This window comes from Leuresthes tenuis, unplaced genomic scaffold, assembly GCF_036924035.1.
Source record: "Leuresthes tenuis unplaced genomic scaffold, fLeuTen1.0.hap1 SCAF_23, whole genome shotgun sequence".
Lineage (NCBI taxonomy): Eukaryota > Metazoa > Chordata > Actinopteri > Atheriniformes > Atherinopsidae > Leuresthes > Leuresthes tenuis.
The window spans coordinates 23734686-23805567 of record NW_027325377.1 but is presented as its reverse complement, the minus strand read 5'-3'; the positions used below and the strand labels follow the sequence as shown (position 1 = coordinate 23805567).

Here is a 70882-nt window from a genome sequence, read left to right as displayed (position 1 = left end):
GGAGACTATTTTACAGGAACATTTGACAGACGGCAGAGAAGCGAAAAGTCTAATATTTTGTGGCAACCTTGAGTGGGAGCCCTGCTTTCAGTCCTCCTGTCATGCTGATCTGAGTCCGCCTGGCTCCTGTTTTATTTTGATTGTTTGCGTTGAACCTTGTGACCCACTGTTTGGACTTCTGTTGCATTATCTATCCACACTCCCTGCTCTGGAGTTTCAAGCAAAGGGAAAGGAGAGGCGAGAGCCCAGCGTCAGGTGCTCCAAGCTGCTAGCTAGGCCTGCAGCCAGGCCCAGAGATCCAGACCTGGCAGCTCCAAGGCTGCGACGTGTGAAACGCTGCACACAAAGGGGCTCGCTCCATCTGTATGCACCCTACATAGGCAGGCTTTTGTTGCAGCCGACAGGCACATGACTGCTAGCATCTTAACCCCTGAGAGCCAGCGTCTCCTTTCTCCACTCACAGCACTGTGAAACCACAATGAGTCAATACTTGTAGGAAAAACAACACTTGATTAAAGTAACAGCCAGGAGTTTAACAGTGATTCATGGGTTTGTTTTATCTCTTATTTTCTCTCGGGGAAATATCTCAGTATTTCTACAGTATGCAGCTGTTCAGGCAGAGCTTTGATGAAGAGAAATTAATGGAAAGCTCTGTTTGAAGAGGATGATTTGAGGTTAATGTCGAGGTCAACCACGAAAAGGAGACTCATTAAATAAAAAGCAAAAAAGTGGTTTTCTCTGTTTTTTTAAAAAACATGAAATACATTTAAAAATATGCAGACAGTTATTTAATAATGCAATAATTTAATAAAGATATAGATAGATAGATCCACCAGACGATAAATCATTAATATGTCCGTTTTAATGGCTGAAATAGTTAAAAAATGCTGTGTGTGTGTGTGTGAAATATAACACACACACACACACTCCTAAAATCTTAGTTGACAGAAAAGAAACAAGAGAAAAAAAAATTATACAAACACACACACACATATATATATATATATATATATATATCTTTCTAATGTCCTCACAGTGAGCAGAGTATTCTGTTAGCAGAATATATATATATATATATATCCTTTAATATATAATATACGAGTGTGTGTGTGTGTGTGTGTGTGTGTGTGCAGTTTCATGCTCTAAATCAAACAAACTTGGACCTGAACCCTTAGTCAGCTGAATTGAATAATTGGATCCGGGCCGCTGAAATTACCAAGCTGTCAGTGTCTGACTTTAAGAAATAAAAAGAGAACATCAAGAAAAATGTCTCTTTTGGTTTAAACCCGGTACAGTCGGTCCCGGTGGGGGCGGAGGGGTGTGTGAAAGGCTCCTATCTGAACCGAGCCAGGTCACTGGAGCCCATCCGGGCTGCAGCAGCTCTGTGACGTGGCATTAAACTGGAACCAACAGCTTTAAGAGGTGGTACCGCTCTCTGGGAATGCCAGAGACCTTTGATAAGAGCTGCTGAAATGATAATTCATGAATGTGGGACGGACCATAAAATATGAGCAGTGAGTAGAAGACTAGAGTAGAATCAGAGGAGGTTTGTGTGTGTTTTTGTGTGTTTGGAGAAAGGAAAACGAGCGCTTTGTTTAACGTGTAAAAATGCATTTTTTCTGTCTGTAATTTTGCAATTTGCTTTCGGTTTTTCAGACCGAGAAACGAGTTATTATTGGATGAATGTTGGAGCTGAAATGTCCTGAGAGCCCTCGACTCTGCATTCGAAGCATTTTCACACAGAATATTTGGTGTCTGACAGTAAAAACGTTGTTCAGGGCGAGTTTGAAAGGCCAGCGGCGTCAGTTTTGTTGCAAATTTAATTTTAAAACGCTCCACACGGTTATTACAAATTACAGAAAAAAAAGTCAGAGTGACATTTCTCTGCTTCCTGAGTAAATATCGCTGGAATTAAATCTTTCTAATGTCCTCACAGTGAGCAGAGTATTCTGTTAGCAGAATTAGAAACCAAACTTTTCTAATAAAGCAGACTGCTGTGAGAGTCTCATGTTAACCAAAAGTAGGACAGCGATTCTCCCAGAGCCACGACGTTACTTTAATGAAGAAGAGGGAGGCTGTCTGTCAAAGCACTGCTTCCATGGGATTTATGGGCTGTTTGGCTCTTTTAAAAGCTTTTTAGGACACTCTGGAGCGAGCAGGGGTCCGCTGCGTCTCTGCTCTTTTCCAACCTTTGCTCTGCTGTGCTGCTGAAACAGCCTCAGCTCAGAGAAGCTCAGCCTCAGAGGTGAGTGGCTTAATGATTATCAGAAAAACACACTTGAATCAAAGTGCTTTGTGAAATCCCCTGAAAAGTGTTAACTGTGGCTGGAAAACACTTGAAAATTCAGATATTTGACACACACACACATATCTATATATATATATATATATAGATAAATATATAATTTAACTTGCATTTTCCACTTTATTTAAAGTTTCTATCAGTTGTTTTACCCTCTTGCATATTTGTTAAATCAGTTTTGTTGAACAATGAAACAGAGCCGCATTTTTAATACTTTTATTAATTAAAAAAAGCCTGTAATCATTTTTAAAAATACGCATTTTTGATGCTTAAAAAGTCAGAAACTCAAATCGAATCGTCGGCAATTTTGGCCGCTTATGTCGTTGGTAATAATTTAAATATTGGATGGAAATTTAAAGTTTTAGAAGTGCTTTTTGACATTTTAAATTAAAGAAAAAGCCTTTAAATTCACTTTAAAATGCACAAACTGGGAGAGAAATGTGGAGGAGTTTATTTCCAACAGTTTTTTCTGTTATTCCGAGTGCAAAGAGGTTTATTTTTCAAGGCCAAATTTATCAAAAAGGTTTAGAGTTAAATATTTTGTCCAACAAAAAAATTACAGTCGTGTCAGGATTGAAGTGCGTTTGAAAAATAAAATTTCCTTTGTGCGAAACATTTAAAAGGAGAGTTGAATTCAGCTTTTTTTTTAATAAATCCGTTAATTAATTCGGTGTTTGTACAGTTTGAATTTATCACAAACACACAGAGAATTTGCATGAGTTTTACTCATAATTAAATGTGAAATTCCTCTCAAAGTGGCATTTATTTTTTGTCTGAATAATGTTGGTCAGATATTTGTTTCCTCCTGATTTTCCTACATTAGCTGAATGTTGAAATGCGATCAGAGTTCAAACCCTGCTGCTCGTTCCTTTTATTCTCAGGGAAAATCATCCAGATGAAGACATTTAATTAACCGTGAAGCAGCTAAAATTCTTTTTGGCTCCTGTGTCACTCGGGCAAATTGTGGAAAATGACGTGAGGAGATGAAGTGAATTAAAAAGCAAACGGTTTGTTTAAACGCTGAGCGGGCACGTGATTAACTGCTGTGGGTCAGGGTGACTGAAGGAATTCATCGGTTCATCCTGCAGAGTGACGACCTCACACCTTTCTGTGATGGCGTCTGCTTTAAAAAAAAAAGGAAATCACTTTGAGCAGCATTGCCAGTCTAGGCTGTTTTCTGTTTTATAAAAAAATGGGGAATTAGCCACGTTATCGGCTTTGTGTGAGTGGTTGCTTCACTCGGGACGCCATCTTGTCTCCTCCAGTCCTCCATTTTGTAGCTTTTTCTTTTCTCTGTCTCTTCTTGCTCGCCTGCTGCTGTCAAAGTTTCACCGAGCTCTCTCTGGCTCCTTGTCCAGGTGGGACAAATAAAGTCTTTTTTACTGCACTTTTTCACATGAATTCACCTTTTTTTGTATCCCGTCTCAGGCCTCGGGTCTGTTACAGAGGCAGCCGACCTGCACAGCGAACGGCTGCTTGAAACCTAAAGAAACAACACGCTTCTCACCACTGCAGCAAGCTAAATGCTTCCCAAACAGACACAAGTCCTCAACAGATGGATTGAGTCCTATCTGACGAGGTGCTTATCTCTTAAAACAATTTGTCTTTGTAATCAGCAGCACTCGTGTCAGAGGCTGCGTTTGACATTAGGTTTTATAGCTCTGCAGCGTAAGCGACTGTGACCTGTGGCCCCATAATGGCCGCCGGGGGTCAAGGAGGTTAATAGAGACTGATGTATGAGGCCCCAGAGTGACATCCCAAAGGAGATGGCCCCTTAATCCTTATTAGGCCTCTGTGTTAGCGATCCTTACCTTTCAAAGCAAACAGCACGCGCTCTTTGCCGTGGGGCCCCGGCATGCCCCCGGCGCTACACTTCTGACCCCAGGGTCGTGGCCTTTGTTCGAAGCCCTTCAGAGACTGACCTTAGGGGTCACTGCTGTAACAGAGAAGTTGTTGAGGCACGTGCTGCCGAGGGGCCCCTCAGCAGACCACCTTGTAGAGGGAGGCGGCCGGCCCGCCGCACCGGTCGCCGCAGAGCGGAGGAATTGTGTGTGTTTTTTGCATAGATGGCTGTAAGCTAAAGAAATCAAACACAACGAAGGTAATCTTTGTGTTTTTCATTCAGGGGAGCACCTTGAGCTTCCGAATAAAGGCAGAATTTTAGCATTTTAAATGCACAAAGTCACATTTAAAGTTAAAAAGCGAGGCCCACGTGTGCCATTCCCAGATGGCTGCATTCACCTCACAGCAAAAATTACAATTAATACTCAGAATTTGGGCTTTTTTAGCAAGGAAATGAGATTTATTATTTTTTTATTGCATCTAATGAGGAGTTTAGGTTGTATTATGTTGCCCTGATATTTGTCTCTCAGGCTCTTATCTGCATTTATAAGCACTTAAACATTTGAAACTTTGTTTTTCTTTTTACAAAACTGTGGTCATTGTAATCGTCGCCACGGCACAGAACAGCGTGTGTGTGTTTGTGCAATATATTTAGTGTGTATAATAATTGTTGAAGCTGTAGATCAGCACATAAGGAACAATGTGATGGCACAGGGGGTCTGAAGCGACTGAACACTTGTTTCAGCTCAGGGTCTATTTGAACTCTGGGACATTCATCGTCTCGTGCATCCTTTACGGTTCCATAACGGTATGTTCTCTCTTTATTACCCCCTCGTCTCTTTTTAACTCTATGTTCTCATCTCCTGTGCTTTGCTTGAAATAAGCTGCTCGGATCTTGAAATGTGAATGTGCTTCCACACGATGGGAATGATTGTGTAGTGAGGCAGAGCACAGCTTGGTTTTAACTTGTAGGTGGATAAGAAACCGTGATTATGGACTCACGGAGATGTCATAATGAGGTTGTTAATATTGGAGTTTCATCAATGGCAGCGTTGCACAGGCCGCTCCTGCAGGGCGAGGCCGTGCAGAGGGCTTCAGTGTCAGAAGTTGGCAGCTGAGCCAAAACCAGAGCCGTATCCTCAGATGAACTCTCCACGACGTACGGTGCAACAGGCTCTGCCAAGTTTTTTGAATTCCTGCCACATGTTACATGGTAAACAACTGACTTGCAGAAACGGTGTCTTAGATAGAGGACGACGGCCTGAGGGACTCTACAAACTACAGATGAAGCAAGTGTTTATTTACACTATTGTTTGATTTATATTCAGCATTCAGTTGTGGTGGCGTTTTTCTGCTTGCTGCAATTGCAATTGGTTTAAAGATGTGGCGAGATGTGACGTCACAGGGTTCAGGCTGATGTGTGTTTGGTGTCCGACCCAATTCTCTCATCAAAGGACACTGGTGCATTTATATTTTCATTAAAAAGCACCCAAATCATCCGGTTGCCTCACATCGAAGCCTGACAGTAATCCGATTTGGGGTCACTTCTTGCTTTACTAAACTTTTGGTATCTTCGGGTCTTTTCGATATGCGGATGCTGCAGCAGTGCAAGCCGAGTTTGTGGGAGAGACGGTGAAAAACTGAAAGAGTTAAGCGAGATAAGTGGACTCTTTTGCTGTCTTTCTCTCTGTCCTGTGAGGTAGAAGCACACATGCAGCAGCGAAACGCCTTTTCTTTTAGCCTCCAAGATTGAAAATGAGGAGCAAGGAGAGACTGCAGCTAACCAAGCAGCCATATTAGTTTGCTGTTCAGTTGCTCAGACTCGCTCTGTTCTTCGTCTACTTCTCCCTGGTAAAAAATACACATGAGAAAAAAAACGCAGGGTTTTTTCCACCTTTCATTCTTTCAGTTTGTGCATGTCTGCCTCAGACTCTGAGCCGTGAGGACGGACTAAAAGCAAGACTGATTAGCTGTGCTCCACGATGTGAGATCCGTCGTTTTGCGGGACAGTTTTCCCTTTCCCCTTCTCTTTTGTATGGCTGCTACTTTAGGCAGAGGAAAGGGAAAAAAAATTGCCAGTGCTGAGTTCTGGTTTCTTTGGGAAAGAGAAGACTGCAGGGGAGGGGAATTGCCTCCAAAAGTGAGGAAGTTGTTTTTTTCTGTTGAATCTATTTCAGCGGCGGGGCATTACAACATTCTAGCCAAAGAAGTTTTTTGAAGGGTGGGGGGGGGGGCTGAATGTCAGGTGGAAACTGGTGTGGGTAACCTTCAGCATGCTGATGCAGAGGTTGGAAGGTGTGCGTGAGACGGGGGACGAGCGAAAGACAGGAGGGGTGGTATCTGCCACAAAAGACTTAAAAAAGATCCTCCTGGTGCAGGTTTAGCTTGACACTAGGTGTTTATTACTGTGTGCTATAACAGGACTACTGAGAGGACAAGAAAGGGTGGGAGACAGAACAGGCTGGACGCTGAAGGGGAGGCGGGAGGGGGGGTGAGGGCGCAGGACACGAGCAGAGTCATCAGCAGAGTCCATTTTATCGTTCGGTAACTGCCCGACATTTTTCCTCTCCTTATTCGCAGGCAGGAGCGCTCGTGGCGCTGCAGTTTGCAGCAAGGCGAGAGTGGCCCAGTCATGGCACATGGCGGGCGCACTGCGGTAAACGTTGCTGGATTTTACAGCTCGGTTCGCTGTTGCAATCATGGCGGGGCGGTCGCACCCAGGTGCTTATCTGGCTTTGACTGTGTGCCAAATCATTCCCTTTGATTTTGATAGAGGAGAAAAGAATGACATTCATCACAGCGGACACCTTCATAAAGGGGAACGCCACCGCTGCCTTCCTGCCTGCCTGGAAGTTTTGATAAAGGAGGTGTTGTTCAGAGACAGCTGATCCATACCGACCTGAAAGCAGCAACAGCTCTGACAAGAAAGATTGGAACTGCTTCCCTTCTGTCTTAAAGTTAGGTGTTGCAAGTTGCCCCACAATCCTTTAATCATTTCTAGGTGTGTGTCCTCCTCAGAAGACGTGCATTGTCCCCCCCACCCCGCTCCCTCCCCTGCCTCATGCGCACGCACGTTTTACAGGGGCCAGTGATGAAAACGCGTATTGCGCACACACTCCCACACGTCCCTGTTTCATCATCAGCTGAGCTCTTTTTCGTCCACTCACAGCTCTTCTTCCCTCCCTCCCTGGCCCCCTCCCCTCTCCGCTCTCCCTTCTTTTCTATCCATCGCTCTCCTCCTCCTCTTTCCCTGGTTCCCGGCCACATGCGAGAGGGTAGACTAGGACGCTGCAGCTCTGAAAAAAAGAGGGGAAAAAACGCTCCGCTGCTATTTCTACAGGCGAGCCCTCCCCTTTAGCTACTCTGTGCCAAAAGAGGGAGGGATCTTTTACTACTCCGAGTCCCAGGATTTTAACCCTCTGCCTGCTCTCACTTCCCTCGGAAAGATCTGTTCCTCAGTATCAAGCAACAAGTGGCTCTGCTTTACTCCCTCTTCAACGCTGCTGCGCCATTTGGGGAGATATTTTGCGGAGCCCTCATTTGGTCAGAGAGAACCTGGACTTGAAAGAATAAGTGGTTTTGCTTTATTCCTTTCTGTGATGCAGAGAGCTTTTTAGCATGTGTTTCTTTATTGCTCGCCATGCTTCCTTTTCTTGAGTCCTCCCTGTAACTGAGGACGAAGGCGATGTTCCTGGACCAGCTGCTTGGTTTCATGTTGCCTGAGCGTTTATCTTGAGTTCAACAGATCATTTCTCTTGTATCCTCCCGTGCTCTTATCTGCTCTGCCTTCCACCTTCCATCTGTGCAAACCTGTCCCTCTTTTCGTTTTCTGCCCCACCCTCGCCTCCTCATGCTCCCTCTCCCTCTCGTGGGCAGTCTCGAGTGAAAGGGGAGCAGGAGGGTGGAGCAGCGACGGGGCTTTTTCTGGGACAGGTGCCAATTCCTAACAAAAGGCACAAAAAAGACTGAGATCGTTCCCAGCGATGGAGAATAAGTGGCATGTTTCAAGAACTGATCTGTGGCAATAACACGTGTGTGCATGTGTAACTATTCTGGAGGACTTTTAGTTCACTGCATGAGTGAGCAGCAGCAGAGATCTTGAATTCTCTGTCTCTCCCCCCTCTTGGCTCTCTTGCTCCCGTGAAGGCATTTGAGTTTTGAGCGGGGATAACGGAGGGGTGGGGGGCAGGTGGAGTTAGAAAGGGGCAGAGGGAGGAGGAGCCATTCTTCCTCTCCTCCCTGCCGATTCCTCTGCATTATTCATATGCCCGGGCCGGAGCTGCGTTCTGACTGGCTGCCTGGCGTAGCATTCATCCGACATTCAGCAGCTCTGTTTGCTAACATTCCTCATTCAAAGCCTTGTTAACTGCCAGACGGGAGGAACACGCGACTCCATGGGAAACCCACATGGCCTCCCCATTGTGGCGCGTCCTGACAATCTCAGACTTGGGGGTGGAGGACAGGGGAGAGCGAGATGGGCCGGTTTGTAAATATTAGAAAGCAGTTAGCTGAGGTTAGGGAGGTTACTCGAAACGTAGAGTCTGCTTTGGGGTAAAGTGGCCAGATTGTCAGGGTAAATCCCTGACAGAGGGGCAGACAGACGAAGAGAAAAGGCACTGAGGCAGACAGGAAGGCAGATACTTTCTGGGACTCTGAATGGGTCTCTCGTTGGTGTGCCCGCCTACTCCTTGCAGGGAGTGCAGAGCTGTGTGACTGAAGCCGAGCTCCGTCTCTGCCCTTCTTTACAGGAAGGATATGTGGGCATACTGTGTGCAGCCACCGATGGGTCCGCCGCAATCAACGGCCAAGGTTTTGGCGCTTTCCCCCGGATAGCTGATGGCTGCGGCGTCTTCCAGTTACTTCAGAGCCTCAGTGGGTAAGTCAAAGAGTGTTTGTGGGTGTGGAGGTAAGTGTGTGTGTGCTCTGCATGCGTACTTCTGTGTGTGTAGCATGCACACATGCAGGGCTTTTCTATTTGACCCGATCTCCGTGTTTGTGCGTTTAAATTTTGTGTCTGGCTATTGTTTCCTTCAGAACTGCACGACTATCCAGAGAGAGGAGGCTTAACTAAATATAGGCGAACCGGGGGAAACACGGCATGGGCTTTGAAATTTCAACAAAACCGTGCTAATCGCTCCTCTGGAGCGTTCCTACCTGGAGTTTTGCTCTCCTGGTCGGCCTTTTGTGTATGTGAGTGAAAGAGCGTTTTGGAGGGAGCAGAGAGGGACTAGTGCTGTAATGTTGGGCTGAGGGCCAGACAAGGCCTGCAACACAAGGCCGAGCCCCACCACAACGCTCTGTCTCTTTCTCAGTCCCTCTGTGTCCCTCTTTCTGGCTTTTCTCTGGTGGTCAGCAATCAGAAAACTATTTACGCCGCTTCTCATAGCGAGGTTGGTCGTTAAAAATTAATCTCGGTGAATATGCACATGGTTTATTATTCATAAAAGAAGGTTAAGCATTCGAAAATGGGTCAGCGCTGACACGTGGCTCCACGTAGTTTTAATAAAGCCACAACGGCCGTTTATTAAGCTTTTTTTTTTTAATAACTTTTCAGCGTTTGCTTTCTTTATTAAATTTTTTCAGGAGGTTTTAAGCTGTGGCCCTTTCCCTCTTCAGTTTGGCCCCTCATTCAGCTGAAACAGCATCAGCTGTACACACATTATTTTGGAGGTTTAGGTGGACTGAAACACCTTAAAGGAAGAAGATCATATCTAATTTAGTCTGTATTATATTCCGCATAATTAAAAAACCCGAATGGCGCCACACCCCTCGTCAGAGCCATCCAGCATGGCGCCTTTTAATTATACCCTTAATTCCAACAATCGCTAATTAAAAATCTTGCATTTTTATCCTCATTGATTGCAGATAACGCTTCATATAGGACGCCTCAGCAACATCAGTCGACCATGACCAAAAGGTAGGAGTGGGGGCAGCGTGAGTCATCATAGATAGCTGTAGCCATCCCACCTACATCCACATTTGACAGGCCCATTCTCCTGCTACTCTCACACTTCAGACCCTGGCACCAGCTCCTCCATCACTGTCGCCCTCACAAGACGCCCTGACGTCGCTTCCTGCGTTCAGCGCATCCAAACCTCCTCTGAGACCCTCAGTCGGGTGAAATTATGAGTTAAATCAATGTTTGAACAAGGAGGACCTCGTTGCTGGACACCTCACTGGGTGCAGCAGTCGAAACAAATGTAGGAAGTAGTTGTCTGTTCAGGATTGGAATCAGCTTTTTATTCTTTTCCACTTTTTCCCCACGTTGTCCGTGCGAATCCGTTAAAAATCTGCAGCAATTACGTACATTTATGGGAAGCGGCGCTGGCGTTCGCCCGCTTCGTGGAAGCGAACAGAAACTGTTGCTCGTTTCATGAACTTTTTGGAAAATAAGAAAAATCTGCTGGAAAATAAGCGTATGAACAGTCCCACAATCGCCAGGTCACGACAATCGTGTCGCACGCATCTTTAAAATGTCGGCAGTTAATATTTCACTGGAATATAAAAGAAGAAGAAGAAAGAAATGTTTGATTTTTTTTTGTTACAAGCTGGTTTTCTGTCTTCAGTTAAAAAGAAATCCAACATCGAATTTCTTCAGGTCGAATATCTTCAGGTCGGGTGGATAAATATTTTACCAAGCTGATCGTTAAAAAAAACAATTAAAAAAAGACCCACAAAAACCATCACATAGCACCACACACACACACACACACACACACACACACACACACACACACAGGCAAACACCCAGACACATTTGATGCTATGTACCCCACAATGAACCCAGGCTCCTAAGATGAATGGGGTTCCCACGCCTCTCCCAAGGAGTGCAGGGCACAGCCTCCTCCTTTGAGCATTCACACACACACACACACACACACACACACGCACAAACACACACACACACACACATGCATGCATTACAGAGAGCCGCACAGTTTAAAACACGCACACAGGTGCATTTTGGGAAGACACAGAGGCACACACATGTCGTAAAAAGGTACAATAGCACGTTTTAGAAAGCAACACTTTATCATTCAGAGCACATCGAGCCGTGATAACGTGTCGGTCAGAAAGATGGAGTCAGACAGAGAAGGCTTTGTTCAAACTTGGCTTTAAAAATAAAAATAAATTAAAAAACGCTTCTAATTTCTAACGCAGCAAACCGGGTGGGAAACGAGGTATGACCCGAGATGAGTTTACTTCCAGTTATATGCTGGTTATTACATGTCTGCTCCCCTCTATGTGTGTTTTGAAGGGAAATTTGAAATTAAGCAGATTTTTCACCTCAGAATCCACAGTGTGTGTGTGTGTGTGTTTTTCTTTTATTTCCACAAACATGCACACGGTTTAGCTTTCATTTCTAAAATCCAACTTTTTGATTTGTAAGGAATATTTTTTAATTAGTAATATTTATTTTAGCGCCACATATTTGTTGTAGAGTTTTTAAAAATCAGCTTAGATTACTGTGTGTGTGAGTGTGTTTTTTCTCCTGTGAAAAAAACGATTTATGTATTTTTACTTTTTCTAATTTCCGTAATTATACTCTTTAATAGAATGATTTTTTCTAATATATATTTTAACATTACTGTGCACGTTTCTGTGTGTGTGTGTGTGTTTGTGTGTGTGTGTGTGTGTGTGATATTCAACATAGAGTAAAAAAGTTATTATGAGTAAAATAATATTGAAAATATTTTAGTATAAAATCCTATATTTCATTTATAGAAGAATTTTGCTGCAGGTTTATTTTTAAGCCTTAAATTGCCTTCGTTTTTATTCTAAAACATTTGACACTTTGAAATATTTTTGATTTTTACAAACTAAAAATTAACTTGACTAAAAAAAAGATCTAAACACAGAAAAGTGAAGCAGAAAACAAGTGCGAAATAATGAAAAAACGAGCCCAGTTTGCAGGTTTACTGTGTGAATCCTGAGCCACGATTACTGAAACATCAGCAGCAACGACACACACACAACTTTAAGACCTGTGTGTGTGTGTGTGTGTGTATTAGTGTGTTTTGTGAACTTATAGAAGCAACATCGTTGGTGTGTGTGTGTCTGGTTTTTTTACTTTTACCTGATTAAACATCATTATCAAGGTTAGTTTAACATTATTGATCATTTTTGCCTACTTTTTGAGCCATTTTCATGTGAAGATTAGTTATATTTATGCTCAAAGTTTTTAATTGTGTGTGTGTGAGTGTGTGAGAGTGTGTGTGAGAGTGTGTGTGTGTCCCGTAACGCATTGTTGTCGTCTCAAAGTCCCGAATCCCTCCTCGCTGCTCCATAGGAAGGAATATCCATAATCGTTTTCCTCTTTGAGCTCCCTGCAGGCACACAAGTCAATTTCCAGTTTTTCTTCTGTTTATCAAACAAAGTTGCTCCCAGCACACGATTTTTCCAACGTGGCGGCGAGCGACGTGTCTCGTCAGAACCTGCTCAAGCGCCTTGTGTGTGCGTCAGTCATCTGAATCAGTAAGTCCGCGCCGGAGCCCGAAGATAATCTCCTCAAAGGAAATAAGTCAGGGAAAACGGGGAAAGAAAAGCCGTCAGCCTAAAGGTCAAATGAAGATTAGAGGGAAACCGTACACGAGGGCACACCGGCTGGCACCCCGGAACTGCACAAAGGCCTCATTGTCACGGGAGCCTGCGGCTCCGCACACACTCCTGCATACTTGGGGAGACATGACACCTGTTGGTGGCTTTGGTCAACTGCACACAGAGTCATTTTGATAACATCATCCAGGGGCTGTGAATTTGCTGAATAATTTAGATTAAAGACACCATAAACTTTGAGTTTGATTCGCAGTCGTTTTTGGCTTATTGACAAGCGTTTGCGCAATTATGTTGGACTCAAAATGACAAATGGAAAAAACCTAAGTAGTGAAAAAGAGGGCAATTAGTCTTGATTTATATTTGCTGATTTTACGATCGTATTCGGATCCTCTGGGCACAGGGGCCCCACTCACTTCAAAGAGCGCAGTGGTGAATTTCAAATAACAGCAACGATCCGTCCGGACAGTTTAATGGGTTCACTGTTAATGGTGCAATGCATCCAAAAAGTCTGAAAACTGTGCTTTCAGGGAGACATTTGAGTCCCACAGTTAGTCCTCTCTTTACTTTATGCTGGAATTAACTTTATTCAAACTACAGGTTGTAAAAGGCTGCTTTCGAGAGAACATATTTTCATATTCCAAGAAAAGGAAAAACTAACTTTAAGTAGTTATTTATCACCTCGTTGGAATAAAAGTGAGCGAAAATGTGCCTTTAAATTGTTTGGAGTCAGTGGGAAAAGGCTAGCTAACGAGCTTTAGCACTTATCCTGCCATCACACAGATAGTAAAGCAGATGTTTTTCGACAGAGCTGCAGAGGGAGGTTTTCATGGAAGGAAACGGCGCCTTTTTACAGGTTATTTCTGAGTGTAACACTGAAACTGAAGTCACCGTCTATGTGAGTGAACGCTGAAATCTCACAGGCCCGAATGGCTAGAACTCTTCAGCGTGACGTCCCTGGATAGAAGCTCTGGTGTGACATGTTGCATACACACATTAGCCGTGTAAGTCAAGAAGTCGGGTTATATACCTCACAGGCTTGGACATTAAGTGGCTCATATAGAGATTTGTGTGGCATTTATGGGAAAACCAACCTGCAATAAAACAGCCGCAAACCGGTGCCTGCGTGTGTACGTGCATGAGAGAGCTTAATGCACTGACTCACTTTTATAAGTTCGACCCTACCTCAATCTCCTGCCGCTCCCCAGCTCAAAGGGAAACCACAGAGGAGCCACAACCTCCCCCGGTCTCACTCAGGAATCCCCCCGAAACAACCACAACCTGCCCCACACAAAGTCAGGCCGACAAATTCATGCTCGTTTGCACCAGCATTTCCTGGAACCCTTCAGATAATTTCAGAGGACTTAACTCGATTAAAGTTTATCGTCTTTTGTGTTCCTGATTATTTGTTAGCGCTCGCTCGCTGAGGAGAGTGAACCGCACGCTAACATCACTCAAAGGATTCTCAAGTGTTGGCGTGCAGACGTGCGACTATCCACAGGAACCCTGACAGAGACACGGCCCTCTACTCCCATCATTAACGAGACAATTTACTCGCTCTTGTGTCTGACAAGAAGTGAAAGTTGACCTTTGGACACACTGCACTCAGTCTTCTCATTCGTCAGTTTTAAAATGAGGAAACCTGAGAGGCGACGAGCTGACAGACCGCAGAGGCCCGACGCTGCAGCTCAAAGTGACAAACAGGAAGTACCACGACAGAATTATTTGATATTGAGAAATAATGACATCTGGCTGCTTCATTTGCATCGAATGCTGGAAGGACGGAGAAAGATGTTTGAAATGAATCACCTGTCGTGTTGTTGTGTCATTCTGAGTTTTTGTTTCCACAGGTCAAAGATCGGCTCAGTTATAAGAGACGCCTGCAGCAGATTAACTGTCCTTTGGGGTGAGGTAGTAGGTTGTATAGTTTTAGGGTCATTCCCAAGCTGTCAGATGACTATACAACTTACTGTCTTTCCTGAAGCGACTGTGATGACATCATCTCCTCAGAAAAGAAATCATGACTTCACTGCAAATCCATCACTTTTTTTTTTACTTTTAGAAACTAATTATCAGTGCAATTCATGTTCTTTATTAAAGTCAATCAGTTTGAAAGGTGATGTACTGTAGAAGGGAAGCAAAATGTTCATTTATTCTGTCAAAAACTGACATTTTATAAGGTTTTTATGTTCCGTTTTTATGTAATCACTACAAATGAGTCCTTTTAAGAGCACGTGGACATTGATACATTGTTAATTTTCTTGAAAAGGAATGTACAGTTAAACCTAACTACCCTCTGTTACAACAAAGTAGTTTTGTCTTCCTTTATCTAGTGATAACAAAGGACTTGTGCACAAAGCGTCAGCTCAGGATCCTGTCCCTACTCGCCTGGTGACTCATGGTGTTCGCACAGGGTGAGGTAGTAGGTTGTGTGGTTTCAGGGTTGTGATTTTACCCCATCAGGAGCTAACTATACAACCTACTGCCTTCCCTGGAGGGCAGCAATACATCACAGGAGCACACGTACCTCCTTCTCACTTTTCTAGCTTGGAAAAAATGGACTGTCTCATTTACTGAGCCCGACAAAGGGCTGGCGTTCAGTTTCAAAGATTTTAATGAATGGGTGAGTGGTGCATGTTTTCGATAGTAACATTAATCACTTTACAGATTTGTATCTGGTACTGTAAAGGTGGTTTAAGTGTGGCGTTTTGGCTGCATTTATGTATTTTTTCCTCAGTGAAATAAAGACTGGATAAGAAATAAAGAGTTGTGATTTATGTTTGTGTTGACAGGGACTCTTCTCGTTGGGATAGATTCTCACTGCATAATGAAATACTAAACTGATAAGCTTCTGCGGCTTATCTTTCGCTATCTGGAAAGGTTTTCAGAGCGCATGCATTGTATATCTTTTGTACTGTAAAACAAAGGCAATAACTTGGGGTTTTCCAGGTGATATATTCATATTACACTGGAATAAGGGAAAGTAGCCTTCCATGAAAACAAATAAGGCAAGCAGGAATCAATCGTGGCTTTTCAGGTTGCACTGAAGCTTATACCCGTTCCACAGCTGAAAACATCAAGAAATCAGAGCCCATGCTTCTCCCACAGATAGAGAAAGGAACAAATAAATAAGTAGAAGCAATGAAATATCATAGGCCGGCTTCTTTGTTTGAGGTAATACAGACTATTTTGTTGCATAGATTCATTGTGGAAGTCAACAGGCAAAGCTGATCCCACTGATAATGGAGACACATTGAAACACTGCCAGGCGTTTATTTACAGTAGATGGCGCCAGATACTGTATGTGTTAGTTGGTGATCTCCATAGGATTTAAGAAGTCGGCACTCAATAAATTATAAACGCTATTTGCCCAGAAAATGGAAGTCTTACTGACATATAGGAGGACCAGACAGTCAGGAAGGTGCTGCTGAAGTGACACTAAGTAGCGCTGATAAGAAAAAGTATTTAAGATAGGTTTGCTGCAGTTAAAAACACATGTTAGCTGTAAATCTCATATATTAGTTGTCTGAGGTTCACTGCTTCACACTTTCAAAATATGCATTAATCAAAAAGTTTGAAAATCTGTGGAAAAAAAACTGTAAAGCAGCAAAGAAGTCGAGTTTTCCCTGTAATAAAGCCGAAAGATGGAGCGCATCTGTTTAAGCAGACTGAAACACTTTATCAATCAGCAGTCAATGTATAATCCACCCAAAACTACCCTCTGATCAAATATTCAGACAGAAAACTATCATTACCTCGGAAATAAAATACATTTCACACCAGTTCGTTGAGTTTAATTGCGCATTTACGGAAATAATTCCCCCATGATGGGTCACACGATGCCTTGTTTAGTTACAATAATATATTATTTACTTTAATTATAAAGCTAATTTTGAATGCATTTTTAAACTCAATCAACCTTTTATAAGCTGATAAAAGAGACAAACATGTCTGAACGCCTCGGTGAGCCACCAGGAAGCGCTTGTGGTGCCAAAAATGAAACGAGTAAAACCAGCTTCGGGGGCCATCTGGTCCCCGCGCGCCGATTGGTTAAAGCTATAGGTGTGTCGGTAGTTACGTACGTCGTGTCGCCGTCCTTCACGACGTTACTTCCTGCAGAGGATGAGCGTGACTTGTGACAGCAGGGCGGGAGGCGACGCGTTAAGGTATTTACGGAGCCGGTCAGGATCTGCGCGTCCCGGGATCAAAACACCACCTCCCTCCTCTGATATCACACAGACGTCCACCCAGCAACGTGATCTGACAATGCTTCGAATATCAAGCAGACTCTGAGGTAATTTCACAGCCTTTACTCCAAAATTCTGCTGTTATATAACCGCGATTGTAAACTACTAAGAGGCTTTCCAGCCCATTGCTTGTTGATTCAGCAAAGTTAACTGTTCACTTACGCAGAAAGAAAGCATTTGTTACATAGAAGCTACCAACTTCTATCCGTTCTCTGCAGAAAAATAACACCCGATATCCTCAAGTGTTTTCATGCCAAAGCAACTCAAAAGCTGTGGTGGAGCACCTTGCATCCTCCAGCCTGATCAGCAGCAGTCCTGAGAAGCAGATCTCACTCATATCTCAACCCACCAGCTGATTTTTAGACCGTTTTTTTTAATCTGAGAGGCAGAAAGGCGTTAGAGAGGTCAAAACTACCTTGAACGGCTCTGAATATTCAGTAAGTGAATTCTAGCAGGGTTAAGAAGGGCGTGAATGGGTGGCCTTCAGCACAGTAGCTGTGTCTTGTTTGTTGGTCGGTTGTATTCTTTGTGTCATCTGGTAACGTGATTTGTTGAGTCCAGCAGGCGTCTGTGTCCGCAGCTCCTGTTTCCACTTCTCCTGTGGCCTAAAGATAGAGCACAGTGTCTGGAATTATAGTTCATCTGGGAGTTCAAACACAATGTCCTCTGAGATGGTGGGGAAACTTGGGCTGGGCCCCGAGTCCTCTTGGGAAAGGGAAATAAAGTTAATTAACCCAGTTGAGACTTTGACCTGTTTGTTGTTATTTCTGCAAAGGACTCTTATTACACGAGGAAATCAATAATCTTGTTTGAAATGCTCGATCAGATCAGCTAATCCCCACAGATTCTCACATTTTAGAAGCTGAACCCGTCAAGTTTGCCATTTCTCCAAATCCAAAATATCTCAGATGAGTGATAATATTTGCTGCTAAACTTTAAACGGATGTTGACAGCATGAGATTCCAGATTTAGATTCGATGGCACCAGAGTATAGATTTGGAGGCGATTTGTGATTTATTCACATGTATTTCGGGACCTAAAATCCATCCATGCATTCAACAAAAACTCCAGGAACCGTCTGCTGTTTTTTTGGCTGTTTTGCTCAGAGTACTAGACTTGGCCCTTGAGAAATCTGTGCTGGCAGTCAGGGGCAACACTGTGTCAGAGGGCAGATTCTTTACATCAAAGCCTCTCTCCTGCCCAGCTGCTGTCTCAGAGCACCGTCCCTCACAGCGTCACTTTCCCTTGTTTCAAAATCCTTCTAACAGCAAAGGGGGCTTATGTTTTACACTCCTTATTGTATGAATCCCAACAGATACACCCTACTCTTACACACACTCGCACATTGTATTTCCCCTTAACCCAACACTGGCGTTTTGTCAGGACCTGTCCCCTGAAATGCTGCAACACAAAGACTAGACAAACAAGAGCAAGCATGTTTTGATTAATCACGTCTGCCATGTCTGGCAGCGAGAGTTGACTTAGTGCATATTTGCTACCAAGACAGATAAAGACGGCATTTATGCATTTACTTAAATGTTGATTGAAAGCACTAGTCCAATGAGCACACTTCAAAGCAGCTTTGGCAATGAAAGTTAAAGTTGCGCAGGCTTGCATTTCTTTGTGTGCTCAGATCAGAACTAAAATCTGTGGATTAGATTTGTCAGCACTGCATCACAGATAAGAAAGTTGTAATACTGCACCAGCAAATTGTTGTTGTTTTAAGTGTTTTTTTGCGTCCGCCGTCGCATGATTCCACTAATTCATTGTGGCTGGACGGCCAAAAACACTGAAGTTCAAAGGAGGCGGGTGAGTGTACAACAGCACTGACATCTGTTGCTATGAATTACAGGAAGTTGGAGCGAGCGTTACAAAGCACGAGCATTTGCGACGGTGCTGTTGTAATTGTGGGATGGCTCAAACAGATGTCCGTTTCCCCGCTGGGACCAGCTCCACTCGGCTCCCACCCACACATACATTAAGAACCACTTTTGCAAGTGAACAGCAGACAGTTTGCTTCTGTCTTAGAAGTAATCTGTGAGAGACAAAGCTGATGGACAATTGTGTCTCCATACACTGAAAAGACTGTCATATAGTGTAAACACTCTATATAGGGTGCAGTATGTACTCTCTGTTGGTCTATAAATCATGGTCGTAGGTTAGAAACCAACTCAGTGTGTATGCTTTGGCTGGACAGGTTGGGATTTAGTGTGCTTAAAAAAAAAACCCTGAAATAATGGGATGCTGTTGACTAACTGGTAATGGATGAAATAGCTCTGACATTATGAACCTACCGCCTTACTGTCTCGTATTAGTATCCAAACATCATAGTTGTCATTCATCCATTAGCTTTGCCTGATGGAACACTGCACTACTGGGCTGCTGTAAATGAAAATCTTTTATGATAATGTCATAAACATATTGCCAGGTTAGCTTGTGAGGTAATGGTCTCTCCAAGGAGTCCAAAAAGACAGCAGAGTGCTCAGTGGGTAAATCTGGGGATGCACTGCCTGCTGTTGGTTGTTGGCTTTAACCTTAGCTGGTGTCTAAACTTTAGCTTTGTTCTGTATTTTGCCATTATGACAGCGAGAAATTATTATATAATTATATATAATTATTATACAGAGAGAAACAGGAGGCAGGAACTTGGAATAAACCAGTCGATTCTCCCTGAACCCGATACATCGTCAGTATACAACACCTCATCACCTCTGGAACAGCCTTACTACAGACTCCCTGAAGTGCAAACCTCATTTCAGGGGAGATAGAAAAAGTTGTACGGTGCCATGTCAGTTTAATGGGAAGGATTGTCAAGCACTGGGATGTTTTTCTTGGCAAAAAAATGCTTTGTGTGTGCTGTTGATGGCATAGATGGCACTATTGGAACAGAGAGAGCTAATGGAGGTAGTGTGATGCTCTGGGCAAAGTTCTTCTGGGTCCTGGCATTCATTTAGATTCTACTTTGATTCACATCACTTATTTAAGCATCATTAATAAGCACTTATACCCCATTGAGGTAATGATGTGACTGGAAGGGGGGCTTTTTTTTTTACCCTTACATACTTCAAAGACTGTCTATGAAGGGTTTTAGGAACATGACAAAGAGTTCAAGGTGTTAAAGTTAAAGATTTTCTGATCCTTAGAGGCACCACTTAGTATTGATTACCACAGGATAGCTTTAGAGGTCTCCTGCATTGAGTTTTCCTGTTAAAGTATTGCTTCGTTGACGTTTAAAAAGAAAAAAATGAATGAAAGAAACCAATCCGAGAATGTGTAATAACTTTACCCTCTTCTCACAGGCTGGGGAAGGAGCTATCCCCATCCGTTCAGGTCCCTATCTCTATGATGGCAGCAGATCTCTACAGTCCCCCTTCCCCACTGGGGGACTCCCTCCTGGATAGCTCACTGTGTGGTGAACTGATAGAGGATCTTCAAGACATCTCCCAGTCTATAGAAGGGGATAGTCTGGGATTTGATTTTACAGAGTATCAGAGCACTGGATCAGGGATCAAAAGCTCCATAACCCTGGGTGAGTCAAAGTGGACTCTTGAATGGTCTTGTTAAGATTAAGCACAATGAATGACTAAGTAACTGTCTTGTAACTTTTAACTTATCTCTCCCATATAATACTGTGTACTTATTAAATTAACCTTAACATTAGCTTAGCGTGTTATTTCTTCAAATAGAACATAAATAAATAGAGTGAAAATAAAGACAAAAGAAAAGCCTAATTGATTAATTAATTTATCTTATAATGATTAAAACTAAGCTTTTAGCAAAACTGTGACAATTTTACACAATATTTTAAATCAGTAAAAAATTAGAAACAATAAAGAATGTATTTTAAGGGAGCTTTCGGTTACAAAATTCTTGGATTTGAACTACACTGCAATGTCACAAATGCACACAGAGGTCTCTCCGTGCATTATGCTGATTGATTACCCATTCATCTGAGATACCTGTGGCATTTTAGCCCCAAAAGCTAACGTTAGCATTTACCGCTAAGCTAACAAAACCAGTGTTAGCTTGGCTTGCTAATTGGCTAGTTTTAATTTTTGCAGTTGTTTTAATTTATGATATTAGAGATTAGCAGTTACAACATTTATTGTTTTATTATACATAAACTGTTAAGTGGGATTTTCTTTTTTTTTTTCTTCTTTGTTCAACTCAATGGGGAATGAATATAGTATTGTCATATTTTTCTCTTTCAATGAGCAATGAGTTCTTTTGAAAGTTCACTTTTTTTCTTTTTAGTTTGAAATCAGAGTTTTTGCTCTGTAAGGCATTTAACTTACTTCTTTGAGTCTTAGTGTTAAGCTAGCGCAATATCCAAGTGTCAGTTTAGCTTAGCTTAGTATTAAACTTAGCTTAAATGTTGTCAAGCTCTGTCCACTGTTAAAACACTATTAAAGTTGATAAACTGACATGATATGTAACTGATTTGTGAAATCTATATAAAAACAAACTAAAAAGATAAAAATGCTTATATTAGCTAGCAGGCTACGGTTTATCATTTCCTAAAATGTTAGATTATTCCTTAAAATAAAAATAAAAAAATTGACTATGGTCTACAAGAAGTATAACTGATAATTTGTTCAGGAGATAATCACATTAGATCCAATACTATTGTGTCCTTTCTGTTTTACTGTCTCCTGCAGACACCTTGACCCCAGCCTCGAGTCCATTGTCAGGGGTGTGTGGAGCATTGGCAGGTCCAGAGGAGAGCCTTAGCCCCCTCAACCTTGAGTGCCGGGTCTGTTCAGACAAAGCCTCAGGCTTCCACTACGGAGTACATGCATGTGAGGGCTGCAAGGTGAGAAATGCTAAACAGCAGCAGTGCAGCAACAGCCAGTTCTAGTAAAGAACATTATGCTGTTTATGTTAGTAGCAAACTGAGAATAGAGAATGATCGTGAAGGCTGTAAGAAGGTATAAACATAGATAAAGATACAGTCCTATTCAGACCGATGATAATGTGTGTTGTCTCTGCAAATGTCCATTGTGTTGCTACATTTAGCGGTCCAACTTTACCGAAGGGGTCAAACATCACACAAACACACTCGGATGAGTACACATGCAGAGGTGCCTGACCTCGAGGCCAGTGGAAAGTTTGTTAAACGCGCTGCTTGGTCATGTGAGGTGGTGGATGCAATGACCTTGGTTCACTCCTCATGCAATCGTGGAGCTGACACTGCCACGTGGAACTCTTGTGCTTATACTTAATATTACCCTTGCTCTCTGTCACTATGGAGATTTAAAAGTAAGAACTTAGTTGTCTTTGGCCTGTATTAGCTAAGCTCAGAGGTGTGCCTAAGTGCTGGAGATGTCAAAGATCATCAGATCTACGTGTGATTGTGTGAAAGCCTTTGAGGGCTATCAGTGCAATGTTAGCCAGGTAATGCGAGTTTGTCGTAGAGCTATATTTGAGTGACTTTCTGACCCTTATCCAAAGTCTGGTGGGACTATTAGTATCTGACGAGTGAGGGTTGTTTCACCATTCACAGGTCTGTTAATTAGCATTTTCATTTTAATTAATTCTCAGATCTGTTGGCAGCAAGAGAGATGGACACAAACAGGAGGATAAAGTTTTGCACTGTGTTCTGATTCATTGCACAATGCACATCTGTGAGATTTACAGCAAAACTGTGCATTTTCCCTCAAGGTCTGGTTTATGACTCACATCTCATTCATCAGAGTCGCCACCAGTAATGCTCATCGTGCCGTCAGAGCAGCTGCCTGTCTTGGCTCGCAACCCATTATTGTGTCAGACTGTGCTGCTTTAAAGTAGTGTCGCGGTGACGTGGAAGTCCCGGGCACAGCACTTGTTAGAGGTGTTCTCTGACGGCACGCGGTTCCTAAATTCTCTGACTGATGACAGTTTGCCATCATGGAAAAATCCTGCGTGCTGGACGGGCTCTGGGTATTATTTTCAACACCTCACTTGAAAGAGAGGAGCACTCAACATTTGGAATGTGAGGGCTATGTGCTTTGATACTACGGTGCAAAGGTTTAAGTCTGAGGTGATGATATTTTGAGAAACCCTGGGTAAAAATAGAGGTAAAGCACTAAATCTTTAGCTGAAAATGCACGTTAGTTAGAATTTGCTTTATTTTTCTTTCTGTGTTAGCTTGCGCCTTTGGCATTTTGACTTACCCCACATGTTGTTTTTCTGTTCTGGCCTCTGGTTTTGTATGGTCTACCATACACAGACATGCAGGGACATGTATACTGTAAACACACACATCTGTTTTTCTCCTCGCCCGGCTCTGTTTGCATGTAATGCATTTCTGATGACTGTCGTATGGTGTTAAACCATATGCACTGGCCTTCAGAGTTCCCCATTAACCTTATTCATGAAGATTTCACCCAGTTCTCCCACAAAACCAGATGTTTTTGGTTTAAAATGACACAAAAAATGATATGTGACACACAGTAACCCTTAATAGCAATGTGTGGAAACTGCTCTTCAACATAAATGCAGCCAAGATGTTGTGCAAGATGAGGGCTGATGTATTTCATGACCATGTGGCTCCAGATATATTGGCAGAAAATTCGTATTTCCTACTTGACAGCGAGGGTTGAAAAATGCCCTGAGTGAAGTTTCATTGATGTGTGTGGGTGAGTGTATATCCAAGGATCATATGTTTTGGCACATGTGTGACATCTGTTAGCTTGTGTTGGCCCGGTGCCCTCTGTGTGTGTTGGAGGGCTGTTGGCTGTCTCACCCAATCAGAGATCTTCCTCAGAAAGCTTGAGATTTACTGCACAACTTCAAGCGCATCTCTCTTTAAAAGCATGCAATTCCACCGTTTTCCAAGACAAATCTGCATTGTTACACGAGGATGTGACGGTTTCATGAGTATTACATTAGAAAATTTGAATTGAAACAGCAGTTATGAAAGGATTTATGGTTTAAGATGAAGTTAAAATGGACCTGTTGCATATACTAAGTTCTAATGTTGGATGCTTGTATTTACAGAAGAAATCCCTGTGAGCCAAAAGCTCTAACTTTAGACTGTTTCCTTGCTCTTCTGCTCCACTGCTCACTGAAGGAAAATGATGCACATCAGGATACAAAATTATTTTTGTATTCTGCTTTTTCAGTCCAGTTTTATTTATATTGCACTAATTGACAACAAAAATAATCTGAAGGCGCTTTAAAGACACAGTCCAAATCGCTCGCACCATAATCAGATAATGAGCCAAATGTTTACCAAACAGAGACATCTTGCCGTCTTTGTTGCTCCAGATGTTCATTCTGTCCACTCTCATTTTCCAGATTGGATTCAGGCTTAAACATGCGTGCTCGCAGCTCCACTCAAGAATGAAAACGAATGCAGCCAAAGCAAAGGCTGAATCCTTATTGCAGTAGCATGTTGTCTCTGCTGATTTCTAGGTCTACTAAATAAAAAGGTCAAATATCAGTTTTTCCACAGCGGTGCTTATAAGTAAAGTCAAAGTCCCCAAAGCCTGGCAATTCGTAGAAAGTGGGTTTTTAAGGGAGGGTGGTCTTAAAAGATTTAAAAACACTTGTTAAAGACCAGAGCAGATGGATGAAGGGCCCCCAAAAAAAGACAAATATAACAACAAATATAACAAAACAGTAACAACAAATATATTTATTTAGATGTACTTAGAGTTGTGCCAAAATAAAAGATATATTGAAAAATACATCTTTAAGGCTCGTTCACAGGCTTCTGTGGAGCCGGACAACTGTAAAAAGATGAGTTTGCAGAATATACAGACATTTATTTTGTTTCTGAGGCTTCAGAATGAGCTGATCAGCGAATGTCTTTCTCTCTCAATCAGGGTTTCTTTCGAAGGACCATTAGACTGAAGCTGGAGTATGATAAGTGTGAACGCAGCTGCAAAATCCAAAAGAAGAACCGAAATAAGTGCCAATACTGCAGATTCCACAAGTGTCTGTCTGTGGGGATGTCGCATAACGGTAATGTTGTTTGGTTTGTAGAATTTTTATTTCATTTGACTCGGGTAAAGGTCTGCATGGTAGAGAAATGATTCAGGTCAATTCACCTTTGCCTGCTGTTCAGTGAACGACTGCAGATGATAAGATGAAATAAGATAACACAATCAGGACATTATAGACGAATCATTTAGTCGTCACAGCTTAGCACAAGACTTCTGGACCAAAGTCCTTTGGACAGACGTATTGACAGCCAAAGCTTGGCTAAAAATGAGTCGCGCAGCAGGCTGAGAAGCCCAAAAACAGCAGAAAATCTACAACATGGTGGCTGAAAATGAAGAGAATCGAGGTTTTGCTGATGAGTCAAAGCCAAACCTCAACCTGACTCAAATGTTGTCCTTACAAGATCTGTGAAGTGATATTTTAAAGAGGAGTGGACACGAGAGACTGATGATAACACAGAAAACAATACGTTTAGGTTGTTGCTGCTAAAGGTGGTTCTACAAGCTCATGAATTACAGGGTTTACTTAGTTTTATTAGAAAAGTAATAACACGTGATCCGAGGTTGTATTCCCACTGGTTTATTTTTAAAAATAAGAATTTCTTGATATTTGAAACCTTTGTATTTCAGATGATTGTATGAATGATGTTTCCAAGTCTTCTCAGTAGAGCTGCCAGACACAGCGTTGGAAAAGTAATTCACGAATTTAGTTTGAAAGTAAATAAAGCAGATTATTTAATCAGTTTCCACCTGTAAATACTCGCAACAGAACTGGCTCCCAGCTAATCTGCTTCCTCTTCTTCTTCTACACGGTTTCATTTTAGGCCCTTGAAAATAATTAACTAAACGAACAAATCAATCAGCGAAATCGCGATATAACACAAGCTGAAACGTTGGCAGCAATGGCCTGAAGCATTGTTACATGCTGTAAGATCATCCTCGGTCAGCATCCGTAGCATGTGTTCATTACAGTATGTTCCTCTTCGATTTAGCACCAGTTTCACATGCTTAACATTGACTGGATGCTTCCAGAACCTTGTGCTGTTCTGCCCAGAGTGACACATATTGCACCCCATCTGACCCATCACTTACTCTGCATATGTATTCTATATATACACAAGTGTTAATCTGCTGCCAGCGGGGCTTTTTTAAATGGAGGAATGTTTTACACATCAGCCATCCGGTTTGGTCGGATGCCCCAAGCAGAGAAGCTGAAGCTCAAGGAGGAAAGCAAGGTGGTTGAGCAAGAAGTGAAGAGCCCCATGGAGGCTGACCACAGGATTCTGGTCCGGCAGATCCACGAAGCCTACATGAAGACCTTCAACATGAACAAGGCCAAAGCGCGGCTCATTCTAACTGGGAAAACCAGCCAGCCGGTAAAGAGAAATGAAGTTTCAGCCGGTTCTTTGTTCCTTATCTCTTCCACCTGCATCACTCACAGCCAACTTCTTCATCTTCCAACAGCCTCTCATCATTCATGACATGGAAACATTCCAGCTTGCTGAGAGGACTTTGGAGGTCCACATGGTAAAGGGTGAGTATTCGGGGTCCGAGAGCAACCTTCAGGCTGGGCTGGTGATCCCGGCTGTGGCGTGTGAGGAGCTCCAGCAGAGGGAGGCTGAAGCCAGGCTCTTCTACTGCTGCCAGAGCACATCGGTGGAGACGGTCACACAGCTAACAGAGTTCGCCAAAGCCGTTCCCGGCTTCCAGAACCTGGATTTGAACGATCAGGTGGATTTAGGAAAGCTTTAGAGGCAATTTGCCTTCCTGCCAGTTCATTTCATGGGTGGAGAGGGGAGATTAAACGTGTCAGAGTGATGCTATGGTCTTCTCATCTACCCACAGGTGACCCTATTGAAATACGCCGTTTACGAAGCCCTTTTCACTCTTCTGGCTTCGTGTATGAACAAAGATGGCCTCCTAGTGGCCCGTGGTGGAGGCTTCATCACCCGTGAGTTCCTCAAGAGCCTCCGGCGCCCCTTCAGTGACATGATGGAGCCAAAGTTCCAGTTTGCCACTCGTTTCAACTCTCTGGACCTGGACGATAGTGACCTGGCACTTTTTGTGGCTGCCATCATCTGCTGTGGAGGTAACTTGCAGCTTTCTCCTAATTTGCTAAAAGAAAAAAGTCCTTTTCTTCAACGCTCTTCACTGTCTTGCTCCCCCTCAGACCGCCCGGGCCTGGTTGACATACCTCTTGTGGAGCAGTTGCAGGAAAGCATCGTTCAAGCACTACGGCTCCACCTGCTGGCCAATCACCCTGACGACACCTTCCTCTTCCCCAGACTGCTGCAGAAATTGGCTGACCTCCGTGAGCTGGTCACAGAGCATGCGCAGTTGGTCCAGGAAATCAAGACAATAGAGGACACGTCGCTGCACCCACTCCTGCAAGAAATATACAGAGACATGTACTGACGAACCAGCTGGCGGTTATGTGTTACAGTTAGTGGCAATAATCATGTTCATTTACTGTTAAAAGCATAACATTCAGCTTCGGTTGATGCACAGCACTGCGACTACATGACTCTAAACTCTCGAGCTATTCATTTAGGGGCACAGGCAGCTCTTGTGGCTGCCTCAGTGATTGGGTAAGCAGCTAATCTTTTTGAACGTGCACTATATTTGGGTAAAGAAGGGCCGATCTCTGCCAATAGCAGCTAAATGCAGTGGTTGAGTCGTGGATTTGAAATCAGAGATCGACCCACATCAGTATTAGTAAAGTGCCTTAAACTTGTGCTGCACAAGCTCAGATTCCTTTTATTTCATGTACCCGACTAAAACCGTAGCATTTATACTGTTATAAGGAGATATCCACTTGATTTACTGTTGTTTTCTGTTATATGTTTATAACAATCCTCTCATATGCTGTTGAAAACCCTCACAACATGACAGCTCACTGTTTATATATTTTTACAACATGCCTTGTACAGATACTACCATTCTGATTTTTCTCATGTAAAGGCCAGTTTGGGATATTTACACTAAATACTAAAAAAATATTTTAAACTGGGTTATGCAGTATTTTGTACATATAACATGGTGACCACATTGAAAGGGAGTTATGAATCTTATTTCCTGTACTAATGAATTAATTTGCCTTTTAATTATTTTTTTCTGTCATAATAAAGTGATTTATATTTTATTGTCATGTACAAAACAGAATGATGTAATTACAGTCTGTTTCAATAAAGCAAAGGATGTCATGTGATAGCATGAAATAAAGTAATATATTCAAGTGAGTTTTATTTGTTATGCTTTGAATGAATTACTGCCAAATGAGACGGTGTTATTGACAATATCACCACTGGTCAAAAGACTTTAGTGTATTTTAAGTTGTCAGAAAGTAGAACTTATAATGATGGCTTTGCTCCCAGTGGTTCCAATAAGACATTTTTGTGTTGCTAATAGCACAAAAAAATCATTATGTATCAAACTGATCTATTGTTATACATTTTTTGTTAATGTCCTACACTTATTCAATAGTAGAAACACAGTACGAGTCGTTTTATCACTCATTTGGGAGTTTGAGTGTAGTTTTTTTGTAGTTTGCCGTCTTTCTGAGATAATTTTGCACATTTGTCGGCACATTTTTGGTTGTTTGTGCTTATTTGATGTCAAACTTTGTGGTTTGATTTGGTCATTTCAGTTCGAAAACTATGTTGTGCATTTTGGTTGTTTTGCATCTACTTTTTGTCTGATGTGTCTCTGTAATGGTTTTAGATATTATTTTAACACATTTAGTGATAATTTGGGTCATGTGTCTCATGATGTTCGTGGTCATTTTGAGTCTAATTTTGTTACCTTTTCTCTGTTATTTGGAATAAGTTATTTCTGGGACCCTGGACCTGAGCTCGGTGGATCCGTTAATTAATCTATGGGTGATAATGGTCTGTGCAACCAAACAATTATCATTGAACAACGAGTTCAAAGTTACAAGTTACAGTGCGATGCTTTACTACCCCAGTCCGGTTGGGGGCGCTAATGAATCATAAAACAAGCTAACAGGACTGGAAGTGATAATCAGGAACAAACTTTCAGCTGTTTACGATGGAGCAAACTACGAGTGAAAACCCTGAAAAAACGTTTACATGCCACTTGTGTGGTTTGAGTACCCCTTTTACCTACTACGGTCAGAAACCACCTAACACCAGAGCTATTGTGTAAGTGGAACATTGAAGAAAATGCTCACTTGAGAGTGCTCTGGTGCGACAGCTAGCTTTAGCTCATTAGCTAAAGCTAATGCTATCGAAGCGAATACGAGATTGCTTGTGCTGTTTATGTGTAAGGTCAAACTCAGGGGAAACTAACCCTTTTGTAGATTGTATGTTGCACCTAAAGCATCTTATATCTTGAATAGCATCTGCATCCTACCGTTGTCCAACTACATAAATCAACATAAAATGAAGCCTGAGTGGTTTTCTGTCGCCTTACAGGTTGCTTGAGGAATGCTTTGTGGCTAAAGATCCCTTCAGTCCGGACAAGGAGAAGTTTTTAGTGTTGGGGTCCACCTGCAGCCTGTGCAATGCGTGTGTCTGTGTTGGATCGGTAAGGTGTTTGACGCTGAAAACGCTTATGTTAACCCTGTGGTGAAAGCACTGCCGTTTTGTTTATCTATTTCCATTTAAAGCTGTAAAATGCATCCATTTTACAGATGCTTATTGCTGTACTTATAGCTGTATTTACTTTTAAAATGGAGAGGATACACATGCATACTAACTTGTAACACACTACTTATTGTTAAAGATTAAAATCAGTAGTTTTTAACCTTTTTGGACTCTCACACTGCAGAAAAACGGCATGTAGGCAAGATGACATTTAAGATATGATTATGTTGTTAAAGGCTGAAAATAGTGCTCCCTTTTCACTCCCAATCTTTTAAAATTATGTAAATGTCTCGATGACCCAACGTGCCACCAAAGGGAGTTTAAAAAACATATTTTCCTATTTAACGGTTAATACTAAATAGGTTTTTATTTAAGGTTGGTGTGGTAGTTTCCCACTTTACATTAATGTGTCTAAATGTGACCGGAGCCTCTTTGAACCTGCAGCACTCCAACTGTTTGCTTCTTTCTCCTCTGTCAGGACTGCAGTCTCTTCTACACCAAGAGGTTCTGTATGCAGTGCGTGAACAAGCACTTGGACCAGTTCCCCCATCAGATTCAGACTGAGCTGGCAAAGAAGAAGCAGAGTTCAAAGGCTGCCGTCTCATGACACAAGAGGTCCATAAGCTGCTCACCAGACTGCAACAAACGCCTCAGTACATGCGTTTAGCCGTAAATGGAGTAAAACGTGTGGTTAAGCCCACGTGCTCACTCCAAATCATTCTGATCTAAACTGTAACAATAACTACCAGAAAAAGTTCTGGTTCATGTTTGAGGCTTGGATTCGAGCCTGTGGGTGTTATTTATTCATTGTGAGGGAATCATTTTTAAGTATTTCTAAATTCTTTTACAAGCTTTTGCAGGATAAAAGCTGACCTGTTGCTATATTACTGCTAATCAGCTCGATCAGTGAGGATGTGGAGCATTGAAGTCGACTGTTTGATGTGCTGCTTGTGCAGCCCAGTTCAGAGAAAAACTGCGATATTACAACCATTCAAGTGTGACTCAAACTAGTGCGGTGACTGTTTAACTAACTTGTGTTTTGGTGAATGAATCTGGCACGGTTGCATCATTTTTCTAAGAATACTCGCCTCACTGCGCAAACCTCGCTTTAAATGGCGGGAGTAGAACTTCACAGGCACAAAAACAATAGCCGGTTCCAGTCCAAAGCCATTTGCTCTGCATAACCAGTGTTGGATTTTTTGGGGAATTACTTCCTACAGGAGAAACATTATCTGCCGTCTTCCAGAGTTGGAGTCCTTACATTTCCAACTCTTAAAAACACTCCTCAAAGCATTGGTTATGCGTGTGAGACCATAACAAAGTGGTCTATTGCCTCATTTCTCACTTTCCCTTCTAATTAGAGCCATCGTAATCTGTTTCCAGCTCAAGGATCACGCCGTACAAAGCCGCACACAGTTTACAGCAGCATAAACACATTATGGATTAAGTGTGATCCTGGCGATAACATCTATATAACAGATGGCCCCGGCTGCATTTATCACGAGATGCTTGAGTCTTTGCGAGGGTTAATTGGAACAGCATGGCTTTAAAGGCTGGCCCACTCATTTTACTGGCAAATGCTGCAGAGGAATGCAGATGACACTCGCTGGAGAGCGTGCACGTTGGGACATTGTGAACTCCTGGCCAAGTAGTACATACTGTTACTGTTTTTATTCACTTCTCACATGACGCTTATCCAGTTTATCCTGTAAATAAATTTTGAGAAATCTCAACATGAGGACTTGTCAAATTCTTTGGGATGCAAGCTCAGAAGCCCGAGGGTGGATTTGCCTCCAATTTCAAAGTATTACATTTTAAACCTTTGTTGCCTTGGTGTTTAAATTCTAAGCACACATTAGCAATTACAGCCAGTGAAGCACGCAAACCACCCCCGTGGCACCAGTGCTAAAGTCTTACAGCGATAGGCACTGAGCCAAAGATGACGGAAGGCCTCCGCTCCAGAGCTGATGTCATTGTAGACAGAGTTGGAGTTTTGTTGTTGTTTTCCTGTACAAAACCAATGGGAGAGAGAGAGAGCGCCACGGTGTCCCTCTGTAACCTTAAAGCTGGAGCTGAATAGAGTTACGCTGATTAAATCAACTGTGCCATTTATGTGACACCAAATCAGATCAAGCAGCCATATCTGTCAGCACTCACACAGTCATTTGGTGATTGATGCATGTGATAGTACAACCAGCCTGGAGCGAGACCTTGGAATACTACTAACAGTGAGATGCATCTTTTTCCACTCTTACTTTTCTTATCTCGTGTTACACTAAAGACATTTATCTGCTTGTTTTGACTCACTTCATCCTGCCTGAACATAGACAAGAATGCCTATTAATTATATCAAATAATATCTGAACTTTAAAGGAAAGAATACAACTTTCTCATGCTTCAGTTTACTACTGATCACACACAGATAGTCGGTGAGATTCATGCGTAAGTTGCGGGCCTATAAAGTTTTGGCGTTTTTTGGCAGCCCCGACACATGATACCCATGTCCTGTTCTGTGGTCCCTCATGTTGCATATAAATACAGCCGAATTCGTAATAACGCTACTGTCATTAACATATTTTTCTCTTTCTGCTGTCAGATGGTGAAATAATTATTTAAATTGTTTAAAAAGGCAGCCCGAATACGAGGTCACTTTCAAAGTATTTCGAGACTTTTGCCGTGCTCTGATAAAATCCGGATTTTTCCAACCCAGCGCCGTCTGATAAAGTCCTCGTTGACATAATTCAGAAACAATCTGAATACGCTGGTTTCGGCTACATTTACTTGTACCAAGATCATCCAGAAAATAAGTTTGAAGCGACAGAAAGTCCGCTACCTTGGGCACTACAAGCGCAACACTGCGCATGTGCGAGCAGAAGCCTTCTGAAGTGAGGGGGATATGCACCAGTCTGAGGATGCATGTCTAAAAAAAAAAAAAAAGACCAGATTTGTCACAAGTCGTTTTAAAAAAAAAAGAAAAAGTCAATGAGAGTGTGTGAAAAGCGGCGAAGTGTGCCGACTAAGCGGCAAAGTTGCTAACAGTTGTTCTTACGTCATCGGTTTTGAATTCGTTTTCCACGGCCTGAAAAAATGGGTATGTGGCTTGAGAAAAGTGTGAATTGCGTGAGACTTGGGAGCCCTGACTTTGCTCTGTGTTGTCGTTACCCCTGTTCAACTTTAAGCGAGCTCTATGGGCGGTCCCTCGGAGCAGCACCGTGCAACGAATCGCCTTCTCTGTTTAAATAGCCTAGTCCTTCATGTCAAGTCTTCTTCCTCACCCATAGCTCCCTCTAACGCCATGTTAGCTGTTATGACCTAACGTGTTTTCATCTGACTTACTACGAACTTGACAGGAGTGGCTCTGTTAACCCCCCACCCCCCCGCGCCTTGTGGAGACATTTTTACGCATATTTGGATGATACGCGCGGAGTATGCACGCGCCGTTCCTGTGACTCTGCGTCTGAAGGGAATACTACTTGGAAATAGCAGCTTGAAAGGGTTTGGTTCTTGTTTGTACGCTTTGTTTTTCCTGTCATATGTGCAGCAAGATGTCAGATGTTCGCCTCTCTAATGCGAGCCCCACGGTGGAGAGGGTGGATGCGCGGCAGCAGGACAACGTCAGGCCTGTCCGCCGTGTGCTTTTCGGTACACCTGACCGAGAGGAGACGCGGAGGTATGCGGCGGCGGTGACGCGGGACGAAGTGCAGGATTTTATAGAAAGGTATAATTTCGACCCGGTGAACGAGATTCCGCTCTCTCCGGGCAACTACGAGTGGCAGGAGAACAGCGACGCACCGGAATTTTATCGCAGGCCGCCGCACGGGAATCGGCAGCCCGAGCAGGAGGCTGGCTCGTCCAACGGTAACAACCGGCAGGAGGACGAGGAGCGGAGGAGGACGCGGTCGGTTCGCTCGTCAGACGGAAACGGCTCGCGGAAACGACGTTTGGACGCTTCAGGTGAGGAAAGCGGACTTTCATCAGAGCTGTCACACTTTATTTTTGTTGTTTGTCACATTTTCAGCCCGCTGCGCGTCTCTGGTGCCACTGCGGCGCAAACTCTGGGGCACGGAGCAGCAGTTGTGTCAGTGCTGCAGCCGATAAACCACCATGTTTTTTAAAAGCCATTTGCTCTTTAATTCTGGAAGTTTGAACTCTGTAGCGCCACAGGCGAAAATCTGCAGCACCCCGTTGAGTTTGAGCCTTTTAAAGTGGAGGCACAAACTTTTCTCCGTCTCTGTTCGTGTATTTATTCATTTATTTTGGGTTTGCCAGGTTCTTGCTCCAACGAGTGTCCGCGCAAAAGGTCGCACACCGACGAAGACGATGATGAAGACCAGTCGAGCGGTGCAGGAAGTCAGGCGGCATCAGTCGAAACGACAAAGCCAGCAGGCCAGAGAACTTAAAGGAGGATTCGTGGAAAAAAAGAAGTGCCAGGTTAGAAACCATTAACTCAGTGCTCCACTTTAAATGTGTGCGGCGCCAATAACGCATGAAAACAAATGCCTCCACGTCAACGTGCCCTCAAACTCACACGCATCGTATAAAAAAAAGCTCCCACAACCTTTCAACTATGACTGTTCACCCTTTGTGCGTGTGAGTGTCTGCATGAGTGATATCAAACGCCGACGAATGCTCTTTGAATTGCACCATTCAACAGCCTGTTTCCTCTTTACGTCCCGCAGAGCGGCGAGACCTGTTGCTGGCAGAATACTGTAGGCTTTCTCATCATCTGACAGAGGAGAGAATAAAAACAAAGCAGCCTTATCCTAAAGAAGGGAGGAGGAGAGGCTGCAACAAGCACTGAATATTGACACTATCAAGTTTTGGCACTCACAAAAAAAAAATGCCTCAGAATCAGCAGACAATGTAGCAGTGTGCAAATGGACTTTTGCTCCTTTTTTCTTTCCTTATTTTTGTTTTTTTTTTGTATATTTACTACCTATGTTTAAGATGTAGCACATGAGAAAGCATTTTCTGCTTTTCATACCTTTTTTGTTCAATGTGTTTAAACGTGTGTGTGTGTGTGTGTGTGAGAGAGAGAGAATTTGACTCTGGGAGTTGCAGTGCAATTTCCAACAGAGATATTATTTTGATAAAAGTGCTCATTTGCGTCATCATTCAGGTAATTGATGTAAGTTAAAAATGCAGATTTCAAAAGTCAGGGTTATGTGGAAACAAAATGTCTTCACTTTTTCTATGGCTTTACTCTCCCAGTGTTCCCAGTGTTATATCTTTTTATTTCTGAAGGCCCAGATGGCCACACTGTAAGTTGAGGGTCCATCTAACTGGGAACAGCCATGATAAAGTTTACATGCAAATTTTGTCTCCCCTCTTCCCCTCTTTTTTAAATTTTTTTTTGAATATATGCATTTGTTTTCCAAAAAGAAATAAAAACAAACCCTGTGGGTGAGGGATGGGTGGGAGGGAGGGAGGGAGGTGAAACTGCTGAGCAATATCCAACCAAATTTTATCAGTATTTGCAAATAATCCCGAAGAGTTAGTTATTTTTTTTTAAATTAGGCGAGTTTCCCACCCCTTTGTACCAAGTGAGGACCAGGTTAACATAGATAAAAATATGTTAAAACCACTGGGATTTTTATGCAAATATGTGAATCAAAGAAATTGTCTTTGTGGTGTGGAATTCATGTGGAACATGTAGTTGCACTATTGTACATTTCTCATTAATGTGGGGGCAGAAAAACAACGTGACACTGCCTCACATGGTGTTAAACTTTGAAGTGTACCTGTGTGCATTTTTCTTTTCTTTTGAAAAACACTGAAAAATTATAGTAACTTATTTATATTGTGTTTTTTCTTTCTTTTTTTGTGGGGGGCGGGTGGGCGGGGGTGTATGTATAGCCTCCCAAAGCAACATTTTGTGCATTTTTTTTTGTAAATATATATTTTCATCATTGTTTTTAAGATAAATAAATAAAATTGCAAAACTGAGCCTAATAATTGATTTTCATACCTTGTGTTTTTGGGTTGTTTTTTATTTTATTTGCTTCAAATTGTGATTGTGCCATTTCGATTGGACGGATTTCCCTTGAAATAACACACCGATCGTTGTAATTACAAAGTATTACACAAACCCGAGATGCAATCAGATGAGAAGTTTAATAGTTCCAGCAGCGTAAGTAATGGCTTTCAGGGATTAAATAGCTCCTGCATGACACATATGCAAAACAAGCTTTACTATTAGAGACTGAAGCAGTTCAGTGTGATCTAATGAGATAAAAAAAGTTGAGTCTGGATACAGCAGCAGAGTGCAGGCTGTGACTGGGCTGACTCCCTTTAGCCCAGCTCTGCCTTGAAAGTTGAAAACAACAAGGGTATGTCCTGAGCAAAAAGAGGGAAAAAAAGTTTTTTAGTTACTGGCATTCCCTGTCTCCAATCACAGCAGAGAGAAGAAAAGCAGACCACTTATGAGCCAGCCAGTCAAAAAGCTGTGGGAGGGAGTCCAGGACAGTACAGGCTGTTCTTTTCATAAGGCACACACCACCCAATTAGTTTCATTGGCTGACTCTTTCCTGTTGATACCAATGTGTAGGAGTCAAATACAGAAAGAGTGAGAAAGAGCTACTCTTAGGATATCTTACGCTGGCTGTGTCTGGGGCAATTACTCGTGAGCTCCCTTTTGCACACGTTTAAAGAGGATTGTAACACAGTTTTTAACATTCAAAGGGTCAAATGCAAGAATGGTGCTGAGATGTGTCTGCATTGATGTAAAGCTGCTCTGAAGTAGACCAGAACCTCGGATCCTTTTGTGTCCAACAGATTTCAGTTAGTTTGCTGGCAGAAACCCATATATCATGTTGATCTTGCTATGATAATAATAATAATGTTATTGAGTACTTCACTTTACAAAAGACTCCCCATCCCAAAGCCCTATTTCCATTCTCCAAACATTAGTTTTTGCTGTAACTGAAGGCCTAGCTTACTTTTTCAGTTTCTGAACAGACTCCTTTACGATAAAGTGCATGTGAATTCTCCTGCTGGTGCATAACCCAGACATTTCTTAGCATGACGTCACTGTTTTGGAATAAAGAATTTTAATGATCTTGTCCCTCCTCTAATTAGATCATTTTAGTGCCTTGACCAACACAGAGCTATCATAGCCGTACAATAAAGGTCACCACTTCCTCCTGTCTTTGCTGCAGAGACCTGATGTAACTGCTTAACCCCAGATTGATTGCTCATTTGACAGGTTTCCCCACAGTTTCATGCATCTCATGCAGCAGAGCATTCGAGGAGATGCTAAATGCATGTCCAAGTCCAAGAAGTATGAAAAAAAACTGAACTATATGCAGTCCCAGGGCTTCAGCTAGTCTCAGTGCCGAATGACAAAGTGGCGTTTGTTTTAGTTACTTTAACATACTCTGGTGTGTAGTTTGCAAATGTGTGTTGATCCTTCATCTTAAGTTACTCGCATCAGAATTGAGGCAGAAAATCTTGATTGGGACATCCCTAATGGCCTATTTCTACTTGCACGGAAGTATCTGTTTGTGTCCTTTTCCCCTCCTGTAAGCGTCGGAGATGATGCTGTACATTGATCGAATCCTAACCGGCTAAAAGCTAGCTTGAGCTATCCAATTTTATAACGAAGAGGACTAAGGATGCAGTGTTTTCCACTTCAGAGCAAAGCCAAAGCACAACCAACAACACAACCAAGAGGAGCCCATTGCTCAGATTGATCCACTAATTTATGAGAAAAGCTGTAACACGTTGCCATGGGCTTGCAAAGCCCCAATGTGGAGAGCCTGATGAAGTTTGTACACATTGTAGTAGCAGTATTGGATGCTTTAACACATTTTCTGAGGCTGACCCCCTCCTAAAATACCTGGTCTGCTCCTATTGGTCAGCTTTAGTAGTCTGATCAGGCACAGCCAACCCTGCTTTAACTGAATCATAACAATATGTACATGCTTGTTGCACTTTAGTGTTTTTCTTTAAATACCAATTTCCTCGTCAGTTTCTAATGTTTTTAGATACAATTCAGTGAGCACAGGTTATTTGAGTAATACAGGGTAGTTTTCCCATCAAGTTCAGCTGTTATTTTGTCTCTGAGGGGATATTTTTCCCTCAATACTGAGCCGCAGCACACGCTGTGACCTAAAAGTCCAGCTTTTTAGATTAAGATCTGGCAATTAAGCAAAGTAATGCAAAATGTCTACTGCAAGTTGTTTCTGACAGGGGGAACTTCTAGTTTCTGTGGTCAAAGGTGCTTTTATTTCTTCTGTCAAAGCTTATTACATCAACTGATATTAAAGGTTGGAAATCATGTGTTTTTTCCTTCTTGTGGTTGTGACTGTAGGCAACAAAAAGGTCAAAGATTTGCTTCCAAATACATTAAAATAGATGTCATTTCCCAGGATCTTTATAGATACCGTTTTCTCTCTATGCTTGACCTCTCAGACTTGTTGGGGCATGTTTTAGAAGTTTTTTTTTTTTTTTAACTCTGCTATTAGTTTTATTGCACTTGAAATTAAAGGTGACACGGAAAGTGTTCTGCAGCCTGACTTTAGCATGTCACACTCCACCCAAAGCTTGAATACACAATACGTAATGTAGCTTTAGACTGCTCGGTGACAAAAGTGTCTTAGCCAAACCGCTGCAAGAATTTGTGAGTCTATAATCATCTCAGGGCATGTTTATAGTGTACACGGTGGCCGAGGCGCACACAGTACGGTATAAACCCCGTAAAAAGTGTCACAAACCCTCTACAGGAGTACATTTCAGCACCTGCACCTTTCAACATGCTCCAGGGGTTTAATCCATAAATTTGCATCCAAGTGAAGAAAACATTTCCTTATTTGCAGCGTTAAATTAACAAGCCCAGAATAATTGCTTCAAATAACAAGAGGAGAAATGCGTCATAAAAGTCTGACATGTTGGAGCTGACGCTATGAGGAGACATTCAGCAGAGGGCCTACAAAGTGTGAGCTCATGCTCTGGCAAACCATCGGTGGGATGAAGTGTTTCTATTTTCTACAAATGTCTTGTTTTAATCCAGATATACAACTTCCCCATCTGCTACGAGTTAAAAAATTGTCCGATTTTTTCCAACTTAATTTGAGTTTTTATTTTCTACTAGAGGGCATAGCTGCTTTACTTTTCCCCACTTGCGCTGCCTCATGATCACGCGCTCCTGGCAGCGTTGAGAAATGGAGACTCGAAGTAGAAATAGGTGAGAAAGACAGCAGAGGAGGAGAGAGTTAAAGAGAGGAAAGGGAAGACAGACTGTTTGGCTGTGTCTTGCTGCAGCCTGGCCAAATCACGTCCAGTGCAGGATGTAAACAAACTAATCTGCCAATGTGAAGTCTTTACACATTTTGGTTTTGCTCTGGGCTGCGTGACTCATGCAGCCTGGCTGTGTGACCTCGGATGCTGGCTGTCCTGCTGCTTTAGTGCTCGAGTGTTTAGTTTGACTTGCAGCAGGGGTCATCGAGACTATGCAGGCCTGCTGCTTTTTCTTCTAATGCATACAAATAGTCTTAGAAAAAGAGGAGAAACAAACTAATGTGTTTTCAGAAAATAAATCATAGGTTTTTCTGTGCACACAGGATGAGTTTAGCGTTCATTTTATCGTCACAGAACCCTTTGAGCTCCTGAAAGTTGCACTCTTCTTGTTTAATTTGTTAGCACAATAAACATCCGTTGCATACAGCTTATTTTTGACATGATCTAATTTCATGCTTCATGAGAAGTCACTGCAGGGCTCAGAGGAGTTGGTCACCTTGCTGAGGAGTCCAAGGGGCTTCTCATGCGGCTGCTTCCATTACTCCTTTGCAAGAAGTAAAAAAAAGGTTCTTCAGGAAAAATAGATGCATCTGAGGATGATTTTGCACAAATCTTTATTATTTTAGCTAACACCGAGTGAATAATGACAACATTATCGGTTCTTCTTCCTTTTTTCTAAAGAAAATTATGTGTTCAATGGAAGCTTTACAACTTCCTTCAAATACAGTTTATTTTGTGTGTTTTCAGGCTAAAGTTTCCTCATTAGGACCTTTTCTGGACCAGTGGTCCTCATAAGTATCATCTCTGGGTTGGGTTAAGGTTAAAGGTGAGACCTGAGGTTGGGTTAACCAGAACCTGGTAATGGTTGGGTTAAGTGACTGGAAATCGATGCAGCGCCCTCATGAGGATATCAGGACAAGCGTGTGTGTGTGAGTGTTGATCCGAAACACAAGAGAAACTCAACGTTCACTTTGCCTTGAGGTCAAAACAGTTGGTTTCCATAACATTTACACAGTGGGTTCATTCTGTAAATAAAATCACTTGATTCATCCATCAACATGAGGGCTGAGACAGAGGTACTGTATGAGATCAGCTGTTTATCTGTGCATTGCAACACACACAAAAATCTGCTGACCTGAATTTCTTCAAACTTGGCAAAGAAATCAAACGCTGCCAAAAACAAACATATAAACTAGATTTTCTTGCTTAAAAACAGTGGGAGAGATGGTGCAACTTCACATGTTTAAGTTTAAGAAGCAAGCAGATGTTTAGCAATTTTGTTTAAAAAAAAATTACTAATCAGAATATTAATTTGTAATTTGCAGAGTGTACTGAGTCAAGCTGACTCAAACTAACTGTGGAGAGCCCGATCCAAACCCTGACCTTAAGCAAGCCTCAAGTTCGTCTCGACCCCTTAGCCAAACCATCTTTGGCCTTATAAGGACCAGTCTTTGGTCCTAATGAGGAAACAAAAACAAAAATCACTCACACACCATCAAGGGCCTTTTTGGGATGTTAATTTCTTACATTTGACCCTGAGGGTTCAATGACACACGTGTCTAAGGACAGGAATTCCATATGGATGGCTTCCTGAGTGCTTTGGAGCAACCGAAGCTAATCCTTCCCAGTTTCAAACTGGTCTGGGGCCCTGGACCAGCGTGGGTTCTGTCTGGCTCCCCTGGCTTCCTCCCACAATCCAAAACCATGTCTGGGAGGTTAATTGATGATCCTAAAATGACCGTATGAATGTTTTTTCTCTGCGTTAGCCACGTGTTAGCCGTTCCCTTGCGACCCTGAATAAGATAAAGTGGAAACAAATGAAGACTCTGCACAACACAAGGTGGTCTCCACATTTATTCCACAGTTTAGGGAACATTTGGCTTTCAGGATTGAAGCTCTATAAGCTAAAATAAAGATTAATAGATACATTATTGACCAATAAATAATGATGAAAAGAACAAGACATGTATTCATGGAACTATTAGGTCAATTAGTAAGGCAGACTGAGTGTTTGAGACACTACTTTTATGCCTCTCAGATGACTCAGTTGGTGTAGTTAAGGGTACAGCTCCCTCTGACGGGAAATAAAGGTCAGAAAGACGGCTGACTTTCTTCTTCTGGCCCTGGTTGTAGATATAGGGTTCGCAACTAGACTGGGGGAGACGGGAAACCTCTTACTATCAGAAGATGGCAGAAGGTTGTGAAAGAAGGTGGAATAAGTAACATCCTAAAACCTTTCAGACGGTGCATGTATGAAACAGAATATTCTCCAAGCAGAGGAGATCAAACATTTCTGCTGGCAAAACATGGCCTGGAACTGGCTTAATGTTCCTCAACCAACTCAATGGACTGCAGCATTGTTGGAAAAACATCATTAGAACTCCACAGCGGTGGAAATACAAGGGAACAACTCAGAATCGCTGGAAACCGTTTTGATAATGATTTGAACATACTGTGGATCAGAATTAAGCTCCAAATACTAAGATTCAAATTCCCTCAAACTTTTAGACACTTCATGCAGGTTACATTGAGGTTCTGACAAGGACGAGGGATGTAAAGCTGTTATGGGACCTTTGCAGTGAGGCTGAATTTTCCTTTCATCACTGACTATTTTTCTATGTTTCTGAGGCAGATTAAGGTCTGGCAATTGTGATGTTTTATGAATAATATATCTGTCATTCTTTCCCATGCTGCCAAAATAAATTTGTTGGTACTGTCGTGAATCTGTCAGTGTGTCATCTCAACAACTTGTTAATGTGTCGATGACTGCTTGCAAGAAAGTGAAAGACGTGGTAATGAGAACTGGTTTGAATGACCTCTGAGCGGTTGACACCTAAGCTGTTACCTTTGGCAGCGAGTCGTTTTCGACCCGAGGACAAATGTGTGGCGACAGGAAGTATCGGCACTCGCAGGTCGGCTGAGGTCAGAAAAACTCCCCTAATGCGTCCGATTGGTGAAATAATTTTGTGGGTTTAGGTTGTGCTGCCTTGAATGAACAAGAGTTAACAGATTAATCTCTGGGGAGATTGTTTTGTTCAAATGCAGCTCAGAAACAGATAGGCGCACAAAGCTGCAGGATTAACTTTGAAATTCTGTAAAGTTCAAGTAGAAGGTTGTGTGCACTCAGTGCGATTACGTGCACAGCAGAGTCAAACTAAGGTTACAGCTGAACCGGGCCAGTTTACTGGACCACTGTCCTTGTCTCTGTATACATGCACAGAATGGGAATCGACCTTTTGACTGGTGCATGTCCGTCTACAGGACAAACTGCAGATATTGCAGACTTTGAAACCTTGAAATGCCTTAAAAAATACAATCTAGCTCAGTTTCTGAGTAATGACACATGGCCACCATAGCTTCTGCTAACGTGGTATGAGGTGACAGCAGAGCCAGGATATCAGAGTTTATGAAAGTGATCACAAACCACACAGAAAAGGTAAGTTATAGACATTATAGATGGTGCAAAAAGAAATAGCATCTTGTGTTGTCTCCTTTTCAGATTCAGAGGATCTGAGGAAATCTCCTTCTGTAAAGGCGGAAGTTTGAAGCCATCAATCGTCAGTATAGCCAAGCGAGCTCTGGAGTACCTTCAGAGACCATTTACATGTAATTTACAGTCTGCCCAGTTGCAGACTGCAAATGCAACCAGAACTGTATTGTTCTCTGAGCCCGAGCTGGTCTCAGATGGATAGAAAGACACCGAACGTGTGTTCTGTGGTCACACGGGCCTAGTTTTTAGCTTGCTTAGCATTTGGTGTTGCGTGCCAAAGATGACAAAAATCATTTAGTGTCTTATCAACGAAACGTGCAAAAGTGACTTCGATACATATCTAGATCAAGATATGATTCAGGAATGATTACTTTTTCAACAGAACAATGCAGTGTGATACTGTCAAAATATATTAATCGGACTTTGTATGTGAGAATGCATCATTTTCGACTATCATCATTTTGCCAGATAATTAAACTAGAAACATTTATCAATAGGCCTGGGCATCATGTCACCAAAGCAGTCACATTCAAATGCTTTGTAAAGTTTGTAAACTTTACTAAAATGCTTTTTTCTGTTGTATTTTAGAACATTTCCCTCTTTCTGGGAGTGGTGTTTGCAGAATTGAGACACTCAGATCTCTCACGCACAGGGAGTGTGGCTTTCTTCTCTACTTTAGACGCGATACATCTTCACATGGCAAATAGTTTCTTTATTAATGCTCAAAGTGTTATATTCGCAACCTTCAAACGATATATTAATGAAACGCTGACACCACTGTACAGAGAAATCAGCTCCACTCATCTTGGAGGAGTTCTTACGCAAACACAGCCCACATTCAGGCCCGGGAGCTGCCCAATCCAGCCACAGTTGGGAGTCCAGTTCATCGAGAGGCAAGCTCATCTCATTCACTTCCACTGCCAACATTTATCCTGGCTGTCCTAATTTACCCAGAAAAATGATTTACAGATGTTTAGAGCCCACTTCTGCAGCTTCAGCTCCAGGGTGCTGTTGATCAGCATTTAGCTGCAGCAGAAGATGAATATCAATCATCAGGCCTGGTTTGCAAAGAAATAAACAGTCATTGTTAGCTTTTCTCCTGATGTGTCAAGATGGGGGAGTGCGTTTCTCTAAAACTTTATCTGGTGCTATTTTCGTGTTAAGGTGGGTGAGCAAGTCTGTCTGTGGGATGCCGTTTTAGAGATTGTGCTTTTGCTTTAATATGCATCTGAGTTGAAACACAAGCTTAGCTTAATGCTACGTGTCGTGCATGTTCGGGCTGTACAGCTGCATGGCTGTAGTTGGTTGTGTTTTTGTGGGTGTGTGAGAAAAATCTCGAAAAAGGAAAGAAGACACATGCCTGCAGGCTTTCTCTTCTCAAGATTTTGGTGTTATGAGGGTCACTGATGGCCCACACATCCAGATGCATGCACCACCTCACATGTACCCTGCCTAAAGCTACCTCTTCCCACTCACTTTCACTTTTGAAGCAGCACTTTTATCTGGTTTGTAGACAGAGTCTTACAATTTCAACCAAGCAACACATGCAAAGGGGACATCAAATGACTTTTGGCATCGATCACATCAAACAAAGGCAAACCTGCACCCACGCCTGCAATGGTGAACCACTTCTGTGTGTGTGTGTGTGTGAGAGAGAGATGGGAGGAAACAGAAAGCTCTAACAAAACAACTAGTTAGTGTCTGGCTAAACCACAAGCCAAAAGTCTCATACAGTTGAAAGGAAAACCACCCAACCGAGTTCTTTTTCTAACAAATAAACAAAAGAATTTTTCTTATTCTGATCTTTTCACAATATTTTTCTGCTGTAAAGTCATGAGGCTTTTTGTCAAGTGAACAAGAAAAAAAACAAGAAACCAAAGCAAAAAAAAAGAAGACTCTTTTCTGTGAGACTTGCATGTGCATGATATTATTACTTGTCAGGAAAACAAATCGGCATAGTCAGCACCAGCTGCTTATCTCTCCTCTGGACATTAACCATCTGTTCATGATAAATGTACACACACAAAGGCACATTAACTCGCAGTGAAATCAACAACACACCTGCGAGCACCTGGGCCCGATCCAAAACCATGGCTACTTTTTATGATTGATGATGAAGCATTTAGCTTCTGATAAGCTATGATGTGGTCATATTGGTTGATTATTAACAGTAATTAAGCTCTGGGATCATCACGCAAACCAAATGGACGCCAGGGTTACTTCCAGTGCACTGGCACAAAGGGCAGTGTACACATTTAACGGACGTGAAGAGGAAAAATCTCACTCACATGCTAATATTGATAAGGTACAGAGGTTAAATATCTGTCTGTGGTAAAGTCTTATGATTATATTTGTATGTTTAAATACAAAATTAATAAGATTGACCTTTTATTAATAAGTAATGGTATTGTTTTGAATTATTAATCGAACATTCTCAGGATTTGAAGCAATTTTAGGCTAATTTTCTTCAAATAATCATAAGCATACTGTTGATTTCCCAAAAGCTCTTGCAGAACTTGATCCTTTTACATCATATTTTGCATTCCTAAATGTTGACTAATCCTGCAGATTATTAATTATTATATTGTTTTTGTTTCTTCAGCAAAGTTTTTATCTTTCTAAAGAAGTAAAGCTGGTTGCTTACCACCAGCAGCTTAACTTGTAACTAAATTAAAAGTTTGAGACTTATTGCCTTGAGGACTTCAAATGTCAACAAAGTAACTGCTACCCACATTGAGAAAAGGCTACGTCTTGAATAACCATTTACCGTAAAAGGGTTTCAGCCAAGTATGCTGCTGAATTGCACAGTGCAGAGCAAATGTAGTAGTTGGCTGCCATGTGAACAAACAATGGCTTTGGATGTGATGTGTGCAAATTTGCAGACACGTTTTTGAACAATATCTAAACAGAGATGAAAGCTTTCATGTTTTCACTGATGTGGTTTGACATCCATTTGAATTATATTTGCCTAACTTACTGTTAAGTATAACTGTCTCCTTTTATCTCTGCTTTCAGTATGCAGTTAGCTGGCTGTGAGAGCTGTTTCCTGGTTTTCCACAGGAAGGCACACATAGCTGCTATAAGCAGTCCTGTAAAAATCAAATACTCCTGTTTTGATTAATTGATTTTAGGTCAATAATGTGCATTTGTTGGGGGCAATTTTCAGCAAAAGATTTAGTGAGTAAGGTTGTGCTTGTAAAATACGGTTAGTACCATACAGTGCCGTCCCCAGGGTGTGTCGAGCTCTGTAAAATTAAGCCAGCGCAGAGGTGCTCTGAAGTCCCAGTCCAGCAGTTTTGTCTCAAAACAAGTTTTCATGGCCTTGATGCAGCTTTAGTATTACTCCACACCCTTTTCATCATTCAGTGAATGGGGATCTAAGCATATTTTAAGATGACCTCGCCCATATCTCTGCCCCCCAGCAGATGACACTGCCTGCCGTGTCTCTACTACAAATGCAATGGCCAGGACTGATACTGGGGTAATTCAGCTGTACATGTTTGATCCAGAGAGGAATTCTTAAGCAGAAGCAGCTTAATTGTGCAAAGCGACAAGCAAATGTATGCTAATGAATTCACTGAGGCTCAACTTGGCCCTCAGCTGGGTTTATTGCTTGACCAGAAAGGAGATTTGGCTAGCTGGTAGCTCCTGGTCTCTTAGCTTAGCTGAGTCACGGCAGCGAGCGGCCTGCTCCTACATACTTGGCTTGACCAATTCCTGGTGGCAGCTAGCCACCAGCTAGCCACCAGCTAGCCACCAGCTAGCCACCAGCTAGCCACCAGCTAGCCACCAGCTAGCCACCAGCTAGCCACCCCTTCTATCTTGCATTAGCTTCTTATATCATAGGTTCATCATACTTAATGCGTTTCTGAGACTATAGCTGATGCTCTGCAAATTGATTTTCATTTACTCTCAGATGCTTTTATCCAAAGCAACTTACATATGAGGAAGCAACATTAAAGTGTCAGTGCAGTAAAAAATAAACAACTTGTTCTATTCACTGAATTCTAAATCAATATAAACGTTCTGTATTTAAATGACTGAGCATAAGTAAAACAAGTGTAGAGGTAAATGGTTTTGTGTGTTGTGGTGTTACATTAGAAGCAGATGTGTCACTTTATGGGGAAGCACTGTATTCTCAATTAGCTTCATTCTTCACTTGTGATATCCAGTTTGGAAATATGATTGGTGGCAATAGAGGACCACAAACCAATGGGTGCCATCAGTGGATACATCCATCTTTTATATAACAGTTGCTAATCAGAGCAACTTTGGCATACAAGTGTTTTTATTTTTAAAGTCAACTTTTCTTTCACCTTCCGATTCCTACAGAGCGGTTTCTCTCTTCTTTTAAAAAAAAAACAAACAAAAAAAAACAGACACTTTGTTTTTCTGTGCCAACTTTTAGGTGCATACCGCAGCCCATCGAACAAGAGTAACTGCGTCATGGAGACAAAGGAGACACACGAGCTGTTTGCACACATGCACTGCAGCCCAGAAATTTTCCGGAGGGGCCACATGTGAGAACACAGATGTCCACATAATCATTCGCTCTGGACTTTTTGGGGAGATTATGCAGTCAGCTAATAAGTAAGATGCATGGAAAATCAGCAACTGAGGTCATGCATTAACATCGCAGCAAGTCCTGTGGAGCATTTATGGCAACCAAGTGTGCCTGTTGATGACCTGTAAGTAGTATTATGGCTACGAAGGAACACGCAAGCAAGGAAGGCAGCAAGCCTTGTTGATTTCATTTTTGTATTGTTGTCTTGGTGTCTTTTACTGTTCAGTAAGAGGCCACAGAGTTTTACCACAACTTACTCTATTCTACCAGCTAACCGATGCAGTACTTTTATGAAAGAGAGATTGGTAGACAAACATACAGGCCACAACATAAACGGAACCAGAGTATGAGTTGTGGCCGTTGTTAATTTCCCAACCTGTCTGTCACCCAGGCCATTTTTTGCAACTGAGTGCATTCTGTGCTTCCTCTATGGCTCCAAAGGGGCCTATAAAATGAGCCATAATTGTTATGTTGATGAGAGATGAGGTTATGTCCATGGGTGTATAAATATATCTTTATATGAGAGCATGGTAGGTAATGAGCAGTCATTATGATAAAGGCTGTCTTAGATTGCACAATGAGCCACATCCCAAACGCTCCACGCTGCTGCAACACACGCACAGACACAAATGCTGGCAGTTTGCTCTTCAGAGGAGAGCTGAAACCAAAGCAGTTCTCTGTTCTGCCAAAGTATGAGAGATAAATGAAGAAGCAGAGAGACAAGACTGAAAGAAATGGAGCAATCCTACCAGCCGACTGCAGGAATGCCTCAGCTTTCACAGACTTTCTCTACCAGCGGCACAGAAAGACAGGGAGGACTGGAGTGTTTGGCAGCAACACGCTCTAAATCAAGCAAAAACTACAGAGAGGAAAAACCACTGCAAGGAAACCATGAATTTGATTTTGATTTTTATCTGTGTCAGCTTTCCTGTACTGTGTGCTCCACTACAGCAGCTTGTGAGACTCTCCTCACAACACTTTCCTCGAGCCGAATAAAACCAGAAGGGCACCACTATCGCCCTCACCATCAGATTAACACACACAGCTTTAGTCATCAGCCACACCCCTCACGATAAACCATAAGTCAGAGTGACACTGCAGAGCGTGTTCTCTATCTAACTCTCTACCTTATTTCTGCCGGGACAAAAAACAAACACTGCAGATTCAAGATCTTGTAGCCTTAAAGCTGCACTTGGCAGTATCCTCAGATTACAAATTATCAAACAAACCACATCAGAAAGGTCTGAATTTAAGTGTTTTACAAGTTTTTTTAAACCCTTTTTTTTGTCTGATTGTATGACCCTCATCAACAATATGTCAGAAGCTCTGAATCTAAACTATGCAGCAACTTCCTTGAGTTGATGGTGGAGAGTACATGTACGACTTGTAATTGTATGGATTGGACTCTGTCAAATAGAAACAAGACTCCAAATGAAAACGTATATTCCTTTCTATCTGTTAGATGTATAAATCCATGTATCACTGAATAAATCTATTGTTAGCAACAAATTTGGCCCTTTTTTACAGTGGAGTTTTTCCCCAGAGCATTTTTCACACCACAAATACAAAATAAAATCCATCCAGAGGTTCTTTTCTCCTCACTTACAACCAGCAAACACACTCTTACTCCCAAGTGGTCACATACTCATGCTTAGTCAGGAGTCCTTTGTGTCGATGTTCCATTATCTTAACTTTATGATGCACAGCAAAGTGCTCTGTGGCAGCTTTTTCCAGGTTTGCTTGTGGCACCCATAACTGACGCACCAATAGTACACAGTACGACAATAGTAAATGCTGATAGGACACAGTGAAATCATCATTCTATTGTGCACATTTATTAACGAGTAACCTGGTGCTTATTCAGGGGTTGGAGGGAACAGATAAATCACAGGACCTGCAAACATGCGACTTGAGTTTGAGATCAGTCATGGGACAGCTGTTTTGCTTCTTCCTTTTATACTCACTTCCTTTTTTTAACATTCATTTGTTCTCATACAACTTTCTTAGGCATTAAAAGTCTTAAGTTATTTCTTGGTATTACGAGCACGTCTTTAGGGTTGGGAAAACATCCCCGTCAGACGTTACAATACAGCATTTTTACACCTACGTTTTCAGTGTTCCTAAACAGAGATCCATGAAATACCCCACACATCAAAAAATGAGGCTGTAGGCGTACCCCACACCTTGAAAACAAGCAGGAAGGGCTCATGACCAAACAGCAGTACGTGAAAGTTTGGGAGTGAGAATTATCCAATCAAAATCAAACTGTCACCAAGGCATAGTGTTAGAAAAGTGCTAAGATAACCATGGAAACCATGGCGATGACTTTGCAGCGGCACTTTAAAGTACCTGAAGTTGTTTTGTCAGTGAAGGGTTCAACCAGGAGCGCATACATAACACTGATTTTGACTCCCCATTGTCCTTATGGTGTTGGACAAGCTCCAAAGGTGATGCTGTGAGAGTTTTTCTCCTGAACGTATCATTTACTTTCCTACCCTGGAGCTCTGCATGGATGTTTGGCACAGATTGATTTATCACTTCAGACCTCTTGGCTCTCAAGTGGCCAAAGAATCCCTAAAATCCATATGTGGTTAAAAGGTAGTGGCAAAATAAACCACTTTGTTTGTACATGGAGCCTAAATGCTAAGCTATATTACAGCTAACTGTCGAGGGCGCTGTTGCTATGCAGACTTTAAGAAGGTAAACAGGAAGTTGTGACTAAAGACAGACATAGCTAGCTAATGGTTTGGTGGACTGTCACTTTGAATCCTCATGTTTAGTATTGGGAATTGAGATGAGATGATGACGACAAACTGTAGTCAATCCCTAAATCATACCTTACAGTCTATTAATTGTTTATTAAATTAGAAATTAACATCGTGCCGGATTAAAAAAAGGAAATTGAGACGACTGATTTTAGCCACAAGCTCTTTTTTGAGATAACTAATCGAAGGAGATATTTCAAATTCAACTTCTACACGACTGAACTGCGATTTGGAGCCACAGGAGTCGCCCCCTGCTGGCCTCTAGCAAGAATGCAGGTTTCACGTACTTCCACTTTGGCTCATTTTTTCCTCTTTTATCTGGAGTTTATGACCTTCCTGACCAGTGGAGGGTCTGTTGTAATTAAAACTAAGGTAAATGATTAGCCGGCAAACGCAACAGTGGGCCAGGATAAAAGATAGCAAAAAGACACGGATATAGTTGTTTACAGACGGTGCAAATGTCACGCAGTATATTCAAAGAAGCCGAGTCAGTTTGTTCAAGAATATTCTGATAGGTTTATTTGAAACTTTACTGTAACAAGCAACATTAATGTGAACATTCCAGTTTTTCTGAGATGTAAGCCCCCCTAATGACCCTAGGTAATGGATGCCCAGTCACTGGGAACATGTCTCATTTTAGTCATGTTATAAGCCCTGAAGGAGGTCACTCTCTCATCTAAGTCGGTCTATAAAAGGAGCTGGTGGTTTATCACTATGCTCACTAATGTCCTGTGTTGTTAAGGAACCTATCCACCTCTGGCTGGATTGCTGGTCAACTTCAAAGCCATTAGAGTAGCACGAGGTCAGTGGTCAAACTGTTTGCCTCCCCTCCCCAAAGTGAGTGCAGTCAGCGGTCCGTAGAAAAGGTAGATGGAATGAGAGATAGGTGGAGATCTTATATCTGGGTGGTGTATGTTTTGTTTAACAGACCTTGTTTATCTGTGCAATCATGAATCAATAAATAGACACTCTGCGGAGAAGGAGGGAGGAATTTCAACAACGTATTTATTCCTGATGATGAAATGATTGATTGTAAGTTTATTTGAAATAGATGATCTGATTAGAGTGGCGAGAGTGAGTCATACAGTGAGTTAGGAAGCCATGGAGCTGAGGGGAACAGCAGGGATCAGCCCCTTATTTTGGTTCATCACTACATGCAACCTCTTCATGCTTTACAAAGCAATTCATTCCATTATTATTGCCACTAATCCAGAGATTTTACAGTGATCTTACCCATTAAATCCACGTGTGCTTTAATGTGAGTAATGCGTCGTATGAAGTCTTTTTTCATTAGTTTTTTATTATACAAAAATCACTTTAGGCGCTCAGTCAAGATGAGTTAAATGGGAACATAAACAGGGCTTCTATCCTGAGCCGGCAATAATATTTATTCAGGGTCAAATAAGGGAAAATGAAAAACACCAGATGGAACCTATTGTGCACTACACGAACAAACAGTGAATAAACATGGATACGCTTTATTTCCACCTTTTAGGATTCAAACAACCTGGAACTAGACGGATGTTAGCAGGCTTGGTTTTACCACATGTTGAAGACTAGAAGACAAAGTGTTCATTTTGTAGTTTGGAAACACGTGTTTCAGGAAATCTAATGATGACTGATGAGTCTCAGGTAATGTTTCAACCTCAAAAACTGACACCCTAAAATTTTTGGAAGTGAACCTCTTATATGCTCCAACCACCGAGCCATAAGTCAGCCCTTGGTAAGGAATCGTGGAAAGCATGGGGCCCAAATTCATTCCTTGTCAAAACAGGACATACTAAAGCGGCCATTAAATTGAAAGGAATGTAGGGAGCACGACTCGTACTTTCTCTCTTTCTTGGCCCCCACGCCTCTCGTTTGCTTTTGGAAAAGCAAAATGAAAGACAGGCTGTGGTTCGCGTGCTCAGGGTCTCTCCACACTCAACCTTGAGGGCAAATCTGTGCATATAAGTGAAGGAAAATTGGGTGATGATGAAGGGCATATGGAGGGGACAAGGAGCATATTTCACAGGAGGGACAGATCAAAGTGTGTTGACATGGTTGCTCTCTTTTTCCCGCTTTCTATTAGTCTCTCTACCTTTCCTCTCTTTTTGGAGAAGAGGTGGGGGCGGCTAATAAAGTCCACTAATCTAATTAAGGCCTGCTTAAAGAGACCAAGTGGAGCCTCATGTGCAGGGGGGCAAGAGATGAGGGCTTTGGTTTGGAAAATCTCCAGCTTTGGAGGTTGGACCGGAGGACTTTCTCATGTCTTTGTTGCTTGAGATGTTATCTGACAGCTTGGGCTTCATCCAAGTAGCATCGTAAATGATCATATTGGCATAAAACACAAACACTTATGATGGGATGTAAACAACAAGTGAAAGATAACAAGCAGCTGTACACTAAAGAGGAAATTAACATGGAATGGATTTAAATTTTCATGCCAATCTCTAAACTATTTGATTTCCTTCCAAAATGACACAAAAAGAGCCACCGACTGCTGCCTTTATACAACACACACATCCAGCTATTTTTTTGTCTATTAATAAAAATTCCCTTTCTTGTATTCAAACTATGGGATGGCATCATCAGTTATTGACCAGTTTTGACACTGAACAACAGTAAAAACACGCTAAATTCAACCTTTAAGCCTGACAGTTTGGTTGAAATTATTTTTTTTTTTAAAACTACACATTATTTAGATTAAAAGCAGCCTGCATTCCCTCCTCATTTGCCATTTAGCACCTGCTGAGACAGGCTTGGATGTGTTGCTAACAGCTATAGCGAGAGTCATCATCTCCGACTGTTTCTCCATCCATCTGTCTCCGTCTCACAGTTCAGGAACACCTTGCCTAGAAGATTAAGTGCGTTTGGCTTGAAAGACGGAGCGGTTAGATTTAAGTTGTCCTCGGAGAAAAGATGAGAGCTTTCAAAAGGTCAAAGGTGACTTCTTTGTGTCCTCATAATGTCCTGCTCAATTCTTCTGAACAGATATTGATGAACTATACTCAACAACCATCTATTGGTTGGTTAAATGTTACTTTATGCAAAATTAAAGAATTATTTGGTAATATAGTAGTGTTTGGTGGTTAAATTACCAGAAATTGTTCATTACTAACTGCACAGTTCCATATAAGAAGCATATTTAAATGATGTCTTTGTCACTCTTTAAGTCAAATGTTCTAATATTGTTCAAGTGAAGTATTCTGTAGTGATCAGACCTGAGAAATACACTAAACACCACCCGGATTTTGTCAGATAGGCTCTTTTAAACAATGTAAATAGAGCCGTTGTTCCAAATATGGCGCAGAGCTGCCACTTGTTGTGAGAGGATTCTTTGGTCAATAGCAGATGTATATGATATGGAAAGTAAGCAAGGGTCACAGCATAGAAATGACTGGGATTGTAAATAGCAACAGACGATTGACGCTCCAGGCTCTGCAGCAGCTGTGTGTTTTGTTTGGCTTAAAGAATAATGCCGTGTGTGAATTTACTACGACAAGGGTGTGGCTGTGCTGAAGTTCACCAGCCGAGTTATGAACACTTGGAGCTCAAATACGTAAATCTAATCCTTCTCTTGTTTCTGTGCAGCAGTTGGAGAAATATAAGGTGAATAAAACTATTCTATTATCATTGCATAATGATTTATTATCAACAAGGACGTCGTATCATATTGTTCTTACTGTAGTTTACTCATTTTTTCAGGGGAAAGAGTTGTTGGAGAGTAAATGGAGCGGGTTTGTACTGATGTAATATTTTTCCTCTTACCAGTCACGTAACAGCAGTTTTAAACCTTTCACTAAATCACCAATAAACCATTTTACAGTCCGCAGATGGTGTAGCGATAACAGCAGCAGCTGATTACAACTTGCACCGTCATCAAAACCAGTTAAACCAGCAACCAGCTATTTCCCTCCAAAACTGCTGGGCGTGGACACAGGTGCAGAGGTGTTGGTTTGTTTCTCTTTTTACTCATCAGGCAGGGGACATTTCCAAGCAATCAGGTGTACTTTTCCAGCTCATCGGTGCTGCATTACCAGAAGGGTAAACATCTGCTGGAATCTGTGCAGGTGTTTTTCCACTTAAACCATATACTTAAGAGAGAAAGGCAGTTCCTGAAGACCCAGCTGAACGGCACTCATGACATGCTGGTCATCAGTTACCCGGCTGGCATGATAACCTGGCCAAAAGAGACAAAAAAAGCCACATATCAAAACAAGAAAGCCCCCTTTTACCCCAAGTCCAGCACCCTAAGATTACACACTAAATGAAAGGCTAGTGGGCATCAGAACCGCGATTCAGGACAAAACAACAAAGACATAAGTGATGAACTGTTAAGAGAGTGGCCTCGGGCCGCTGAAACCCAGGGAAGGAGAGGAGGGACTACTGTGGAGGGACAGGCTCATGCACAGCATGAAACACCAACAGACTGAAAAGAAGTGCTGACATGAAGTCTTATCAGAGGCTAGGAAAGGCTGGTCTGAGACGCTAGTCATTGAACCACAAGAGCAATAGAAGCTGGGGTGTACCATGCCAAAAAAGGTGATTAAAAAAGTGGAACAGATTAGAAAACCAACACTTGAATTTAATGAGGTGTACTTCTCATTTCCAGTTTTTTTTGGTCCTTTCTCGGGTTCAGTGAGAGTAATCCAGTCTGTGTTGGGCTCGAACAAATGCATTGACGTCAGGCTCAATGCCTGAGGTGGATATGTAAAGGATGGCTGACAGGTGAGAGGATCTGTATCTGGATTTGTTCACGTATGCAGGTCGGGCCAAAGAGAATCAACATTTTCTGAGCATGCCTCCTCACGCAGGGAAAGTTTTCATCTTTGAGAGAGAAATAAAAGTCGAGCAGCGACACCGATTTAAAGTTCTCTGCCAATAACATACCAGGTCGCAGGTAAATGAGTTCGAGCTGAACATCACGGGGTGCACTATCCACACAAAGTGAAGGGAGAAGAAATCAGGTGCATTACACCCTCAACTGTTCTGAAGTCCCAAAGCGCCTTGAAAACTCCTCATTTGTTATCCCGCATGCAAAAATGATTTGATGATTAACTGCACTGTATCACAGTGGAGAAAAAGTTGAAACTTCCCACTTTGTTCTGCAGCTGAAGCTCTGGGTTCTCTGCAATGTTCTCGATCCACCTTGTTACAGTCCTCTGAGAGAGTGGGCATTAAATGACTTTTTAAGCGATTTTATGGGCTATCGATCACATTTAAAACAAAAGCAATGGATAGTTGTGCTGTGTGCATGATGTACACTTTACTCATGATACCTCATTTACCATCGACCTCGTGCAGGCTGGTCAGGGACAGCCAGCAGGCCGGATGTGGCCCCGGGGGCCGTACCAGGTCTGATCCAGACCGATAAGCTGGTGATGGCTAACCAACCGGAAGCTGTGGTCATCTACAAACTACAGAAGAAGGCAGTAGTGACATGTGTTGCAATCCCAAGTGACAGCGACATCAAGAAGAAGGAAAAACAGAAGCTCAAAAAATACGGAGGGCTGAAAGAGGAAGCTGAAAAGATGTGGGAAGTGAAAGCAACAGTGGCACCAGTGGTAACTGGAGGACTTGAGGCTGTGACCCCCAAACTGGGAGAGTGGCTCCAGCAGATTGTGAGAACAACATTAGAGATCAGAAAAGTACATTCCTGTGAGCTGCTTTAATGTCTGAAGTGCATCTGATGTCCATGGAGAGCAGTTTTAAAGCCATCTGCCATGTCAATGATTCAAACCCCCTGGGTGTGTGCTGTAGTATAAAAGGTATGTCCCCAAAGCGCCTGAGACAAAGCTGTAACCCAAAGTGTTTCTCAGACTATGCGCTCGCATTTCAAAGTAAAAAGATTTACAGAAATACTCACAAATCAAACCCAGGTTTGATACAGCTGGTGATTATCTCTGAACTACAGGCTCTGGGACTGCTCAATACGAATATATCACAGAAGGCAACTGTTTGATTACGTTATTATAAATGTATTGATCTGCCATAATGATCCCGACCCCCATTAGATATTTAGGCCCATTGAAGAATTGAGGAACAAAGCTGCATAATTTTGCCGTTGGCTGTTGCTCATGTTCATCACTTCTATTTCAATCCTCATTTAGATATCGATTAGCTTCCTTTTTGTTAGAGAACAGCTTACCTGGTTCCTCCTATTTAAGGAGGATTGTCATTGTTCACATCCATCAAAATACAGAAGCGCATCATTTATGCCACGAGGCACCGGTATTGTGTCTGTGTAACATGATAACAATGGATGAAAATAAAAGTAATGTAAACCAACACGACCACAAGTTTGTGGGGAGCAAAACAAAAAGCCTGGCTCACATTGTCATTACTGTCTAGACGTTTTCATTGTCTCTGCATTAAGCCAGACTAGTTTGGGTATTAAAGGCTGCCCTTTGTCACGCGTTCTGGTCAAAACCTTTATGTATAGATCTGTAAGGCGTAGCCAAAGGTTTCAAGTTTTGTCTGCTGTGGATGAAGTGGTCCAATTGGCCTCATTACAGTGAGCATGAAACTCCTCAGTCCTGAGTTTGGGGCGAGTTTACGCCACTGCTGCCTCAAGAAGAGACGCCTAAAAGTATTTTAGGGTCTTATTCACAAGTGTGGTAAAAGAGCAGGAGATTAAGGGCCATATTGGAGCAACATCTGCATTATTGGAGCAACATCTGCATTTGTCAATTGATGAAAAATAGGATTCTAGAGTGCTTATTTTCTCCATTGTCACCTCTGTGCACAGCTGCAAACGGGAATGCTTATGTTATTGGTGGGATTTTTTTAAGTTTGTAGTCGATTCTGAACCCCTTATCTTGTTGACAAGCCCGGCAGGCCTATTTTTACAGTCCAATCAGAGCAGCAGCTTAAGGGTTTCCCTCATGGCCCAGAAGCTGCAGAGGGAGATTATCTGAAGTGGAAAAGATGCAGAAGACGAAGGAAAAAGCAGGTTGTGTTTAAGTGACATACACAGTGTAGATTACTTTGTCTAGCTGTTCCTGTGGAGTATTAGGTAAAGATTAAGTGAACTTTGCACTTAAAGTTTGTGCCTGAGCAGCAAGAGTAAAAGGTTATGGCACTGTTATGACCTTCCAGTTTCTAACTGTGTCTATGAGACTAATGTCAGCTTCAATAGGCCAACTAATACACCAGGATGGCTTGATTGTTGCTTGTCCATCAGCTTTAATTTCTCAGGGAAACCCGTTTTTACTCCCCTGACAGCAGGGTCGAAGTTCCCCTGCAGCCGGTGGAGGAACTCATGTCGTCTTAGTGTTGCGGCCTCCGTGCTCGGGTGAAAGAGTAACTACTCCCAGAAGCAAAGAATGCGGAGCACACAACATAAAGGGAAGCCATAATAGCAGCTCGCATTAAGGAAACATCTCTTCACCTATATAACGCGCTGTAAACACGTCAGCTCGACTATCCCTGACAGAGAACTCCGCCTCCCCCCGTGCGCATGAGAGCAGGCCACTGCAATACATAAACCGTGATAAGATTACTCCCTCACACTCTTCCTATCTATCCTCCCTCTCTCCTCTGCACTTTACTCTGTCTGCCTCCCCCACTCTCGCTCAATACCTCACCCGACTGCCTTAAACTGCTGGAACCCCCCCCCCCCCCCCCATACACACACATGCAACCACAATCCGCCCAACATGAACCACACAGTGCTCCACAACTCCCTACCTGCCATCAAAAGCCTCGTCATCCTTCCTCTTATCTCTTTCTTTCTACTTCCACTCTCATCACACATCCTTTATCTCCCCCTGTCCGGTTTATAAAGGGTTAATGCGTCATCATGAACCCAGTGACTTCATGCAAAGAGACAAAGAACTTCTGTGATGCATCAGTGTAACTCTAAGATGTTGTGGCCAAGTTATTACACAAATTATTGTGGCTTAAACACATTTATTCATCTGTCGCGTTGGATGAGATGCGTGTAAACAACCATCTAACATCAAGTATGTGATCAAATCTGCGGTGATTTTGGAAAAAAAAATACAGATTTAACAAAGTCATGATTCTAGGAGCTGATTTGTCAAGTTCCTGGTCTTGTGTGAGGCATTCATGAGGTACTGATGTGGTGGAAAGTGTCTAAATGAAGACAGGAAAAAAGGAAGCAAGTTCTTGTTTGTTGACCGTCTGTCAAGGGTGCCATGGAAACTTTGGGTGTTGTTGCTCGTAGCCACAAATGTCCAGAGGTGATTGTTTTGTCAGCGATAGACGATACAACACCACTATCTCCTTTTATCCAGCTCACACGTTACAAAGGTAGAGCTGTTGTGCTTTTAGCACCTGTTACCACCAGCCAAAAACAGGAAATGTTGTCAGTGATAGTGAGTGTCACCGTGTTTCAGCGTGGAAAAAAGAAGTGGCCTTACCAACCAATAAACAAAAGAATGGAAATGTAAACAGAATCAAAGGGCAGCGGGGCTGAAGGAATGTGGGCAACAGGATGTGTGCAAAGTCGTGATGAAAAACTGAAAACTTCTCTCACTGTCCATGTTTTATAAAAACACGTTGTTTGCCCTCGGGTGTCCACCTTCAGAAGGAAGAGTTTGAATGGTAAAAGGCCTAAAATCCACCTGCTGATGTGCCACAGACCAAACCCCCCGGGCAGTTTCAAAAGTTCAAAACAGAAAATGAAAATCAGCCTCGGAGGAAATTGAGTAACAGGTAGACTTGCCCACATGTCTAAAGCCCAGTGTCACAATTCAGGGTTAAAAACCGAGAGGAGGCGTGCGTTTGTGCAGGAGAATGTTCACTGAACTGTGAATCTGTGAAAACATGAAGTTTTTTAACTGCTAATCCTGACCCCCTGTAAGAGAGAGTGAAGCAGGAAACTGAAGGGATGCACAAAACTTGTCCAATGGCAGTCAATCTTGTAGTTTTTGCATAAAAGCCAACGGACTTACACCATCCTCCGCTCCTTCTTTTACTTTAGAAGACACTTTAAAGTCATCTTTTAATGGTCGAATAGTGTTCTACGACAGCATCTAAGCAGCCGCCATGATAACAACTGGTTGGATTGTCTAATTTCCAAGAAAACGGGCTTCAGCGCTTCTTTTATAGCGAAGGAAACACTCGGGTATCCTTTAAGATAAAACAGGAAACAGCCTTCCTCAGTTGTGTTCGATTAATTGGTGCGCAGTGCAATGAGTACAAGCAGCCTGTTACAACTTGTTTCAATTTAATTAATTTTTTAAATTCTCTATATTTGCTTATTACTCTTTGGATATGGACCAGATACGGTGTCACCCATGTCTGTTATTGGACATTTTATCTGCCTCTTTGCCAATCTGAGGCAACGATTGGCCCACTGGTTGATACATGTGAAAGTATTTTATTGATTGGTGTGTAATTATTTTTAAAATGTCTGTCATTAGATGTTTTTATGATGTTTATGATAAGGGCCCAAAGCCAAAACTCTTTTTGGACTTTTTCCTATCAGCACGTTGGAAGTAGCGCCAGAAACATTTATTCTGCTTCTTTTGTCAATCTTTTTTTTCTAATACTAATTTAGGAGAAAATCTTTGATGATCCTGGTAACAAGATAATTAAAGTCTCCCTGGAGCAGGTATTGTTCCCCTGAAACATAAAAAAAACAAGCTCCAATGAAGCTTCAATATGAGGTGAAGTTAGCCAGGGGCTAGCAGCAGTTTGTATGCATTCAATCGGCGTGGGATAAAATCTCAGATGCTCGAAAGCCTATTGCTCAGCACCCGGTGGACAGTGTGTCAGGATTTAGGTTTTTGTCACTTCCGGTTTTATTTTGAATGTTAACAACTTGCCCGTCCTTCCGTGTCATGTCTCTGCGTCTCTCCCCTGATTATCCAAGTGTTTCCACCTGTTCCCCTTGGACCCTCATGTGTATACAGTCTTCGTCTTCCCTTGTGGCCAGTTTTCTGTACTTCACAGTCTTCATTCTAGCCTCCGAAACCTCAGGCCTTGAGTCTTTGTGCTCCAGATTCTCGACCCTTGTTGTACTCGGGATTTTGATCCGTTGTCTGATCACTGAAGTCGAGCGTTTCTCCTTCAGAGTTTTTGTCTGGTTCAGATTTGTATAGCTTCTCAGTTTAGTATTTGAGAACTTTTCCTCCTTTTGAGTGATTTATGTCGTAATGTTTCTTAGCTCCTCCGTTATAGGAGTGGATGCTTTGTTGAATTCTGTAGTTCCTCCATTAGGAGAGTTTTTTTGTTCACCTCTTTTGAAGAGTGTTGCTGAATTTAAATCTTTTCATAGTCCTTTCATTTTCCTCCTAGAGTGGAGAGAGTGTTTCTTTTGATTAAGTTTTATACCGGCATCTGTCACTGCTATAGTTATAGTGATCAGTGCCTTAGATATTTTCATAGTGTTTATTTCTCTGTCCGGAGACAGAGTTTATTTAATAAACTATCTTATTCTGAAATGGATCCTGCACCTGTGTCCTGCCGGTTTCTGACACAATGAACACTCAGTTGCTTAACTGGGCCCTTTACTGGCAGCTAGGATCTGCTGGATTGGCCCAGGAGACCATGTAGCAAAGAGAGTGCAGCTGTGTGAGGTGACATTTTCCCCCATCAAACCATTAGATGAAGGTAAGATGAAGGCTGAAGTTCAGGTGGATTGAAGTTAAAAGGCATCAAAATGCAGAAATGATCAGCATGGTTAATGCAGCTTGGGCTTGGGACACTAACGAGTTGGAGCTGGTCTTTACTCTGCATGATCTGTACTGTTCTGCAGGAGATGCTGACTTTATGAGGATAAATCAGCAGGAGACCATCCATTCCTCAGGCTGACATGATGGCTTAGTTTTGCCAAAACTTCTAAAATAAGAGCAAACTCCGGAATAATTTTAAGTGTTCCTGACTCAGGGATAAGTCAGCCGACAAATTTATCCCTCATTAATATAATAATACCCTTACTGGGCTATTTTCAGCCAGCAGTGGTTGCCATCAGATACATTTTTAGCCTGTTTAAATGCTCTGTGCTTTTTTCCAGCTCTCAGTTTCTGAGGGAAAATAGATGCTGGTGGAGAGACCTCAGACCGCAGCATGGAACTACGTCAGGCCCATTAAAACACCAGAAGTTCACTAAGTATAGGGAGCACTCCACGGGTCACATGCTGTTCCCTTCAGTCCCCCTCTTTCCTAATGGGATATGGTATATATGCATGTGTGTGTGTGTGTGTGGTGGTTATGAAGTCCAGGGTTATTTGTCAAGTCAACGCGAGACCTAAAGTATACTCCGATGATGAAAATTGATTAACATTTAGCTGACAGACCATTCCTCAACCAATTCCCAACTATCTATTTTGTGGTCTACATTTAGTCTTGGTGGCTGCGCTACTCCTGAATCACTGCTGTGCTATGCGTGCACTTTAAATGGAGGATATGTAGAGCAGTATGCCTGTTGGACGACGGCAAAGCAACCCGAGTGAATAAAGCTGCTGCTAATAAGTGAATTTTAAAGCAGGGCTGTACATATATACATGCGAGGGAAAGATAGAACAGCATGTTGCTTCACAGCTTCTCTCACAACATGACTCAGTTTCTCACTGTGTCCCATTTCGCTGTAAGCCACAGCGCAGAATGCAGAGGAAAAAATTGGCATTTTTACCCACACCCTTTTGACATGGTAGAATTACTTCATGAGGTAGGATTGCGTGACCCTGTTGGAGTGCACTGCATACTAATCAGCACCACTGTAACCACCAGTTTAGTTTCAGTTTACCTTTTTTCAGCCACAACCTCAGGCCCGTAAGGCCATGAAGTCTGCAGTTTTCTTTACTATGAAAGGCACCAGAAGGCTAAAGCTATCGTGGAAAACACGATGTTTAATGTTCAGCCCACAAGGCTTGATTTAAAACCACCCCCTGCAATATTACTGGGATCATTACTGCGATTACAGCCACTGTATTGCACTTGATACCCCCCCCCCATCAGTTACTGAGTCAAAGGTAAAGTTAAATTAAGTAAGTAAAGTGAGTTAAATACCTGCCTCCCTCATATAAAGGATAGATAGTTCAAATAATGACCAACAGCAAGACAGAGCAAGGAGTTAAATCAAAGACGTGACTGTTTCACTCTTCTGCATACAGTTCCAAACAAATTTCCCTATAAATTTATTATATGATGCGCCTAATTTTATTACAGCACCATGCAGTGATCTTGCACATTTCATTTGTTAGGCAAGGTCAAAATGGCTCAAAATAGATGTTAGACACGCCATCAAACACACATGACTTGCTAGTTTATTGCAGAAGGACTGATTTAAAAGGAAATTAAAGGAACACTCTGGCAGATGACAGGCTCATTAGGGCTTGTTTTCTGTGCCCAAACAGTCAGCGGATTAATCACACTATGACCATCCTTTGGGATGGTCACGTTTTCCATAGCAGCTGCTGTAAACAGGTATCCTTTGTTCATCTTCATTTAACAGTTTTGTTTCAACAGAAGGAAATACATTTCAACATATTTGATCTTGTCTTGATGGCTTTCCCCCCTTTGGAATGTAAATCTTGGCGTACGTTTGTGTAGATAAGGTTTATCAGTAAGTTGAGGCTGAGAACACTGACAGCACAAGTTGTTAAACAAGTCACATGCTACAGTGTATATAACACATTTGAAAATGCTATAGATAACCTCAACGCCGGAGGCAGCACACTGTCATACAAAGCTGGAAAGATGAGTTAGATTAACTTTGCTCACCTTTCCCTTCAGCAACGACTGTAGGAAAACTAGTTGAGTGTGTAAATTGTGTAGGAATAGGGTTGGGCCACACAAAGCTATGCAAGTACAAATAACAGTTACACGGACTGAGATGACAGAGCTAAATCTGAATAACAGGTTGTTGAATTTTGTATTAATTTGTTTTCAGGGCTGGGCATAGGGACTTTCTGGAAGGAAGCTTCTGATATATGTGAAGGTAAGTAAAGATGAAGGATGTCCTGGCAAGTGAAAACACAGGAAACTGGACTGTTACATGCTAAGCAGCTGCTTTTTTTATTGTTTTCAAAGGCCAAGCCACACCCTTCGCAGCCCACATTGAGACTGGCTTCAGTGGTCATCAAGTATAGATTTTTTAGCAGTTTACTGCACTGAAATAACTTGCTCTTATCACACAAAAGGTGCCGTTTATCAGTGGAATCAAATGGTTGAGTTGCTTGGAAGAGGACCCCAAAGCCAGAGCAGCTGAAGAGGAGATGCCTCGGATGTAGGGCAAGAGCAAAAAAAAAAAAAAGAAAAAGACCATCGAGAAAGAAATTTAACAATTCCCTCCCTTGATTTTAATGGGAAATGTAAGATCACTGGCATATAATAAGGGCAAGTTTGGAGGAAGGATTGCTGTGCTTGTTAAAAACAGATGGTGTAATCCTGGACATGACAAGACAGTCTACCTGTGTTACCCGACAGTGTTGCATGTGATGGCATCAGCGCGGTTGTTGCCAGGCTACAAACAACGCCCGAATACATTCAAAAGATCTCTGAGGCTCGGCCTCTCTCTCCAGTTTGACTCTCTTTCCTGCAGTTTGACTGATTTTCATTTCTGCACTTATTCACTTATTTATCTAGATATTTCTCATCAATAATTTATATTCCAACAATATAAGTTTGTTAACCATGTGTTTAAAAGACCGGGCCATCCTCTGTACATTGTTAGCTGATAAACGCAGCCATGATGGCGTCACTTGTGGTTCATTACATTCGTTACATTAACTGTAAATCACAAAGCACTGGTCTGTCTTGCTGTACGACATAAACCACTGAGCAGAAATGCAGTTTGGCAGTTGAGTTTTATCGTTGAACAACAATGGACACTAAACGGGATAAGTTCCTGCTTTTATTCCTTGAACCCATTTATCATTGTAATTTATTTTGAATTAAACTTTTATTTAACCAGATTAATCAATTGAGAACAACCAACCTGGCAAGTATCCTTGCTCGACACTTTAGGAATTCGCTTTTCCTGAGCTTAACCAAGTGAAAACACACCTACAACGGTCAAAATGGAAGAAGCAAATTGGAGGAATGTTACTTTTCTATTCAAAGATTATCAAAGGGTAGTTTTTAAAACAGGCTACTGAAATAGCTCTGCTGTCTCTGGTTAGGTCCTAAAAGGCAGTTTGAGCTGTTAGACCGCCCTGGTATCCTGTTAGCTACACTTCCTTAAATGGGACGCTCAGGTACGCACACGCCTTTGATCTTCTTTCAGGTTATCATAGTTCGGAAAAACCTCCACATCCCATTGCCTCTACAGGGACTCATTTGCAATAGACACCATCTCATCTGCTGACAGCTTTTATATCACTACTACGCAGATGATACCCAACTATTGCTGTCATTCCATCCAGATGACCCTACGGTTTCACTTTGACAGACCAACGTGAATAAAAGGACTCCACTTTCAAATAAACAACTTCATTATTGAACTTTTGGTCATCCCTACTAATCTAACATTAAAATACTAACATTAGAAACAGTCTCTGCAACAGAAAAGAAGAGAACAAAAACACTAGACGTCAAGACTGATGACCGTTCATCTTCTTATCATGTAGCATTTGTCTCGCGGTTATGCTGTTTTGCAATTTAATACGTAATAAAAGCCAAGTTGTATCCGACTCAGTATGCACACTAACTATCCGTAGAGGCAGAGGTTGAGTCTCACCTCAGCAGTGCCAAATCTGGTGTTTGATTTACCAAGAAGGGCGCAGGTTTATCTACTGCTATTACAAGTGACTACTTGAGCTGCACCCAGTTAGCCAAGATTACTCAAACGTTTACGCTCTTGCATAAGGAAGGCGGTGCCTTTCCAGGCTGTTCCCGTTTGGTGTGAAATGAGTTGCCAAATTCTATCGGAGCAATGCTCTTTTTTTGGACATATTTGGGGGAGAATCAAACATCCTATATGGTCACACGTAGGGGAGGGGGGCGCTAGCCTCATAAAACATACATTTAAGACAGATTTGTGTTACTAAGACTTCCTCTACCATCCCTCTATTCCCCATTCATTTGACAAGCTGTCTCTTCTTTTTGCTCATCTCTGTCCCCAACACTATAAACTGAGACATTCATTCATTTAATCTGACCAGGCTCCCCTCCATGTCTCCATAAACACGCATGGGTTTTAACCCATCAGCAGACAGTGAGATGCTCGTCTTTATTTAGTTTTATTTGGTTACAACAGGGTCAGCACCGGGTTCCAGGTTCAAATCCCGGCCGGGACCTTCCTGTGGGGAGTTTGCATGTTCTCCCCTTGTATGTTCTCTCCTCCCACCATCTAAAAACATGCATGTTAGGTTCATTGGTGATACTAATGGTCTCTAGAAGTGAGTGTGAGCGTGCACGGTGCACCCTGCCACTTGCCCAGCAACAGCTGGGATAGGCTCCAGCCCCCCCGCAACCCTAAATTGGAGGAAGCGGGAAAGGAAAATGGATGGATGGATGGTTGGTTACAACAGTGATGATTCAGTCATCTTTAGAGGTCATGTTTGCCACTAGATTGCCAAAGAATTTATTCCCACTTGACAGATATGTTCCATATTAACAACTTATTGCATCCCGGAGCAAAAAACTCCTCAGTTTCTCCCACAATGTGTTTTTTTCTTTTACATGAGGCTAAAAATAAAAGTGCTAGGGATAAAAACATCATACACATGCCTTATATAGTACAGGCTATTTGGGCCTTTATGGTTACATATTAAAATAAACAAGCGTGCTGTCATCACAGAGGCTGTTATATTCTAAAGCCAGGCAATTAAAAATGTGCTGATAGTAGCAGGGCAGCAGCCGAGAGCCGAGATGGTGCCAGGGCTCCATATGTGCGAGGGAAGAATGAACTCACAGCTGAGGTCGCAGGAACGAACAGTACATGCGGGTACATTTGTTGGATGGCATTGTGTACTTTGCACATTCAGGTGTGTGTTTGGGTGTATTCACTTTATGCGTCACCACTTAAATGCTGTAAGTCTTTGTTTGTGCGTGCTACATGTGTGCACGAGTTTGTCAACTCACGGCAACATACCTCCTTATAATGTAAGTTAAGTGCAATGGGTGCGCTGTGACAGGTTAGGGAGCAAGCAGGGCTGCATTGTTTGGCCCCTGCAAGCATTGCTCAGTGAAGACGACTGGCATCTCACACACAAACTTACAGGCAGGCTTGTTTGGGATGTGGCGTGCGAACAGGCTTATGTACTCAATCACTCGTGAGCGTTTATGACAGCTTGCACACACGCGCACGCACGGAGTCTCACACAAACTCCACGATTATGCAGCAGCCTCTCCCAGGAGTCCGTTCACACTTGACACTCTGTGTTCTGCACTCAGGGTGGCCCACAGCGCTGCCTGCCGCATTCTGCATGTAGGTAAACAAAAAGAGGAAATTCTGTGAAATCCTATGTGGACTCTGCCTTTACACTGATGTGTTTACAACTGGTTAAAGCCTAAACTCAGATTGGGACACGCTGCATGTGAATTTTCCTCCCACCGATTTGCAGCACAGGTCTGTTGGAAGAGGTTGTTCGTGTTGCAAAATACACAAACACGGTGTAATTTGTGTTTAGACTGTAATCAAAGCTGAGCTGAGAAAGTTGAGAAAAGCACAACATGTGTGTTTCCTTCACAGATTCAAGATTTCTGATGATAAACACTGACATTTATCCATTTAAAAACTAATCTTTGGGGATTTATTTGCATGCTCAGAGTGCAGCTTTTTCTGCTCTGGATTTATTTTTCTCACCTTTGTCTCACTGGCGGAGCTGTGACTCAGTGTGTGCTGCAGTGGGAGGAGGTGCTGCATGTAAGACCACATAATGGTGTCAAAGCTTAATCACCACAATTCAGATAACTGTGCCGATGCATTTTTACTCTTTTAAAAAGATCAATTCTCACCACGGAGACACATCTGTGGCCACACGGCGTTAAATGCTTGTGCACCTTAACGTTTAACTTTCTATTTTAAACATTTTGATGATTATGACACATTGGTTATAAGTTCAAACAGCATACTGATAGTTTTCATGCACACCCAAATATTTTGAAGGGTGGCACAATTTCTAAAACTGCACCAGAAGATCAAGGAGAGACGAAACTTGATGAATGAATTGATGGGGACATGGATTCTACACTGAAAACTGCATTAAAACTATTAAAAAATCTAATTAGTTACAACCAGATTTAATGCTTATCTGACAAAAATAATCAAAACCAGTTCTCGTCGATCACATTTAACTGAAGTTGGTTTAAAATTGCGCTCTGAAACAGCGAAGTTAAGCGTCCGTCACCTCGATTCCTCTCTCCTGTTGGTCCTCAACTTCTCACCTCATAGCTCTGCTGGGATGAACTCGGACGCAAAAAGAGGACTCGAGTGGAGTGCAATTTGGGAAATGAGAAGGGGTCAGAGCAGCTAAATACAGGAACTGATGTTAGGGTCATCCCAAAAGCTAACGCTTAAAGTGGCGTTGGAGTATTTTGTTTGGTCGGTTGGAGCATTTTGGCCTGAAATTCACTTCATTTGAGGACTATTGAAAACTCAGAGCGAGTCAATGCTTCCACCAGTTAGCATACATTAGTGTCTAACCTGGAACTAGCAGCAAAGTCTCCGTCCCAGAACAATTGAACCTCACCAATTAACATTTTGAAACTTTATACTCTGCTGCAACCAGAGTGATTGGAAATTATTTCGTCTGACTATGAACAATGAGTGTAGTCATCCCATGTAAGTGGGTGAAAAACAAACCAAACAAACGGTTTGATATGTCCGAATCCTGGAATCGGAGTCATGTTTGATAAAGGATGTCACCGAAACTTGGCCAGAGCAAACAGAGTCATTAACACAAACACACGCTTGCAAACCACTGATGCACAGGTCAAAACAGGGTTTTGTCTGGTTTAAAATCAGCAAGAAGACAGCAGCTACAGCCACAGATGCTGGACGGACACAGAAAAGAGCCACAATAAGGGACTTTTTGTTCAATGAATAACAAAGAGGATCACAAATTTTTGTTTGTTTTCTGGAATTTTCTGCGAAGCATGGTGAGGACATGAGGAGCTTTCTGCCCTGTGGCCTCAGTGTTGCTGAAGAGAAAGAAACAGAACATTAGGGTATCTAAACCTCGCACTATTAATGAATTGTATTTGTACATGTGTACATCCCCTCGGGTTAGAGGATCGTTTTGCTAAACTAACACTGAACTGGTCATGTTAACAAGTACTTTTTGTGCTGCCAAAGCCTGACAGAGCTTATTTCTCTTTACCAGTCCACTCTTTGCAGTCCAAAAGCTGTTTAAAAAACATCAGAAAGCCGCATGGTAGTGCTGGGTAACACGATCCCTCATCACAACAAACATGAGCACTGTAGTTTCTTTCGAGTGAACCCCACAGCCATTGTTCTGCTGTTGTAAATACTGAAAAGCACCAAATGTGTATTTATCAGCAGCTGAAAGCTGTTGTCACCATTTTGATTCTCTGGAGGTCGGAGCGATTTTATAGATGGGTCAGTAGATGGTTGGTTTTATAGGTTCTATCACATGTTGACAATGATTTATATTTTATATCAGCCGCCTCCTTTACAGTAAGCCACTGATGTCTTTCTGTCACCGTATCTACAACCAGACGGTTGTAAATGTGAACAACCCCCTTACATATTTCACCCTCATGCTTTGTCACAGTTTGGAGGTGGAGGAGGACCCAGATGCAGATTCGGGACCAGAGGAAACTTCAAGTCTGTTTATTTATGAACAAAAAAACATCATAGCAATGCTGAGTAACAAAAGGCTAAACTAGAAAAGAAAAAGAACACCTAAGAAGCAACAAAATCATACAGAACAAGACGAGGCACAGGACAGACAGGGAACCCCATGAGGAGACTGACGTGACAAAGAATGAAGAGAACTGGGAGCCTAAATGCTGTGGGGAGAGTGATTAGTGAGAGGGAACAGCTGAGGATACTGACACAGGTGAAGGGAGTGGAGCTGACGGCTGAGGAAAGGTGAGGAAACAGCAAGGCTAAACAGAGACTAACCAGAGAAAATACATGGATCGACATCTGAAAATTAATTCTCACTCACATGGAATTTTAGAAACAGAAACTTTCCAAACTTGGCAGTCAGCTGGAGTTGGAACAGAGGATGAAATGAACCAACTCAGGTGCTTTCACTTCATAATTTTGAGCATTTACAGCAAAGTCACCCCCCATCAGCCATGGTCTCTGACCCATTTTGCTGTTACATTTTAGGCATTTTCAGGACTCTTTAATGAAAGGGGATAAGAAGGCTATCACTGTATTTGAATCACTTGCTGATTATTGTTTTATCAGGCTGTCTGGTAAACAACACGAGTCTCCAAGTGACACATAACAAACCTTCATCCACTGCCACACCTTTCATCATCTGTGCTTTTTCTATAAGTCTGCCGTGGCCTCACCCATCTGACTAACACATACATCCTCCACTGCTATCCCTGTCTGCCGTGCTCGCACCACCTCGGTTTTATGTGCCCAAGGAGAGGCGGCACGTCTCTCAGTCTGTTTCTTTACCATGTCTGAACCGCAGGCGGCACATATGACTTCCACTCGTCCATTAATGCCTCTGGATCAAGAACAGGTGGTTAATATAATTCCATTTAAAGGCTTTTCCAGTGCTGGCTGCACGCTCTGCTCTTGCAAGACCGTGATTGCGTGAGGTACCAAGTTTAAGACCTTTATTGGATTAAATATAGACGCGCTGATCTTCTACATTTTTTTTCAGTTTTAGAAAATGCACGTCACGTGCCAAACTGGTCTTGCACACCTTTACAGTGTGAGTATTAGTCTTTCTTGTTTGACAAGACACCAACACACAATGAAACTGATTTAATCTTTTCTTTTGGAAACTTTAATTCAGATTAAGAGATCAGGATTATCTCAAACTGAATAGTGGTATCATTATGTCTGCCTGAAACAACGAAGGAATTACACTCAATAATAACAAATAAGTCATGCATGCGTAAACAGCAACATATAAATCTCAAAACTTCACTCTAATCACTGAAGAATGCCGGAGTCACGTGGAGGCGGCAGCAGACTCGTTTAGTTTTGGTGACAAATAAACCAATACTGAAGGCTGAATGTCAGCTCTACTGTTTTATCAGCGCTCTGCAAGACACGCTACAAGAGTTCAGGCAAACTGAAACGGGATTTCAGCTGCTGGGCAGTTCGGGGGGGTTGTTTCATAGTGCTGTACTTGTTGTCAGGGGTGTAACATCAAGTTTAGACCCCACGCTCTTTTACTGCACAGCGATAATGTTGTAACACATGCAGAATGGGGTTTGGCTTTGTCTTGCTAGAATAAACACGACCATCCCTTCAGATGTGTAAGTCAGCCATGTATTGTGTGCTTGTGCAGCCCCCATACAGATGTTAGCATTTGAACCGTGCACGGATTATTTCTGATAAAGAAAAACCCACTGGTTTCACATCACAGCGTGCACGATTTTCCACAAAAAACGATCAATTTCTTCTTCTCCTCAGTCCATCAGTATAATGACTGAATGGGTCGAGGAACCAGAGGTACTCAGCTTTAACTGAGCAACATTTATCAAACTCTACAAACCATGAATATGAATCCTGCTGCTGACAAACAGAAATGCTTCCTACAAGGCTAGTCTGAGTGGACACAACACATCACATAAGATAAACCACACTTCTGTCTCGTTGATTTAATTTACTGTTTAAAAATTTAAACTGATTATCTTTCCCATCGTATTACACCTTTCTTGCTTGGCTGGTTAGGTGGGGGTGTCTCCCAACATCACCGGGTGTGGCTACTGGATCAACTTCTTTATTATTATGAAACCACAAAGCAGCACCTGAACAATTAATGGCTGATTTACCGACACTAATTAAGAATTAAGTAGTTTGCCACCACTTAATGCAGTACTGCATGGCTCTGAATGAATAATCATTTCAGATGAGGATCAAGGGACTTGTTTATTGCACCTTCTGCTGTGTTTGTGGTTAAAATGTTGACGGGAGGATTTGATAAGTGACAACGGTTTGCCTATTATGACCTCATGCTACTGTACACTAGAGAAATGGTGTTATAGCCAAGCCTCCATTGACCAGCTGACTTTGTAGAAATCACTGGAAACAGTCCTCGATGTCTGGATTTCTATAGATGGAATAATGAGTTGTGTTTGAACTAAACATTATGAGTTCAACATTGAAAAACCATCAGAGCCGGGTCACGTATAGGTGAAGAAAATCCATCCTTTTTTTCTCTTTTGTGAGTACATGTTGGCTTATAAAAGCCAGAGGGTGAGTGAAGTTGTGCCAATTACAGTACAATGAAGCCAATGTAATACACCAATAAAGTTTAACTGCTTTATGAGAATACTTTTTTGTGTCATTTTAC

General features: G+C 42.2%; 2 protein-coding genes and 1 pseudogene across 2 annotated transcripts; all 3 read left to right on the top strand.

Moving 5' to 3' along the window:
* Positions 1 to 16806: 16806 nt before the first annotated feature.
* On the top strand, positions 16807 to 28104 carry pparaa (peroxisome proliferator-activated receptor alpha a). Its single transcript, XM_072377904.1, has 8 exons — positions 16807 to 16991; positions 20244 to 20473; positions 21603 to 21757; positions 24753 to 24891; positions 26046 to 26245; positions 26334 to 26600; positions 26715 to 26958; positions 27040 to 28104. The coding sequence occupies exons 2-8, from the start codon at positions 20287 to 20289 to the stop codon at positions 27282 to 27284; spliced, it is 1437 nt and encodes a 478-aa protein (XP_072234005.1). The 5' UTR covers positions 16807 to 16991; positions 20244 to 20286; the 3' UTR covers positions 27285 to 28104.
* Positions 28105 to 28867: 763 nt separating this feature from the next.
* cdpf1 (cysteine rich DPF motif domain containing 1) lies at positions 28868 to 31203 on the top strand. The gene is made up of 3 exons (XM_072377177.1): positions 28868 to 29029; positions 29303 to 29414; positions 29952 to 31203. Exons 1-3 carry the CDS (start codon positions 28917 to 28919, stop codon positions 30078 to 30080), a joined length of 354 nt encoding a protein of 117 aa, XP_072233278.1. The 5' UTR covers positions 28868 to 28916; the 3' UTR covers positions 30081 to 31203.
* A 1273-nt stretch (positions 31204 to 32476) lies between these two features.
* Positions 32477 to 33897, top strand: LOC140282658 (uncharacterized; annotated as a pseudogene).
* Positions 33898 to 70882: the final 36985 nt, after the last annotated feature.

Bases quoted from the DNA above. Each gene is read 5' to 3' on its own strand.
- pparaa (XM_072377904.1), top strand. From the start codon at position 20,287: ATGATGGCAGCAGATCTCTACAGTCCCCCTTCCCCACTGGGGGACTCC. The intron at 26,601-26,714 runs GTGGATTTAGGA...ATCTACCCACAG, and splicing joins ACCTGGATTTGAACGATCAG to GTGACCCTATTGAAATACGC. The intron at 26,959-27,039 runs GTAACTTGCAGC...GCTCCCCCTCAG, and splicing joins TGCCATCATCTGCTGTGGAG to ACCGCCCGGGCCTGGTTGAC.
- cdpf1 (XM_072377177.1), top strand. From the start codon at position 28,917: ATGGAGCAAACTACGAGTGAAAACCCTGAAAAAACGTTTACATGCCAC. The intron at 29,030-29,302 runs GTAAGTGGAACA...GTCGCCTTACAG, and splicing joins CCTAACACCAGAGCTATTGT to GTTGCTTGAGGAATGCTTTG. The intron at 29,415-29,951 runs GTAAGGTGTTTG...CTCCTCTGTCAG, and splicing joins CGTGTGTCTGTGTTGGATCG to GACTGCAGTCTCTTCTACAC.